Genomic DNA, 72,089 nt, shown 5'->3' with positions numbered 1-72,089 from the left:
GGCTAAGCCTGGGGAAGGTAAGCCGGGGTAGACAGCGCGTCTGCCGAACCGCTGGGAAGCTAACTCAGGAGCAACTCTCTGTATTAATAAGAGCAAGGCAGGCCAGAAGAGGCCTTTTACCTGGTGTACAGTTACTCCACTTCCCTCCTCCTCCTCTTGGGCGCAAGTACCGAACCGTAGATATAAGTACCGCGAGACCCGCAAACTCCGCGAGAAGTTCCCTCCGACCGACCGACCGACCGACCGACCGAACCGCGAACGCCGCGCCGGACATAGTTTGTAAGATAGCATGTAAGTCTCTATTGTATAAGGGTTAGCATTTAAGTTCCGCTCCGCCACCGCCGCCATCTTGTAATAAAGACTCTGTTAACACCGTCTGCTTATTGTAGCCACCGAAAACTGTGGAAGGTCAGCCACCTCCACCTGCGACCCCGGCGGACCCGAACAACAATTTATTAAGTCAGTTAGTTAAAGTCAACCCAGTGTCCTCTTTTACCCGCAATAAGTCCCCTTCCTTCCGCAATCGACCCCCTCGCAGCGACCCTGGCGCGCTGAAGCGTCCGGCACCGGGGGCCCGCGAGGCACGGATACCGTCGCGTTGCCTAGCAACGCGGCAGGCGGAAACGGTTCCGTTACAATTCGATAAAGTTTCATTAGATATACTAGGACCATTACCTTTAACGTCCAAAGGATACAATTACATGTTGACAATTCAAGACAATTTAACTAAGTACTCCATAACAGCACCCATTGTTTCAATAACTGCAGAAGATGTCGCCAAAGCATTTACTGAACATTTCATTTGTAAATTTGGTTGCCCCAAAGCAATTCTGACAGACCAAGGGACATGCTTTATGAGTCCTTTGATGAAAAAGTTGGCAAAAATATTCTACATTCGAACGTACAGAACTTCATCCATCCACCCCCAGTCAAACGAATCCCTAGAAAGAAGCCATCATATTTTAATTGAATATTTAACCCTTTGCATTTGAAGATAATTTTACTGTTTGCAAACAGCAACTTTAAAATATTAATTAAAATGTTAAATGACTTCTTTTGAAGTTATTATTTCTCTACTAATAATTTCCACTATTGTCTATTTCACTGTGTTTATACATCACATAAACACTATTATAGAATTAATTTAATAATGCTTCTTTTAAATTATTGTATTAAATCGAATGGCGCCTCTCGAGCGCAAAGGGTTAAAACATTTCCTTACGCAAGAAAAACAATGGGATGACTGGTTACCGCAGGCAATGTTCTCATATAGTACAAGTATACAAGGAAGGAACTAAATTCACACCTCACGAATTAGTATACGGAAGAAAAGCGCGGCAGCGATTAAACTTTCCAATTAAAGAAACTATATGTACATACCCAGATTACGTAGACAACCTCATTACAATATTACACAATTTTCGGAACACTGCACGAAATAATCTAAAACTGTTAAAATATCGTCAAAAGTATTATTATGACAAAAAGATTCGACCCACGCAATATGAAACAGGTGAAGACGTATTTCTTCTCAATCCACCACGACAGAATATATTAGGGAAGGAGTACTCTGGTCCCTATAAAATCACAGAAACCATAGAGGAAAATAATGTAGAATTGCAAGTAGGTGCGACAAACAAAAGACGGATTGTTCAAAAGGATCGCATTAAGAAGGCCCACCTACCAATGAGGGATCGAGAATCGATTGAAAGATGAGCGCTCGCGCAAACAAGGGTGAAATAATTCAAATTTCCCGCGCTTCGTAATTTTGCAATAGCGAATTTTATAATACATGAGAACTGGCATCTAAGGGTGTGGCAAAATTACGGAAACGAAACAATCGGAAACGTGGAGTCAAGAGATGTGGTCGTACGAAGCAAGCGTTCCAGAAGAAATTTGTTAAGGCAAAGAATTTTCCAACGATCAAAGAAAAATGGTCACCGCATCAAGTTATAAATTATATAACGCTATCTGCATAACGGACAGGAAAATAGCATTTTCCTATAAATTCAGCTACAGATTAGGACGTCTGTGCTTGGGACGCGTGGCTTCTTCACAGCCCGAAATAAGATTTAGCGGATGACGGTAGAGGTCCTACATTCTTTGTAGTGTGCCGAACGTAGAAAGAGACAGCCATACAAAAGACAAAGAGGGATAGAGTTTCGAGCGTTTGGCAAACATGAAAGACTCGTGCGTGTTCTGTCTTTTAAATTTAAAAATTAAAATTCTTTATTTTTGGTTTTTCATCAATGGAGCTTTTACCATCGTATTTGTCTCCTTTTTCTGATTAAAGTGACACCAAACACGATAAGATTGCGATCGTAATTACTTATGTAACAAGCCATAAAAGTTTGGGATGTAACATTTACGGTAGAGGTGCGACTTCCTCTAACTAAATTACTTGTATAGTAAAGGCTTGTTATACAAGTAATTATGATTTTAATTATACCGTGTTTGGTACCATTTTAATCAGAAAAACGAGACGAATACGATAATCAAAGCTTCATTAATGCAACCCCAAAAATAAAGAATTTTGATTTTTGAATTTAAAAGACAGAAGACGCACGAATGTTTCATGTTTACCGAACGCGTCAACCTTCTGCTTCTCTTTCTTTTCCATTCGCCATCTTCTTTTTTGTTAAAAACTTCAATCACTCGTTACACACACAATTGTTAACGTAATTATATCATGTTTGGTGTCATTTTAATCAGGAAATCTAGACAAATACAACAGTAAAAGTTTCATGAAAAAATAGTAAGAAATAAGAAAGTTACATTCTTGATGTACCTTTCATTACACGAAAGTGTTTCATTCTTGACTGATTTCGAGGGGGATCCCCCCAGTAGTGGGGATACAATTTTAACATTTACGGTAGAAATCTTTTTATTAACATTTACGGAGTGAATACTGTATATTGAATTCTACGTATGCCTCCATGTCTCTGGTGGTGAATGAGTCAACATGCAGTCGCCAATTTTTTACTGTTTCTACAAACACGTCTTGTCAGCCGAAAATAAGTATACATGTATAATATCTATTGTTATTTCAAAATCCTATTCTTTGGTATTGTTATGTAAGAAATGTCTCACAGTATCCTATACAATTCTGCCCATTCCACTAAAAAGCGTGAAATAAAATAATTTTCAGAAAAAAAATACACCGACTTCGAAATGCACTCAAAAGTATAAAATAATTTCTATTTCCTAATGAAGAAATTTCTATTTCATTCAATCATACAATTACGTAACAGATATGAATGAAACTTATTTACTCGTTAGGTAGTATATTAAATACATTTCAACCTTTTCGGAGGCGGCGTAAAATTAAAAGACTTTCTTGAACATGTCAACCTTTGGACAGCCAAACATAGGGAAAGCTCGTATAGCTATTTTTTTTTCTATACATATAACTCGACAGCACGCCGCGAAGTAGGTGTTAGTGCGTATAGAATGTAACAGTGGTCTATCTAGCCCTTTGCAGAGCGGACGGTTCGAAGTGAACCGCACCGTGGGGCTGAGCTCCTGCCGCGATAGTTATTAAAAATTGCCAGCGCATATTTCTGCTTAAACGCGGTTTTCGTTCATAGCATTCCAAGTCAAATTCTGGACATATTATATGTACATGCACAGATTTACGTGCATGCACACATGTACACGTTTCTCGGCTCTATCACTTGTTTTCGCGGAACGCATAGTTAAGTTTCTCGGCCATACCCACGCATTTACGTGGGACACACGTGTGCGTTTCTCGGATCAATCAACTGTTTTCGCCAAACGCATATATGAGTTCTTCCACCAATTTGATAATTTACGCAGAACGCATATATGCGGCGATAGTCCGCAAAGGGCTAGATTCATAGAGTATGCGACGGAAAGACTGGATCACCGCATATACTATAAAGATAGAGCCCATCTGCCGCAAATTTGGTAATTCCCGCGTCGTGGGCTCCGTTTATAGGTTCTTAGATCCATGGCTTCCACATACGAACGAAGTCAATTCAATTTCATTTATATCAAAAACATTGCGAAATGAAGATGCAGTCGTTACATTTACGTATATTACCAGATACATCTGTAATGGTACGCATTCTTTCTCAGGATTTATTAATTTCCAAAACGCCATACCACAATCAACTGGTTATTGGCAGCAACGTTTAGTGAGGTATTTTTAATTTTGCGTCGCCTCTGAAAAAGTTGAAATGTATTTAATATACTACTTAACGAGTAAATAGGTTTCATTCATATCTGTGACGTAATTGTATTATTCAATGAAATAGAAATTACTTCATTAGGAAATAGAAATTATTTTATACATTTTAGTGCATTTCGAAGTCGGTGTATTTTTTTTCTGAAAATTATTTTATTTCACGCTTTTCAGTGAAATGGAGAGAATTGTATAGTATACTGTGAGACAGTTCTTCCGGGCTTTTTTTTTGTCTGCGTAAATGCCATGAGCATAATTAAGTAAAAGACAACATGGATATTCGTTTTTCAATTTTTTTTGCAACAATAATCCTTTGCAACTAAAAAATGAAAAAATTTTTGGTAATGGTACCAATGGGGAGTCAGACCCTACAAGATGCGAAAGGCTTTGTTCCGATCAGACCACCCACCTAGGAAAAAAACCGGCGAACATGCATACAAAAAAAAATTAGGGACACTCTTTCAGGGACAACTACCAACTAATTACATCATGATTGAGGGTTCTTCATTCATTTATTCTTTGTTAACTTTCTTTGCAAAAATTTACTGCGCATGTGTATCTCTTACGGTTTCGGACTGCGCAAGGGTCAGAGTAACCGTAAAATATTAGCAGATCCAGCGCAACAAATTTTCTAACAAATCAAATTGATGCATTTTTAGAACGATACGGAGACTGTACCAAGCAATGGGAATAATACACCAACGTCAATGTGAACTCATCTTGCTGCATAAGTCGCGTGTCAAAGCGGCAAAGCTTAGTTAGTGTTTTGGTACAGTGCATTGTAATTGCCCTTTCTTATCTTTCCCGTGCATAGCACGGGGCGTTCGACGAATATTAATAACAACAGTTTTTCGCTAATATCACGAAAACTAGAGCTTTCCGTCAATTATGCATAAGGAAAAACTCGTACAGAATCATGCCACTAATAACGTATTAGAAGGACATTAAAATCGTTCGAAGTTGGTTTCAAAAGTTAACAACAATTTTCGCTAATATCTCGAAAACAAAAGCTTTCCGTCAATTATGCAAGAGGAAAAAGTTATCCAGAACCACGCCCCTTACAACATATTCGAAGGACATTAAAATCGTTCAAAGTTGATTTCAAAAGTTAATAACAATTTTTCGCTAATATCTCGACAACAAAATCTTTCCGCGAAATTTGTATATGAACAAAATTGTTCAGAATCATGTCCCTGATAAAAGCGCACTAAAATCGAGAAAAGTTTATTTCAAAAGTTGCTGGTTTTTTTGCAATAACAACACTTTGCAATTAAAAAATGAAAAATGTTTTGATAATGGTACCAATGGGGAGTCAGCACCTAGCATATGCAAAAGGTTTCATTCCGATCGGTCCATCCAGCTAGGCGTAATGCGCGAACATACATAGAAAAAAAAAATATACTGATCAAATTGAGTAACCTCCTCCTTTTTCGAAGTCGGTTAAAAAAGCGAAATATCGTTTCGTTTGCCGAAGTTGATGATTACAATTCGGAACGACAAGTAAGGTAACCGTCGCGGGACAAAACATATATTGTTGGAGGCTATCGCCGCCCACCCGCGTCACCCTCGCCACGAGGCTCAACCGTCGCGCGAGCTGACGAGCGAGCGAGACAGAACGCGCGTTCGAAAACATTTCGACCGTTTCTCAAACACTAAGCTTATAATAAACTTAAAACTAGAATAATTTAACTCCTTGTATAAGTTTATTGATGACTTCCGTTGCTCTGTATTTTAGGGACACCCGGTTAGTCGTTAAGTATAGAGCTGACATTTATCGAATCACCTAGGAACTATAGTGTCGCCATCTATCGGGTTTCTCTGGAACTATAGTGGCGCCATCTGTCGAATTCCTCGACGTTTTATTTAATTGTTTCTCTGTAATTTGTTAATCAAATTTTGTTAATTCAACGTTATCACATTCTATTCAACGGAACCTATTTAGGAATATTAGTCAAAGTCAGGAAAAAAATCGCAATATAAATTTTAAAATTTCTTGCGCCCCTTTAGGCACTCTAACGACATAGCTCTCAGCGGGCCTCATTATTAAGGTCTCTTCGTGAATACGGCCCTGGCCTCTTCCACAATATGGCTACCACCGAGCACGTGCTTCTTTGTTCATTAAAACCTTAATTTCTCTATTATTTTAATTCTGACCTCATGTATAACCATATCAAACGATGTACAAAAAATTCACGAACACAATAGTATATAATAATCCAATGTCCTTGCTCTTTTCGACGCATATATTGTCCACTGAAATTCTATCCGTTAACACGTGCTCGCACACCGGTCAACACAGTTTTTCACTTATTTTAGTCTCTTATATTAAATTTTCACTTATAATTTATGTAAGCCTCTTCTGAGGTTTCTTATTGATGGTAACGGGTTTTGGAGTAGGGAAAGAACTGACACGTGCTGTTGCAGTATAACACTGTAATAAAAACACTTTAATATCCAACTTATCTGAACGATATACAACTTATCACTTCTTAGGCTCCCCTACCTTTTTTTTTTTGTTTGAGGAAAACAGAAATCCTATTACGGACACCTGGGAAGATAGCCCAAGTAGTGTGGAAAGACTCACGCTTCCGGCGCCCCTAGAAGAGGGACGGTTTCCACGCATACCCATTAAAACTGTCTCTCGCCCCCGCCACAAGGGCGGGGGGTGGCGGCAACCCGCCATGCTTCCCTACCGGAGACGGCATAGTCCACCTGGTCTAGGCCATTGCTCGCAGTTGTGGAAGAAAGACTGCCCCCCCCCCTCCCCCCGCCAACCGCCCTCGCGTATGTGTTCCATGTGTTGGGAATGGATGCTCTCAACCAAAGGGTCTTGGCCCGAGAGGCTGCGTCAAGATCTATGGGAGGCTCCCGGGCAAAATGCGTTGACCTCCAACTGACCTTGTAACGCCCCCTTGGCACCGCCTCCCGGTGGGCTCGAACATACGGCAAAAACCGCGACCTTTCCCCACCATTTCCAACCTAAGTGTGTTTTCTATACTTAATTCTGGTTTCGCCGCATTTCCTAGTTTATCTGCTTTCTAATAATAATCCCCCACCCCCCCACCCCTCTCAGATCGGTAAAGTTGCTTTCTAACTATATTCTGTCATTTCTTCATATTCTATGTTATTCTCCGTTGCTCACACTTCGGTTCCTGTGGTTTATGAAATTTCCACCCCCAAGCCCGCCCCACCGCCCCTATGTACTCCATGATACCCTATTTATTCGCTATCGCTAATTATTAACTCATCTCGACTATTCCTCACCTTGCTCATTTAATATTCTAGCTTGTTTCCTAATTTTGTTAATGCTTGCTCCTTACTCTGTATTAATTAAATAAGTATACCTAATAAATATATAAGAGATGAAAACTACTATCTAAATTTAAGGTTGCATTTTATTCCCTGCTGCTGTGCGCTTATCACTAGCGTTCTGTTCCGCGATCGCTTTGCTTTCGTTTTGCGCACGCCGCTTCGTTGTGTTTTCGCCCTCTTCCCGTAGATTTCTTTCCGCTACCGCCCGCTCGTCGCTAATATCGTCAGTAATTCGCTCCGGAGTCGCTCCGTTTTTAAGTTTCGCGCCTCGTTTCCCATCTCGTTTCGCGTTGTTTCATCTTCTCTTACGTCCTTTAACCCCTTTCATTCTCATCGCTTGCCGATTTTTCCCACGCGTTTACCTATTGCGCCCCAGTCTTGTTCCACAGCGCTATATGAGCCCATTGCTCTTGGTAAAATTTCTCCATCCTCTCTCCTGTCGATTCCCCTCGGTCCCCGTTGTCGCCCCCTAATGGTGCCATGACCAGGCTGACGACTGGGTCCCTAGTTGAATCAACAGTTGATCAGAAGGGTCCTCTGCTCAATTTGACCTCTCTCTCTCCTCTCCCCCGCTCTGTCGGTCCCCGTTGTGTGCCCCCTAATCGTGCTATCACCAGGCTGACACCGGTTTCCCCCCTTGCAGGTTTGAGTCGTTTGACCGGTCGTGTCTATATTTGTTTGTTTCTCCGCCTGTTCTACTCCTGCCCTTCCTCTTCTCCCTCTCGCTGTCTTCTCGTTTCTTCCCCTCCTCTTGCCGTTTGAAAAGCGCGCCATGCCTCCGCCATCTTGCTTGCTGCCGCATCCTTTCCCTTCACCCTTTAGGGCCGCTCTCCAAGTGCTCCCAGCGTTCCTTCCTTCGCCATATTGGATATTCTCAATGCGGCCCCTTTGCTCCACCATCGTTGTGAGTTCGGAGTTTCCAGGGTGCTGGACGTTTTCCGCAGTTCTTCCATCACTTTTCCACCATTTACCAGCTTTGCACTGTTCCTCTGCACTCGCGCACGTGATCACGTATATTCCCCTGTATCCGCAACACTTCCAGCACTTCACTGCACTCCCATAACACTTTCCCAACACTACACCAAATTAATTGCCTAGCTGTCAATTATTATTTATTTTTTATTATTTATTTATTTATTAATCTACTAATCACTTCACTATTTATAAATAATTTATTAGTTAATTATTAATTTATTATTATTATTATTATTATTATTATTGTTATTAATACTCTCATTCACTTCACTTATTTATTTATTAATTAATTACTTCCTTCCTTCATTTCATTCCGCGTCGTCTCGCCTCTTCCTCTTCTCCTCCTCACTGTTTTCTTGCTTCAACCTATCTGCTTACCATTTGAAAAACGCGCGCCATGTCTCCGCCATCTTGCTTGTTGCCGCGTACCTCCGCTTCGCCCTTAGGCTTTGTCCTTAAGGGCCGCTCTCCAAGCGGCTGCAGCGACCCTTCCTCGGCCATGTTCGATGTTTGCAAACCGGCCTTTACGCTCTACGCTTTCCCTCGCGCGGAGATACCCACGTGTTTGTACGATATATCGAAGCTTGCTCGACTGACGCCATTATTTATTTACTATCAAATCACGAAAATACGAAAATAGCCAAAACTAATCACCGCGTGCATTCAATATGCCTCATTCGCCCTTTCCCGCACTCTATATCCCTAATGACATTTACATTATTAATTAATTAATTTAATTTCCGCGACTTTCTCTCGCAACTTCGACATGTCGCACGACCACGTGTTCGCGCAAGTCCTTCTTCGAGGGCAACTTTCACCCTTAAATTTCAATATTTTCACTCGCGATATATAAAAATAATCGTGTTTAAGTCTCGTACATATTTATTTTATTCCGCGGTCGGCCCGAACACTCGTTTCCTCGCTTTCGATTACTCATGGGTTTGCACCCCATACTTTCCCTCGCGTCGCGTGGAAGTCGCCGTTATCGTGATTTCGATTTTTATTTATAAATTCATTATTTCACCTCCGATTTTTACAAAACTTCACCGCTCACTTTCCCCACGGTCTCCCCTCACTTCACAACATTATTTATCGAACACGCGCGATCGCCACGACAGCCAGCCGCGCTTTTTTTCTTAGGCTCCCATACCTTTTTTTTTTGGACCGAAACCACCGCCGAGTTGGGGTTCCTCAGCCAAGGGGATGGAGCAATCGCCTTTCGGCATCTCTTCTGCCCCTGGCGTAGAGTGACCGGTTGGGGGATTACAGGTTAGGTGCGGTTAGGCTCCTCTACTTTTCGCAACCCGGCTTGGGACGGGCTATGGCAGTTGCCCCCAAGAAGGGTACGCATACATGTGGGTGCGCAGGCAGCCCCACCTTCCATAGGGAGTTAGGTTAAGTAAATAGATAAGAAAACTACTTACAAAACTAATCCTAACTAGGAGCGTCACGATAATAAATAAAACATTCACATACGATCAATACTTACACACATATATCACACCAAGGATATAACTCAAACACATGCCTTCCTAACCTATTAAAAAATCTCCCCCATCTAGAAGGTAATTACCTAATAAAAGGTTCGTCGTTCCATAGCGTCTATTTAAAGGATAAAACTAATATATAAAAGAAAAGTAACTCATAACCATGTGATCACCGGACTGGGTCCGGTGGTGTTTATTTACAGTCTTTGCTGGCGAGCCTTGAGCTGCGGCGTGGGGTGGTCGGATCCGGATGCGGATTGCCCCGCCCAGCGTCTTTTTCACGGCGATCCGGCGGCCGTCCGACAGTTTCATCTCGAGCACCCGGCGCGGCGGGACGTCCAAAGGGTCGAAGTAAAAATCGTCCTCCTCGGCCGTGGTGATTGGTGCTGGGAGGACCATCGGCTGGGTCCTGGCTGGTCGGTCCTCTGGCCTGGCTGTTTGTGTGCCCTGGTCCTGAGTTACGCCAGTTACGATCTGGGTCGCCTGGTCCTGGGTCACACTCGTTGCGGTTTGAGTCACATTGTTGACCATGTTCCGCCGTCGGCGGGACTTTGTTGTCTTGGGCCGGGTGGCCGAACTACCCTTCTCCTTTTTATCGCTGGAGGCCGGGGCTGGTTTCGTGGCCGGTGCCGGGACTGGAACCTTGGTTCGTGGCGGTGGCGGTGGAGTCACTTTCATCGGTGACAGCAGCGGTGGCGGTGGCGGAGTGAGTAGCAGCTCCAGCTACTGCTTGGTTGGTGGTGGCGGTGGCGCGGCTGGTAGCGGGATTTTTGGCGCGCCATGGTCCCGAACGTGGAGGCAGAGGGCCTCTCCTGGTGGCTGTGGCGGGGCTTGCCGGGCTGGTGCCCTCGGTCGGGCTCGGTTCGACACTCTGCGGCCGACGTCGGCGGGACCTGACTTCGGTGTGGGTCGGCTCCCTCTGTGGTCCCCGGGTCGTCCGGTGGGTTGGGGCGGCGGCGGTGGTCCATGCGCTACCACTATAGGCCAGTGGCCTGTTTGAACTTCCCGGATCCTCGGTCTGGACTCGGGTGGTCGATGCTTCTCGCTTCTGCCTAGTGGCACTGCCTCTTCTGCGGCTCGCTTCATCGCTGCTTTGGAGTGATTGATTGGCAGCTCGCGGCTGCCGGTCTTTTATACTCGCCGGTTCAGTGGTGGGGCACGGCTTGAGGTCTTGCAGGTGCGCGCGCAGTGGCCGGCCGCGCGGCCCCTGCAGGAGGACTACCGTTGGTCCCGTGAAGCGTGTCACCCGGTATGGTCCAGTGAATTTAGGGGCCAAATTCGCATTAAATCCCATCTCCGCTGAAGAGAGGGGGTAGGTGCGTTTCATCACGTAGTCCCCTTTTGCTGGTGTCCATTCTCGCCTTTGCCGGTTATAGTACTTGCTCTGGCGGGTATAGGCGCCTGCCAGTGCGCGACGCGCCAGTTTGATGGCGTCCTGGACGTGATCCAGCGCCTCTTGCCGCGATTGTCCGGTCGGAGGGGAGTCGAGAGCTTGGTCGGCCGGTGGACGGAGTTCTCGGCCGTAGTTGAGATAGGCTGGCGTGTACCCGGTGGAGTCGTGCTGTGCGGTGTTATATGCGAAGGCTAGCTCCATTAGCCAGTGATCCCACGTCCGGTGATCCTGTTGCGTGTACTGAGCGACCATTGTTTTGATGACCCGGTTGGTCCTTTCGACGGGGTTGCACTGCGGAGTATACGGCGGCGTTTTCCGGTGTCGGATTCCGTACCCACGGAGGAGGCTGGTGAATTCTCGGCTCTCGAATTGTCGCCCATTGTCCGTGATCACTCACCGGGGACAGCCGTGGCGGAGGACGACCTTCTCCCGGAAGGCCTTGGTGACTGCCGGAGCCGTGACTTGACGGAGGGGGTGTAGCTCGACCCATTTCGAAAACTTGTCCTGCATTACTAGTAGTGTGGTGTGGCCCTTGGTAGTACGCGGCAGGGGTCCCACCAGGTCGACGGAGACCACACTCCAAGGCTCTTCCGCTGGGAGGGTGAGCATTTTCCCTGCTGGGGTTTTTGCGGGACTTTATGTTGCTGGCAGCTCGAACACCGACGGACGTGTCGGGCTGCATACCGGAACATTCCTGGCCAGTGGTATCGTTAAGCCAGACGGGCGCTGGTTTTAGTAATGCCCAGATGGCCGGCCGTGGGGGCATCATGATTTTCTCGCAGGACCGCCTCTCGGTTGGGTTTGGCTACACAGAGTTTCCAGGCCTGGTCCGGATGGAGGCCCGTGTGATCCGGAAAGTACCGGTACAGCTGTCCGTTCTGGAGGCGGTATTCCGGAAACTGTTCGGGTTGATCCTGGACGGCTCGGATGGTCTTCGTATACCAGGGGTCTTCTATCGCGTCCACCTCTTCGGCCGGCTCCTCGGGCTGACGCGATAGTGCGTCCGCGACCAGATTGCTCTCCCCCCGGCGTTACTGGATCTGGAAGTCATAATGCTGGAGCTCCAGACTCCAGCGGGCCAGACGTCCGGACGGGTTGTTGATGGCCTGGAGCCACTTCAGTGCCTGGTGGTCGGTGAGGACGGTGAACTTGTATCCCTCCAGATACGGCCGCATTTTCCGAATGCCCCATACTACGGCGAGGCATTCTCGTTCGGTGGCCGAATAGTTCCGCTCGGCTTTGTTCAGGCTCCGGTTGGCGTAGGCGATGGCCCTTTCCTCGCCGTCGTGTTCCTGGGTTAAGACAGCTCCGAGGCCATGGCCGCTGGCGTCGGTTTGGAGGACAAAGAGTTGGTCGAAGTCCGGACAGGCCAACATGGGTACCGTGGCGAGCTGGTGTCGGAGCTCCTGGAAGGCGGCTTCTTCTGACGAGGTGCAGATCCATCGTTGACGCTTTTGGAGGAGGCGGTTTAGAGGGGCGGTCAGGTCCGAGAATCGAGGGATGAACCGCCTGTACCACGACACGGCTCCCAGGAATCGGTGTAGCTCCTTGACGTTGGTCGGAGCGGGGATCTCTCTGATGGCCTGCACCTTCCCTGGATCGGTGCGTATCCCCTGGCCGGTCACCACATGGACCAAGTAGACCAGCTCCGTTTTGCTGAAGTGGCATTTCTCCGGGTTGGGGCGGAGGCCCGCATCTCGCAGCCGCTGGAAGACTACTCGCAGGTTCTCCACGTGTTCTTCGAATGTCCTGTCTAGGACGATGATGTCGTCGAGGTAGGCGAAGCTGTGCGGGGCCAGTCGGGACCCGATGACCTGGTCGAGTAGCCGCTGGAAGGTAGCCGGGGCGGAGTGTAGTCCGAACGGCATGACGGTGAATTCGAAGAGTCCTCGTCCCGGCACGGTGAAGGCGGTGATAGATCGACTCTCGGGTTCCAGCGGGACCTGCCAGTAGCCGTCGGCAAGGTCAATGATGGAGATGTAGCGTGCTTCCCGTAGCTTCTCCAGCGTAGCTTGTACCTGGGGTAGCGGGTAGGCGTCTTTCTCCGTACGCTGGTTGACCTGCCTGAAGTCAATGCAAAAACGGTATTTGCCTGTGACGTGGTATTTTATACCCGTCACAAGGAGCCTCCTCGGGAGACCGGACGGGTCATAGGTCGCAGTCAAATACCGTCTAGAGAGAGAACGAAGCGCGTATAATATCGTAAGAACAAATTCTGCCGCTATACTATTTCACATGTACCGCCGGAGAATGACGTCACAGTCAACGAAGGAGCGACGTACGTCGAGGGAGAACGCCGCTGCTCTGCCGCTACCCCGCTCGGACCCTCCGATAGACGAAGAGAGGCAGCGGAGTAAGAGGAGTGATTCCAGCGAGAAACCGACGCACGCCGAAGGAAAGTGCCGATTCCCTGCCGCTTCCCCGCTCCGGCCCTACGATAGAAGAAGAGAGGCTGCGGAGACGGAAGAAGCCCTGCCGAAGAAGACTTCGATAGAATTCGGAAACTCCGGCAGAGGGTGGGGGTAGGCTACGAGGTGTCCTAATACCGGCCTAAGGGCTTGCGGATCCTTATTCTGTATTCGGCGCTTGCCTAAGTTTTCGTAAAGTAATTATCGTTCCGTGAGGAAAAACACAAGAATCATCCCGAGATTCCGCGCCCAGTGTCTGGACACCTTGGTAAGCCCCCTCAATTACCGCCATATAGTTGTAAAGAGCGCGAAATCGAGATCGTCATATCGTGGGTTGTAGACCACCTGGCTTGCCATTCACGGGCAGGTTCTGCAAAGTGTGACCGGAGTGGCTTTGTATCGTAGGGAAATTAGCTTAAGTTAGAAGGGTAAAGAAACCCGGGGGCCCCTGTCTGGGACGGTCGCGGATCCCGACGTCCGGACTTTTTCGTGTCGTCGAGAGATCGCTTCTCGATCTCTCGAATCGCCACTCGGCCGGATCACCGAACCTGTACCGGGGAATGGTACAGCGTAAGCTACAATTAAAGTATCGTCTCGAGTAGGCCTTTGCCAATATTGTACCCTCCCACGTCTCGATTTCGTGAACTCTTGGTACGGGAGTAGAACGTAAAGTGCATGTTTGTCGTACCGGACATTTCGTATTTGTCGCGTAACTTCTCGCTTTCTCTCTCTAGACGGTCGCCGATACAGAATCGTTCCGCGTGTAGAATTAAATCGCGTCTCGTATAAAACTAAGTGCGTTAGATTCCGTTGCGTTTAGTATAATTGCGTCCCGTCGCGTCTCGTCGCGTCTCGTCGCGTTTCGCCGCGTTGCGTTCCGTTAGAATAATTGCGTCGCGTTTGGTTAAGTATTTGCGTTGCGTTTCCGTTAAATTAGTTGCGTCGCGTACCGTTCCGGGAATCGAGGAAATATCAAAGATTGTATTCCGCTTAGGAACTTGCATATTTCGCTTCCGTGGTTAAAATCTCGCGGAGTTCGTGTCTCGGCCTTCCGCCGAGAACGTTACGGTTAAATCAAATTCCGATACTGGATCACACTGTACGCCTAGGTTACTTAGATATTAAATAAAACACCGCTGTTAACAAATACCGCTAACTTGAGGTTTCTCGCGAATTATCCCGAATCACGTACTCTCGTCCGCCTCCGCGTCTAGCTCCTTTACCCTTAAAGAATCCCGCCACTCTACCATTGCGTTCGGATACTGAGCTACCGAGCCGTTCCGCCGCCGATTCGAATCTTCCGCGTTTTTCCGAGATCGACATAAACGATTGTCCCATCTTCCCGCTATAGAGTCTCGTTTCGCGTCTAAGCTCTTTATCGCGACGCTGAGAAGCGTCTGGCGCCCAATTATCAAATAAAATAAAGCGATATCGAACGGGTTCGGATCGGGCGCCGAAGTGCTACGCGCTCGCGAATCCGCGGAGGCGCCGCGGCGGTCATCGTCGCGGGCACGGTCAAGAGGGGCCGATCGAGAATTCGCGAGCGAAGCGGGGTCGCGGGCCGTTACCGAGCTAGCCGCGAAATACCGTGTAGCAATATTGACCTTTGGATTTCACTCCTTAACCGCACACCACACGAATCCCACAATCTTTATTTGCAAAAACGAAACGTTTAGGGGTAAAAGTCGCTCTTTACCTTTTTAACGCTTGTAACAAACTGAACTTAGATTCCAGGGTCGTTGCACTTTTATGCAGATGAGGTCAGGTACGTATCTATTAGTTTTGGTAGTCAAACGTGGTGCTTCTTCACAATTCAGCCCTTTTTTTTGAATGGATGATTTTAGAGCACGGTTAATATTATCATGCCTGCTAACGCGTGCGTAATGCGTGATAGGGCATCGCTGTAAGACGTGATACAGAGACTATTGTTCCGGCGCATGAAGGGTTACTACAGTCCGTATCAGACATATAGGGCGTCCCCTTGGTAGGTAGTAGACCAATACGCAGTTGTATTGCGCCAATGTAGTCACGTCCTTCCCAGAATTCCGGAGGGTGGAAAATCCAAGACGACACACCTGGGGACATGGTCTGCAGTCCGGCTCCAAGCGCAGTAGCATGCAGAGTTCTTACATCCAGGCCACCTAGGATTCTTTTAAGTTTGGCACATAATGCCCGCACAATGCGGGACTCAACTACAGCACGCACCTGGCTATCGCCTCGAATTGAGATCCGTTCCAGTCGTCAAAGGTATATTGCAGCAATATGAAAGCGGAGTGACGGAATACCCAGGCCGCCACTTGTTTGGGGAGCATGAATGAAAGCAGTTGGAGTCGCCTTAGGGAGATGCAGAGTCTTTTTAACAAATTTGATAATGCATCCATCAAGGCAAGCCAGCTTCTTTTTATTTACATCCATCGTCTGCATACCATGATGCCGACGGGGTATTAAATAGCGTTGTAAAACATTAAGTTTTTGCCACGATTTTAAAGGGCTCTTACCAAGACGGCTTAACATTTCTTCAGTATGTGATGGTGATGGACACATTGCACCTCGAAACCCATACTAGAGGCCAAGGTATTTAAGATGGGAGGAAACATTTAGAGTAGGTACATCAGTTTTATTAATTTTAAGCAGTGGTTTCGTTTCAACCACCAGTCTTTCTGTTCCGGGAACAGGTAAGTATTGAAATGTGGCACATTTATCGACATTTACCTCAAAGCCATGGGTCGCAAAGAAGGCCTCAATTATTTTTATATGACTGCGCATGATTACAGGTGATGGTGCCATCAACACAATATCATCGGCAAATGCCAATGCGACGATGTTCTTGTCGTTTATATGGATGCCTGTGCGGTCATGCAGTTGTTTAAGCAGTTCATCAAGCACAACATTAAACAGGAACCCAGACATAGAGTCACCCTGTTTAACGCCTCGTTCGATATTTATTGGCTTTAAGCGTTCTCCATGGCATTCGAGTGTCGTTGTTATATTGCAGTAGTTGGGCTCAATACAAGAGATGGTATGTTCATCGATACCGCGCTTCCGTAGAGCGTTAATAATGGAAATGGTGGAGACGCGATCGAATGCCTTAGCAAGGTCTATGGATAGTGTGGCGTGGTATTTTATACCCGTCACAAGGAGCCTCCACGGCAGGTCGGACAGGTCATAGGTCATGGGCAGAAACCGTCTAGAGAGAGAACGAAGGGCGTATAATATCGTATGAACGAAATCTGCTGCTGTATTATTTTGTATGTACTGCCGAAGAATGACGTCACTGTCAACGAGGGAACGACGTACGTAGAGGGAACGCGCCGCTACCCTTTCGCTTCCCCGCTACGGCCCAACAATAGAGGAAGAGAGGCTGTGCAGCCGGAGGAGGTCCTGCCGAAGAAGATTTCGCTAGAATTCGAAGACTCCGGCCGATGGTGGGGGAAGGCTACGAGATGACCTAATACCGGCACAAGGGTTCGCGGATTCTTATTCTGTATCTGGCAATTGCCTAGCGTGTTGAGTACAGTCTTATTGTTGCAATATTGTTCCGAGAGGAAAATTATCCCGTGCCCGCCGTGACCTGTGTTTGGACACCTTGGTAAGCCCCATCATTTACCGCTATCTATGTAAAAGAGCGCGAAATCGAGATTACCATATCGTGGGTTGTCGTCCAACTGGCTTGCCATTCGAGTGCAGATTCTGCAAAGTGTGACCGGAGTGGCTTTGTATCGTAGGGAAATAAGTTTAAGTTAGAAGGGTAATACCGGAGGTAGCTGTCCGGGACGGTCGAGGATCCCGACGTTCGGACTTTTCGCGTCGTCAAGAGATCGCTTCTCGATCTCTCGAATCGCCACTCGGCTGGATCACTGAACCTGTACCGGGGAATGGTACAGCGTTAGCTACAATTTAAAGTATTGTCTCGAGTAGGCCTTTGCCAATATTGTGCCCTCCCACGTCTCGATTTCGCGAACTCTTGGTACGGGAGCAGATCGTAAAGTGCAAGTTTTGTTGTACCAGGCATTCCGTGTTTGTCGCGTAACTTCTCGCCTTCTCTCCCTAGACGGTCGCCGATACAGAATCGATTCGCGTGTAAGATTAAGTTGCGTCGCGTGTAATTTAAGTGCGTTTGATCCCGTTGCGTTTGGAATAACTGCGTCTCGTCGCGTTTCGTCGCGTTACGATCCGTTCGGATAATTGCGTCGCGTTTTGTTAAGTATTTGCGTTGCGTTTTAGAAACTTCGTTGCGTCGCGTACCGTTCCGAGAATCGAGGATAAATCAAAGATTGTATTCCACTTAGGACCTGGCATTAACCGTTCCGTGGATAAAATCTCGCGGAGATCGTCCCTCGGCCTTCCGCCGAGCGCGACACGATTAAATTGAGTTTCGATACTGGATCACACTGTACGTCTAGGTTAATTACATTTTAAAGAAACACCGCTGTTTTAACAAATACCGCTAAATTGAGGTCTTCCGCGGATTATCCCGAATCATTTCTCTCGTCCGCCTCCGCGAATAGTTCCTTTCCCCTTGAAGAATCCCGCAACTCTACCCTTTCGTTCGGTTACTGAGCTACCGCGCCGTTCCGCCGCCGATTCGAGTCTTCTGCGTTTTTCCCGGGATTGATATAAACGATTTTCCTATCTTTTCACTTTAGAATCTCGTTCCGCATCAAGTTCCTTATCGCGACGCTAAGAAGCGCCTGACGCCCAATTATAAAATAAATTAAAGCGATATTGAACGGATTCGAATCGGGCGCCGAAGTACTACTCGTCCGCGAATCCGCGGAGGCGCCGCGGCGGTCATTGTCGCGGGCAAGGTCGGGAAGGGCCGTTCGGGTATTCGCGGGCGAAGCGGAGTCGCGGGCAACAAACGAGATAGCCACGAAATACCGCGTAGCAAATTGGCGCCTAACATGGGGCCCGAGAAGGGTAAATTGATAGTAAAGGACGCTAGAATAATTACGGAATTTAATTACCGATCGCGTGAAAGTATCAAAAATATCGTTAAAAGTATTCTGCTGATTATTCTCGTAAAAAAATACCGTTAGCCACGCATTTCGCTGAGTTCCGTTACGAAGATATTCCGAAAATTCTAAACACGTTTTTTTTCGTACCCATCGAGTTAACCGTCTTCGGTTCTCGATCGAGTTTGGGGGACAAACATAAGTACCGTATAGAAAAAGTGTCGGGGACAATAACGTCGTAAATCGTTCAAGTGTAATAAACACGCATTCTCGTACCGTACCGTCTTCTTGAAACGGTTAGATTTCGAATCCTAGGTTGAAATTGTAACGTCCCTGCGACTAGACTCAGGTATTTTACAGCACTTATGAAGCAAAGAGCGGCTTTTGCCTCCTAAGCAACTCGTTCTTACTATAACTAATTCTAAAAGAATGTGGGATCGTGCTGGCGTGTGGTTAGAGAGTGAAATCTACAGGTTAATACCTTTCATTAATTAGGTTTATTTAAATAATGATGAGGAAAAGAGTTATTATTAACAATTTCTTTAGCGAATATAAAAATGTATGTATGACTAAATTCTATAAGCAAATTGGAGTATAATAGACTTATTGTTGTCGCAAACCGTAGAACAGTAGCTAATTACTTCAATTACGCGGTTTTATAATGATATACGCAACGCAAGAAAATAACACAATTTAATAATGGATCTAGATCCTAACAAAACTGACAGAACCATATTTGGTTAATTACAAAAACTCTAAAATTTGTATTAGACGTGGAACAGTTACCCCTTGTTTGACTCTAAACTAATTAGTTTCATGGCCCTTTTTGTCAGAGCACAAATCGACACTCAAAACCTGATCGCTTAATTGGGGAGCCTGCGTTAGCTAGCTGCTAGAATTACCCAACGATACAAGAATCAAGTGACCGACGTGTGACCAACAGGGCTGCAAATAAAAATGACTCGATTTTTAATTATTTGATGAAGTTACTGAACCGCCACCCAAAAGACACGGGCTTTAGAGACCAAGCCGCTCAATAATGGGGAGCCTGCGTTAGCTAGCTACTAAACTACCCAGAGCGAACTCCGAGAGTCTAACGGCGAGTTAATAAATTAGAAAAACAAGAAATATACATATATAAATATAAATATAATATAAATATTATATATATATATATATATATATATATATATATATATATATATATATATATATATATATATATATATATATAAGTGACTGGTGAGCTCTCGTTGATGTCTTAGTTCTTTCTGGGGCTGAGCATAGCACTTTCCTTATGGAGTTTCAGAGACAAGATCGTTTGAACGGGGAGCCTGCGCTAACTAGCTGCTAGAATTACCCAACGATCGAGTATCCAAATGGCTGATACCCGCTGTCCAGACAAAACGAAGAATCTTGTAGGCTCTTACCAGTTAAAACTGCTCCAGTTAGTCGCTTCATAAGAGGTCTGGCACGTAGTACTTCAATGATTGTTCTGCGTTCGCAGCCGCTGCTGCACGCCCTTTTATACCCAGAAAATCATGGGTTTTTCCCGCTCAAAAAGTAGTTATTATTTTATTACGCTTTATTTAGCAACAAATATATATTAGTTTGATTAATAAAAATACGCTTTGATTTATTATTAACTAGTTTCTCACAAGTTTTCCCGTTAAATCGTATTTTTAATAATTTTTAGATATGCAAATTATAAGTGTTTTAATGGAAGAATTAATTTAGCGCAAACAATACATAAAATAATACCTAAAAATATAACACAATTTATAATGAGTAAATAATTAATAATATATACATTATAAACATTTAAATAATAATTTATAATAACTCTATTTCGAAGTATATCTTCTGTCTCTTTCTAACTAACGCGCGCGCCATCGATCGGTGATCTACTCTAAACAATGTTGCATGTTACTCTAAACAATTAATGGCGCGGTCGGTAATCGAATAGAAAAAGATATTAGAATTAAGATGATTCTTTATTTATCGACTGGACCGTTTGACTTTCCCGGGGACGTTACAAAATTGTATACAACCTTCTAGTCAGATATTCCGACTTGTTTTCGTTAACGCACAAAGAAACTGTCAAAGGGGCGTCAAGGCCACGAGCGAGCGCGACGTAACCGGGCCGAGTTTGTTTACCACGTGTCCTTACCGTTGAAACGGGTAACCGTGTAGTGGCGATAGCGAACGTTGGAAAAAAGATCTATAGATTCTCCTTTTAAATTTCCGTGTAATTGAGTTAGGGTTACCGCATACCGTTACATTTATTATCGATCAAAATGCTTCGAACACCCTGCGGGAAGGATTGGGTACGATCCTTGACAGTGGAAGAATTAATCGAACAATTAGCGATTCGGGGTTTATCGACCAAGGGAATATTACCGGTATTAAGAACGAGACTCGAACAACACTTAGGAAAAGAGCGGGTGGCGACGGGTGGTAAGGTGGCACCCGGGGCTGCGGGTGGACACCCGCCACCGACGGACCATCTCCCCGATCCCCTGCGTTCCGCTCAGACCGGTTACTTCCCACCTCGTCTCTCGACGGGGGCAATCCCGCAACGCGCGAATGACCCCCACTTCCGCAGCAACGTCTTAGGCACTATTCAGGTCGGACATACAGTTGACTTACCGACACGACCACCACTTGAGCGTACCAAAGGAAGGGGAACCGTTACCGATACCGACTCTTGCGTACCGCCGGCTGACTTACCGATAGAAAAGCGTTCACAACGTACCGAAATATCACTGAACGATTCGATTCCGAATATTAGCCACTATGAACCACCGTGGATAAGGGCTTCCCGTCAATCCCGGTCCGAAGGGATCCAGAGATCGAATTCCGTCATGCAAGATAACGTTCCGCGTGGTATCTCGGGGGTCGGGGAACGGATATCGGAAACCGCGGGACATAGCACCGTTAGCGGGGTCGCGGGTAACGAACGAGCTAGCCGCGAAATACCGCGTAGCAATAGAATAATGAAGAGTTTCGAAGAATTTCTCATTGTACGGATAGCTGTTTGTAGATTTGTATTATTGGCCATGACACCATCAGTTTTTGTGAATCCTCTTTGGCTATAGGTGAGTTGAATTTTGTTTTCCAAGCGAAAAACAATAATTTTGTTGATTAGTCTCAACACCCTACTAGACACTGTAATCGGCCGCCACTGCTTCAGTTCCTTGGTGTTGCCAGACTTGGGGATCAAGGAAGTACGGTTCGATCGTAGAATGGGGGGCAAACATTTCATACCCCAAATTATATTGAGCAGTGCATGTAAGTCGATCACGGCATTGATCTCAAGTGTTCACTTTTAATGCCATCGATGCCAGAAGCAGATTCTTTCAGTTTCCGTAAGTTAATATGGATATCTATTGCACTGATATGTTGTGATATGTTAGCTATGGATTCATTTCGTTTAGGTAGTGGTTTCAGAGGAATATCTTTGTGCGCAAATACTTTTTCAAAATATGTTTCAAATTCTGACATCGATGGACATTCAGGACTATCGATAGATGATCCAGATAATGTGCGCTGCTGCTTGGCTGGGATTTTTTAGGTAGAACTTCTGCATACGGGCGTAATTACTGGCACGAGTTTTGGCACGGTTTCCTTTGCGCTTAGTGTAAGTATTGTTTTGTTTGCGTTGTTTTGAATGTTTTTGTGTAGGTTTTGCTATACTGTTATTTGTACACTTCAAGCATGTCGGTTACGTCTTTTTCAGGCCTATTGCTTAGGATAGCTTCGATAATTGCTGACATTTCAGAAGTTGTTTCTTCACGTATGCTAATAAGAACTGATACAATTTCACTGGATGAGATCAATGCGCACGACGGACCCACATCTGCTGTTGTTGGGTGTTCGGCAAATTTATACTATTTGCATTATCGGATATGGATTGAGAGGACGGATCAGATACGGATGGAAGCGAGCGAGCAGGTATGCCGTCAATTTTGGACAGTACAATTTTAGGTGTTAATGGGCAGATATCGCGGAGTCTGAATTGGTTGAGAGCAACAAGTTGTTCTGAAATATAGCTTTAGTATGTTTGCTTTTGTCGTAGTTTTTTAATCCGGTCTATTGTTCGCCCGGTTTCTTTAGATAATATTAAGTTTATTTCCTTAGATAATAAATTTGACCTATTGTGAATTGAGGCTTCAAATGACGCTATAGATTTAATCTCACCATCACTATGTTGAGGGCGAGCAGATTTCTACCGACTATGTGCCAGTTGTAAATCAGAACTATTGTATTCTTTTGTGTGTGCTCGTCGGATGTGTTGTCTTAGGCCAGGATATGTTTTAAATTTTGAAGAGCAAATCTCGCAAGCGTAGCCGTCGGGTTGCAGAGGGGGAGCACTGCATCTACGAACATGCTGCGATGCACTTGACGGTGGTCTGTCAGATAGGTCGATAAGACAAAAAGGGTATCGCGTGGGGACCTCCTTCCTTCGTCGACACATAGAGTTAGAGTTTGGGGGTAAAATCAGAGGATTAGGATCACTCTGGGTGGTGTTTCCACCATCGCTGTCGCCACTGCTAGGGACCGACAGCATCCGAGGCTTGTCTTTTCCCTTGTGTGCACATAAGTTCGCCCGAAGGCATGAGATGAGTGGGGAGCAAACCCAAGCATCCCATTTGGTTTTCGCCAGGTTCGCCGCGCGCCGTTTAGCCGTGACTGGGACTGCGATGGCGACGTGAGTCACCTAAACAGCCAACCAGTCACGTTACCGGCAGGTACCACTTGGAGGTAGGTCGTACGACTTGGATGGGAGGGGCTGAAGGACCTAACAAGAGGTCTGAGTTACGTATTGCCATCCTTGCAACTATGACCCACGTAAGCGACAGAGTTCTTCCCCCGGCGAACCGGAGGCGAAACACGGAGCGATTGTTTTTTTTTTAATTGGAGTGAATGTACTAGGTACATTGTTCCGTTCCATTCTGGTCGCAGCACGCCAGTGTTCCTACCAGTGCCCGACTCGACAGTACCTTCATGTCTCTTTTTCTTAAGATACCAATCTCTAGTAGACCGGTAACCGACTACGGGGACCATATGCCCCGCCATGTTAGGGTACATGACAAGGTGCGGACGTCTGAAGCGTTATACTTTTCTTTAATTAAGTTCATCAGACTTCTGTTCTGGGCATAATAATTGACTTTCTGCTCATGGACTCTCTTTAGGCATGACTGCGCGCTCACAACTTGTGCATCAACAATTATGACTATTACACCACGAGATCCTATTAGTTCCGGTTTTCGTAGACCATCATCGATGTTAAAGTGCGGTTCACTGTCTACATTAAAACCTAAGGCACGCATATTTCGCTCCAAATAATGCGCGATAGCATTGTGCCTTTTTGTACGAGCTGCGTGCGAGCGATAACAGTGCTGAACTACATGATTCAGCGTCTCGGCAGCTAAACAGCCGGCCCTACATTGCCTATGGGCTTGACGACCTCTAGATATACGCGATCGTGTGGGTAGAGCGTTTATTCGGGCTTGGCAACAATTAATAAAATCTTTACTGGACAAAAAGCGAGTTCCGTCGTTTGTCCAGTCATGCTGGCCGTTTATCGAGCGAGATTGTTTCAATGCTGCTCCATCAACAGACTTATAAAGCAACTGTGCCGAGCGGTTATTGATTTTCGTTTTGGTATCAAAGGCAATACCATGATCGTTCAACCGTCGCTCAGGTCGCTGTATTTCCTCCTGAAGGAAGAATCCGGAGGCACCCGAAGCCGCCTGCCTACTCAACGGCAAACTTTTAAGGCGTGATAGCTGATGGAGTGGCGCCGTCCATCTGAATGACGGGATACCAAGCCCACCATCTAGCGAGGTAGCGTGGAAATAGCCATTGGGCGTATCATGTGGTAGGTGCAACCACTGCCTGACAGCAGAACGGACAATGGCGTCGATTTTACAGAGTATATCCAGCTTAACATTACCGAGGGACAAAACATGGTATAGTCCCGGAAATATAAATACCCGCAAGGCAAAGAGCCTTTGTTGCGGCTTAAGTGGTGCCTTAGTTAGGCGCTCCAAATCTTGGGCTAAGTCAGTAGTTGGATTAACAAAAAGGCGGCCTTCGGGTGTGAAAGGGACCCCCAGATAAGTCCACTGATCCGTTGTTTTCAGTGCTATTAGGTCCTGACAATTGATGGAAAAGGTGGTCTTAGCGTCGATGACCGCTTTCTTATTATGCGGTACGGGCCAAATAGTTATAGAAAAAGACTTACCTGTGTTAATAAATAATCTGGACTGAGAGAAGAAAGAAAAGGCAATGTCCAACAAGGTTTGGAGGCCTCTCTGCGTAGATGACATAAAGAGCAGGTCATCAGCAAAGGCAGCAGCATTAACTCTAGTTCCGTCGACATCTGCACCTACATTAGCCGGTAAAAGTTTAAACAACCGGTCCAAAACAATGTTCAAAAATATAGGCGACAAGGGATCGCCCTATTTGACGCCTCTGGCTGGTTTAATAGGCGCTGAAATCCATTCAGGACCGGAAAACGCGTGGAGCCTTCGTTATATGTATAGTTGATATATTCCACGAGAGAAGGTGGAACACCAGCAGATATGAGGGAATCAATAATGGCTCGATGGGAGATGGAATCGAAGGCCTTGGCGATGTCGATGGAAACTAGAAATAAAGGCTTAAACTTTTGATGGTGGTAACGTAAAGTTAGGTCCAAGAGAAAGACATTCTCTGAGCAGCCATCTGAGGGGCGGAAACCATGTTGCCTATTATCTAGTGATAGCCTTCTGGAGAGTCTTGTGGCTAGAATTTTATGGAAACAACAAATAAGGACAGATGAGACAGCAATGGGTCGAAAATCACCCGGATCCTTAGCATTAGGCTTCTTCGCAATAAATGTCGTCTTCGATTCTAATAAAAAGGGCGGAGTTCTACCCACGAAGAGAAAAAGTTTAAATATTCTTAATAATACGTCTTTTGGGGCGCTGCGAAGGAGCCGAGGAGTGACGCCGTCAGGTCCTGCTGCGGCGCCATTTCTCAAATAGGCTTTATTAATCTCCTCCACTGTAATTGCTTTCCATAAGCCGTTAAGAATCGTCTCCGGTGGATTAACACCAGGAGAGTCGTTAGTTTAGAGAGTCCTTTCCAGAAGACGGTCATATTCTCCTCAGGTGGGTGAGTGACATTACCCACATCTTTCCTAATCTCGTTAATACAACGAGAGCGAATTTTCCTCCAGAGGTCCTGTGCTTTAGCATATTGCACACGTCTTTTTCTTCTCTTGGACAGCCTAGGTCTTATACTGAGTATAGGCTCAGGCTTCGATTTGTCCAGTCTAGAAAAAATTGACCTAAGATATATACATAACTGCTCGTATGTAACATCTTTAGGCACATGCGGAGCGCGAACTCAAATATCCGCCAGGACATCCTGTAAGAAGTTTGGGCCTGAAATTGGTGGAAGGGCCGCAAGAAAGTCGAGGAAAATCTGATCATCTGGTGCGTTGACATCGGTGGACGGAGGAGGAACTTCTTCAGTGGACGGCTGATTTGCCCTGACTTCTTCTACTGGGGCAGGTGAAGTATCCTAAAGAAGACTCTTAACCAGCTCTTTGTAGCTAGGATATCTACGATGACTCTTGATAGAGTCAAGCATCCTCTCCGAAGAGGCTTGATGGAGCGCCTGGTTTATAAATCGCACACCCTGACGAGTCAGCTTTGCCTCTTTGCGGGCTAGGATGGCTTCCTCTTCGCTGTTCCGTCTTGCCCGGACCGCTGGAACCATGGAACGAGCATCGTACCAATCTGGATGGCCACGCCCATGATGAATACCACGTCCAGTTGCAGTGGTAAAAGAACGCGTCCATCCTGGAAACTCACACCTGTAAGATGGCAAGACAAGTGGATTATTGGAGGCCTGAGTAGATTGCGCAGTAGAAGGGGGGTTTGCTGGGACGGAAGAGCCTGTGGGCCTTCCGCGAGTGTCATCCGAGGCGGGGGTAATATTATTCGTGCCAGCAGATTAAGGTCCGAGGGGGGAGGCAGCCCCCAAGGGCCGACGTCGTCGAACTTAATTTAGCCGTGTTCATTCGGTATTTCGAATGAACACGGGAGAGGCTGAAGGACCCTACAAGGGGTCTGTATTTCGCATCACCGACCTTGTAACTATGCCCTTAAGAGAGTCATAGTTACTAGTGGACCCATGGACTCCCTGGTTAAAGTGGAATCGGAAATATTGATATGTGTTAACGAAATACCTGCAGTGCTGTTGGTACAGTGGCCCGTGCCGTTAATGGGTGTAGTAGTAGTGTTGTAGCCTATGGAATAGTTGTAAATGAGACGTACGGCCGCCAGGCAACAGAAGCGCCGCGATCCCAGTCTACGCTGAAGGGATGACGATGTGCCCGTTATTCCGAAAATACTGAATAAGGGCTTTGTATACAAAAGTTTTACCCGTGCCATCCGGACCATCGGACGGGGCGAACGAACCGGTGCCAGTGTGGCACAAGTCGGATCTCCCACCTCTACGTGGTGTCCGCTGGGATAGAGGCACTCTATGCCCTTCGGTAGTACTTCGGTGCTACCCAAGGGTGACTGCCTCTATGCTAACGAGAGGACGGCGGACCCCCTAGTGGGGTCTATGCTCATACCGCAAGCCTCTGGTCATGTTTCACAGGAACGGGGGCCTTGCCTTAACCGGCCGGGCCGCGAGGATGTAAACCTCTATAAAAAATACCCTAACCCTAAGTTATAGTGCGTGGCGATGGGGCACCTACCAGACGTACACTGGGGGGTGGGCTGCTGGGAGCACCAGCCATTAGCGGCCTCCTCAGGACACCTGGCGACCTCCTGAGAGTATGTGCCTTCTCTCCGGGGAGTGACTGCTGTTCGTCCCTGCTCGTGGGAACACCATGGAATGTGTAAAACTTGACGACATTGGGGCGGGGGGTAAAGAAGGTAGTGGAGTAGCGACTCCGGGTAGCTCGCGTGGACGTGCGCCCGCCACCAGGGGAAAGAAGTTGGGCTCTAGAAGCTTTAGTCCGCGGAAGCGGGTAAGACAGGTGAAAGCAACGGAGGAAGTTGTGATGGTGGAGGAAGGAGAGGGAAGGGAGATAAGGGCGATGCGGCGCGTCGGTGAAAAGCTGCGCAAGTTTTTGCTGACTGAGTCTAATCGCGTCTCCAAGACAGCGACAGAGTTTGTTTTGAATTGTGAGAGTGAATATGAAGAATGCATGATGGGTATGATTGCGAGGAATGAACGATTAGTTGGTCGTTTGGAAGAAAGTAGGAAGATTTTGGATGAGCGCGTAAGTGTGTCTGCGACTGTGGGCTATGCGAGTGTGATTGGTATGAGTGAGGGTGGTGTGGCTGAGAAGACGAAGAGTGTATGTGTGAGTGAGAAGCCGAAAGTGAGATCGTTTGCGGTTGTAATGAAAACGAAGGATGAGAGTGCGAAAATGACGAGTGAACAAGTGAAAGAGAAGGTGATTAGTGATGTGAGTGGTGGATTGAATGTGCGAGTGAAAGCAGTAAGAAAGACGAGAAGCGGTTGTTTAGTAATAGAAGCAGCGAGTGCGAGAGAGATGGAGATTGTTGCGGATGGTGTGGTGGTTAGGTGAATGTGGGGACACCAGTCCGGAGGAAATCGCTGATTCACTTTAGTATTGGATAATCACTGGATTCCGAGGAGGAAATTAGGCACTGTTCTTTTAAATGTTGTATTTTCACTTTAATACAACTTAAATAACTAATTAACGTCACGATAACGACAAATTACAATAAAGAACATAAATACACGAAACGACTTTGTTCTTGGTCGCCACGAACACTTTTGAAAGAGCGAATGTTAACTGGTGCGGTATGGTTAAAAGGTCGCAACGAACTTGGCGCTCGGAGAAAACCTTTTCGGCGCGCTAATCGCGAACCGACGGTTGACGATTCGAGTATACCGACCGAGGCGCCAACTCGAGCCCGTCGTCGGGATTACTCGAGATTCGTACAGAGATGCTTAAGCAGCATAAGAGGTTTAAAGAAGATAGTCTCAACGTAGAGACACCCAAGAGAATGGGTCCAAACGTGATTGTGTTTGATGTTGCGAATGAGATGACAAATGATGAATTGATGAGTGAATTGTATGTGAAGAACTTGAAAACTACTGGTGTGACTGAGATGGAATTTAAAGATAGGGTGCGAATTATGAGTCGAGTGAATAAGAAAGATGCGAATGTGGGTAATGTGATACTCGAGGTGTCCACAAGAATGCGGGATGTACTGATGAGTGAGGAACGTGTATATGTGAAATGGAGAGCGTGCAAGGTGAGGGATTTCGTGAATGTGATGCGTTGTTACAAGTGTTTTGCCTTCGGGCACATGATGCGTGAATGTAGTGTGAAGAAGAGGCTGTGTGAGAAGTGTGGTGAGAGTGGACATTTGAAAGATAAATGTAAGTGTATGTGTGTGTGCAGAAATTGCAAGATGAAAAGGAGAGTGAGTGACCATTCGGTTCTGTCGTGTGAATGTCCTGAATATGTGCGTATGTTAGAGAGAGAGAAGGCCAGGATAAGTAATGACTGATGTGTGTTTGAGAATATTGCAGTGTAATTGTCAGAGGTCGTATAGTCTGTTGTGTGATTTGGGTAATGTTATGAATGAGAAGAATGTGAGTGTGGCTTTGTTGCAAGAGGTGTATGTGTCGCATGGATGTGTGAGAGGCTTGCCAAGTGGATGGCAAGTGTATGTATGTACGGACGACCCTGCAAAAGCTGCAGTGGTTGTCCGAGATGTGAATGTGGAGGTGATGTGTGTACGTGAATATACAAATGAGTATGGTGTGTGTGTGTGGTTGAAAGGGGACTTTGGCGAAATGTATGTGGTGTCTGTGTATTATAGGTGGGGTACAGATATTGAGCCCTACCTGGTGTATATGGAGAGTGTAAAAGAGTATGGAAAAGGGAAGCGTGTGTTATTCGGGATAGATGCGAATGCGACCTTGCCCTTGTGGTTTAGCACGGGCGGAGGGCACAGCAGAGAGAATGAGATGTGTGGAAGGTTTTTGGAAGAATGGATATTAGCGAATGAGTTGATTGTAATGAATGGATCGAGAGAGTATTATACTTTCTCGGGAGTTACAGGGCAGTGTGACATTGATGTCACTCTGATGAATGATCCATTAGCCAGGTGCCGCCTTGAATGGGAAGTGAAGAATGACTGGGGAATAAGTGATCATAACGTGATTTTGATTAGTGTTTCGACGGTGATGTTGAGTCGTCGAATTACCGGAACGCTCAGCGCTGAGCTAGATAACGTGGGAGTGGTTACTGGGTGCAAGAAAAGTGCAAATGAACAATTAACAACGTTTATTTAATACGCTAGATTCACGAACGACTTTGTACACTCACGATTACACGGCAAAAACTTGACTGTACACCTTATATTTAATGACACGTAAAGAAATATATCTACAGTTTGAGAAGCAATGAATTGTCTTTGTTTAACTATTAACACTTTGTGTCGAGCCTTGGGCGGCTTCGCGGATATAGAGTCTAAGTGCTTTTTATTTGGCGACACAGTCGCGCTTAGCTAAGTCACTTTAAACGGAGTCGAATCTTGCAGAGATATTTGATCGCGATTATGTTAGCGTGAGTCTTCGTAAATCAGTAGGTGCGCCCAAGGGTTTCGCGCTCTTATATGTACTCGCCAGGATTCCGCGATTGGAGAATTCAATTTTTCTCCGTTGCGGCAATTCGAGGATCCAAACAAAGAGTGAAGTTTCGCGGATCGCCTGATTGGCTTAGCTGTTGCCGTGCGCCGGTTTGACGGTTGGAATCGCGACAACAGCTAGGCTAGAAAAACAAGACACCGCCAACGACTTTTGCTGATGTGGAACGGTGACTAGAAAAAGTGTATTTGTCGCGGTTCTAACGGTTTGCTTTTACCTCTTTGTTTGGATTCTCGAACAATTAGAATGATGTGTGATGAGAGTGAGCAGAATGTCTCAAATGAGCAAATGGGATGGATATGCAAAGATGTGGACTGGGAAGAATATAAGAATGATTTGATGGAATATTCGAGGATGTATGGACAGGATGTGAGTGATGAGATAAATGTGGATAGGATGCTTGAAATGTTGATGGAATGGATCCAAGGGTCGAGAATGAAACGGAGAGTGAGAGTGAATGACAAAAAGATGATGTGGTGGACCGATGAATTGAGGAGAATGAAAACCAAAGTGCGAAAGAGTAGAAAGTTGTGGCAGAAAGCGAGAAGAAGAAGAAGCGCGGATGTGGGTGCACAGCTGAATACGTATAAAAGTCTAGTGCAAGAATATAAGCATGAGTTGTGCAGAGTGAAAGAAGAATGCTGGCGAAAGTTTGTGAGTGAATCGTCGAACCTGGATCCATGGGGTCCTGTGTGTAGAATATACAGAGGCAAGAATGTGAGGGAGAGATTGCGTTCACTGAATGTTGACAGTGTGAACTATTCCACATGAAGAGAATGTGCGCAAGTGTTGCTAGAGCGATTCTTCCCAGCCGCGAGTGATTCGAGGAGAGTGACTGGTGCGGTAGAGAGTGTGAATAATGTGATAGAGTTTGATTGGGATGAAGTGAATGAGGCTGTGATGGCGTCGAAGTTGGGCAAGGCACCTGGCTTAGATGGTATAACTGTGAAGATGTTGCGAATGATTTGGTGTGCGATTCCGTGATGGCCGTTGAGATTGTATAATGCTTGCTTGAGGACTGGATGTTTCCCGAATGAGTGGAAGAAAGCGTGTGTAGTAGTCTTGCTAAAGTCCCCTGAAAAGCCGCGAACGGACGCTACGTCGTATAGACCGATAAGCCTACTGCCAGTGTTTGGAAAGACGTTAGAGCGAATGATGATTAAAAGGCATGAACACTATGGCTTTCGCAGGGGCCGTTCGACGGAAAGTGCTTGGTTGAAAGTGAGAGAAAATATGTACTAGGGATATTTGTGGATTTCAAAGGTGCGTTTGATCATTTAGAGTGGAACAGTATGATTGATTGGTTGAATGAGACAGGGTGCGCGGAGTTGCCACTCTGGAGAAGCTATTTTCACGGGAGCGCAGCGTGTATGTGTGGTGTGAATGAGGTTGTATGCAGAAATGTTGAGCGTGGATGCCCGCAGGGGTCCGTGTCTGGCCCTTTCCTTTCGATTGGGCGGATGAATGGGCTCCTGCGGCGTTTGAAAGGACGTGGTTGTAAATGTGTGGCCTTCGCGGATGATTTGTACTTGTTTGTTGAAGGACAAAGCCAAATGGAGATTGACCGTATTGCGACTGAATGGATGGCAATATGTGGAGCGAGTGAAGTATTTGGGTATATGGGTGAGTGAGAAGATTCATTTTAAAGTACACCTCAAGTATCTGTGAAAGAAAGTGATCAATGTTGTAGGTGCGATGAGAAGAGTGATGAATAGGGAATGGGGTATGAGAAGGAGAGCTGTGAGAGTGTTATATAAGGGTTTGTTTGTTGCGTGTGTGATGAATAGATGTCAGTGTGTTGTGTTGCATGCATGTTTGAGTGTGTGTAGGACCGTCTCGATGGAAAGTATGCAAGTGTTGATGGGTGTCCTACCTTGGGACATAGAGTGTGTGAGACAAGGTATGTGTGCTAGACTGAAGAGTAGTGTGAATCTGTGTGAGAATGTAAATGTACTCGCTGCTTCTAGATTGGATAGAGGGGCTGTTTATGAGTGTGTGCAAATCGTGGATCAAAAGGCGTATGATTGTTGACAGAGTAGATGGAATATAAGTGAGAAAGGTCGAGTCACGCATGAATATATTAAGAATGTAAGGTTTGCTAAAAGTTGTGTGAATTTTGAGCCGAGTATGTTTGCGTGCCTTCTGTTGACTGGGCATGGTAGTATGAATGCGTATTTGTATAAATTTGGACGGAGTGAGACGGAATAGTGTACGTGTGGAGCTGTGTGCGAGGATTGGAAGCATGTATTGGTTGAGTGTAGGATGTATGACGACCTCCGGTGTCTGCATGAATGTGGTGTGATAAAGAGAGAGGATGGTTGTGTGGATGTGAGTGGTGTGTTGGAATGCAAGGAGAAGTATCAACGCTTTTGTGCGTATGCGAGAAGTGTGTTTGCGAGGAGAAGAAGGTGTATAAATGCGTAGTGTGTGTGTATGGGTGTATGAGGATACGCAGAGTGGCTGCGAGGAGGTCAAAGACCTTAAGGGTCGATTCCTACTCGTGGCCTTTGGAGGTTGGCGTTTCCACGTACCCGAGTCTCCGGCCGACCATTGCTAGGGGTTGCGGGACCCCCAAAATGGAAGCGGCCTTGGTTGCGCAGATCCCACCAGTGATCTTGACTGGTACCACAAGGACCGCGGCGCCTACAGGGGTAACCCTGGCTCGGTCGTGGGTTGGACCATCGCGGGGGTAGTGGTTTAAAGCCGCATGCTGGCTAGAGGGCCTACTAGTCGGGCCCTCGGCGGGTGAGCTGCGTCCCAACAGCTCGGATACCAGCCGAGTGTCTTAGCCGGTAGAGTGTTAGAAAGCCACTCGACCCCACAAGAGGTAGGTTACCGGGACCCGTAAGAGCCTGTTGCCGTTTCTGATATTCCTTGCTTCGGCAGGCACGCGCTAATTGGGCGTATCCTAATTCCGCGCCCATGGGGGCCGTGTAGTAGAGCTGTAATGACGGGAACTACACGATAAGCAAACACAGACAATCTCCGTCGCATTAGGGTCTTTTAATCGGATCGAGAAGAGATTCCTAAAATCGAACGGGTTGCGCGAACAATATACCACGTTTATGGACGATTATCTCCAATCCGGTCATATGCTTCTAGCCGATCCATCCCTCCTGCAGCGACAGACCGCGTTCCTTCCACACCATGCCGTGACTAGGGAGGATAGTGTCACCGCAAAGCTCCGCGTAGTCTTCAACGCTTCAGCGCGAACATTAAGCGGAAAATCGGTAAACGATCATCTGCAAGCAGGCCCCAATTTACAAACCGATCTCGTTTCCCACGTTCTCCGTTGGCGACAGTGAAGAGTTGTTTTTACTGCAGATATTGCGCAGATGTATCGACAGATTTAGGTACATCCCGACGATCAACGATACCAGTTAATTTTGTGGCGATTTAGTCCGTCTGAGCCGATAAAACTGTACCAACTTTGCACTGTCACCTATGGGACGACCTCCGCTCCTTACCAAGCCCAACGGGTCATCCAGCAGCTAACGGAGGATAAAAGCCCCGAATTTCCACTAGCGATTCCGGTATTACGCAATGAGAGATACGTCGATGACATAATGTCAAGATACCATCCCTGCCGCGGTCGCGAAACAACGCGAAACCGTGAATTGTCTTGCGCGAGGCGGATTCATCCTTCAAAAATGGGCCAGCAACGACCCCGAAATCCTAAATGAAATAGAACCATTGAACCATGGATTCGCGCTGGAGCGTCCCTTTGATCTAGAGTCCAAGGTCAAGGCACTTAGATTAAGGTGGAACCCTGCACGCGACGAATTTAAGAAAGCTCCATCAAGGATACGACGAAGCCCTTCCAGACGAGATCGCGTCACGGTGGGTCACCTTCTACGACGAATTGACCGTGCTCAACTCCCTATCCATTCCTCGATGGTCCGGGTACGGCAACGACACTCGAAGTGTTCATCTCCACGGATTTTGCGACGCGTCAGAACACCGTATGCTGCGGTGGTTTTCTTCGTTGTGAAGACTTCGTCTGGACCGCGTGTTCAATTACTTCTTGCGAAAACGAAGGTAGCTCCCGTAAAAACTCTCACCATTCCCCGATTCGAGCTGTGCGCGACAGTACTGCTGGTTCGTTGCATTAGATGTGTCCTTTGCTCTCTCCCGTTTGTAGTCGCGTCCCCTCATTGTTGGAGCGACTCCACCATAATCTTGAGCTGGCTGCAGAAAACTCCCACTACTCTACGAGTTTTTGTCGCGAATCGGATCGCTGCCATCCAGACAGAAATACCTGCCATAAACTGGCGACATCTTTCGTCCGAGGACAATCCCGTAGATTGTGCGACCCGGGGATTATTTCCTTCTAAAATCGCGACCTTCAAATTGTGGTGGCAGGCTCACGGCTGAACCTACCGCGTGGCCAAGGCAAACTCACCTTACCAACGCTTGCGAGTACCCTGATCCCGAAATAAAAAACGTTACCGTGCATCATGTGCAAGTACAATGGGACTTGTGCACCCGCATCTCCTCGTGGCCGCGTCTTCTGCGTACTACCGCGTACGTGCGACGTTTTGTAGCGCGATGCCGATTCCCTGACGTGGCAGACACAGAAAATTGTTTGTCACGAGATGTGGTCGTTGGCGCACAGTTCTGGGTGCGCTCCGCGCAGCGCAATGCATTCGCCCTCGAATATCGGTTATTGAAAGGAGGCCATCCTCTGCCCGCGAATTCACTTCTTCGCAAGCTTGACCCGTTTCTGGATGAGTCTGGTCTCATCAGAGTAGGCGGACGCCTGCGACTTTCTGACCTTCCCTTCTCTGTTCGGCATGCAATAGTACTCCCGCAATGTGATATCGTGGAACTAATTATTTCCCAAATTCACCTTGACACCTTTCATGGCGGAGTCCGATTAATACTTCACGTATTACGGGAAAAGTATAGAGTGCTATCACATGCGCATATCCGCATATCACGTCCATTTACGCACTGTGGTGTTGATTATGCCGGTCCCATTTGAGTTCAACCAGCGCACAGTGCGAAAAACGGCGAAAACGTGGACAAAAGTCAAAAAATGAAAATCGCAATTCTTGAAATCCGTTTAATGGAACTAATTTATAAAGAATCTGTGCATACTCTTTTCACATTTTAATGACTTTTTTATTATCATTTCGAAGATATGACCCTGCAAAGTTCAACATTTTTTAAAGACAATTTTTCCGGGTAAAGTTTAACATAATGCTGTTCATTATTTTTTAAATATCATGTTCGTCCACTATTATCGGCTGTTTATATGATACTTTAACATTATAATTATGTAAATTGCACAACAAAATGTTTATTTTTAACACTGATATGGAAAATCATATAAACCATAGTCATATTTAACGTTTGTGTAAGGTAAAAGTTATGATCTTCACCTCGGTTCACCTACCAAATAGGCTTAAATGAAAGTTGGAAGCTCCCCGAATAAGAATCTGTAACGATATCTTGCGGTAATTTGCTTTTTTCTGAGTTATTCACATTTATGTTCACGCGCGCGTCTTATTATCATACGTGACAACAGCGGTTTCGGACGTTTTTCAAATATGTCGTCACTGACCTTTGCAAAGTCTTACTTTGTAATATATATATATATATATATATATATATATATATATATATATATCCCCCTTGTGGGAGGGCGCGGGGTAATGCCGGATTCTTACCGGCTAAAACCCCCACGGTGGTCCTTCAATGACGCATTGAGGGCCCCAGGAACTCTGTTAGAACACAACTGGGACCCCCGCGCCTTGTTCAATTGAGCCCTTCCCGGGGGGAGATCTCGAGACCTCGCCCCAGAAAACAAACTAATCATTACGGCAGTGTCCGGACCACTGAGACACTGCCCCCCCCCCCCCCCCCCCCCGGGGCAGCGTGCAGGGCTGGAGCCCAGGACGCCACTGCCCCCGCGGCGGCTCTGTAAGGGGAGACGTAAGGCCTCCCCGGAGCCGCCGCTCCCAGACGGGTACGAGACCCGAAAAAGGCCGACGGCCCTTAACATTTACACTAAAGGGCCATCGGCCTGCAAACCTCAAACCGGGGAGTCTGGTCGGGGCCCACGGCGGCCACGACTGCTCCTCCGGCCTCTGTTGCACGTTGACCCCGAGGCACCGCGGCCACGGGGTCTCGTCCTACCTTCCGTCCTTGCGCATCCGTTTGCTTGCGAACCCGTTCCGCGGCCTCCTTCTGCTGCATAACTTGCTCGCAGAATGAGGCCACGGCCCTCCAGTTCCTCTCGCTTGCCAGCGATGCTCCAACTAACGCTGGCAGCGAGAGGTCATGCACAATTTCTCTAATGAGGACACGTCGCAGCGCTGAAAAGGCGGGGCACACCTCCAGCGTGTGCTGCGCCGTGTCCTGTTCCTCCCCACAATGGTGGTAGACCGCCGTCGCCTCTTTCCCTATTCGACGCAGATACTTCCCAAAACATCCATGACCGATGAGCATCTGCGTCATGCGGTAGATGAGTCAACCGAACCTTCTCTCCCGCCACTCCCCAAACTGTGGCAGGAGAGCCCCGACAACTGGCTTATTGGTGAAAGTCCTCAAATCATTTCGCCAATGGCTAACAGCCAGTTGCCGGGACTGCCGCTTGATCATTTTGATCGCCGCCGGCTCTGGCGAAACACCGTCGAGTCGTCGCAGCGCACGGATGCGCGTGTAAACGAGCGCATCCGCCGCCACGAGATACTCGAACAGCATTAAGCCCGCCAGAGCCATCACCGCCCCGTAGGAGACGGTGCGGTACCCCCTGATGACCCTGATGGCCAACCGTCTCTGTAGCCGGTGCAGCAACTGTAGGCTGCGCCGGCTGATCATCAGGGTCGTGGCCCATACGCCCGCACGGTACAAAACCATCGACCGCACCACCCCCACATAAAGGCGGCGAACCCTCTCTTCTGGTCCCCCGAGGTTGGGCATAATGCGGCCTAAAGGTGCCGCTGCCCGCTCAACCCGGGGGACGAGGCAATCAAAGTGGCGATCAAAGCGCCAGCGGCTGTCGAGGTGGAAACCTAGATACCTCATACTGATCCCCACCTCGACCCAAGCCTCACCTACCCGGATCCACGAGGGGAGCGGACGCCGAGACCGACGCCTATTATGCCTGTGGAGGCGGGAAGCTACAGTTCTCTCCAACAGCTTTCCCGCCTCGTCCAGCAAGCAAATGAGCCGGTACGCGGAGGGGGAGTCCGCGGGTCTTCCTTCCTTTTTTATAAGGACCATCCGTCCAGTCTTCCATTCTTCCGGGAATATTTACTGCGTAAATGTGCCCTTTATAACCTCCCAAAGGACGCCCGAGACGAGGACCCAGGCCTTCCCGGGAACGATGTCCGGGCCCGGGGCAGTGTTTTTTGCCTCGAGCCCTCATTTGACCGATTACGCAATTGTGCAAACTCCCTGTTTCGAATAGTGCGAATGTCGAGCCTTGTGACCAGAGTAACGTGAGACGCGACGATCAAAATAAACAAAAATAAGTGTGGTTGTTTGTCTCTTATATTTAACGACACATGAACGGCGCGTTATTATCCGATTGCGAACACAAGTCATCTCTCTCCCGATGTGGCGGACTCACGTGGTCCGGTACTAACCCTCGATTTGTACTCCGAGGTCTGTGAGTGTCACCGATCTTCGAATAATTTTGTAAAAAAAAAATTAGCCCATTGTACCGACAATTTGCAAAATTAACCTGTAAGCGTGTGAGCTGTATGCCTGAGCGCTATATGCCAGTATGAAAATTCAATTACGCGTTAATCGATATCGTTTTGTTTCTTGTTTTCTTTTGAATCCCTCCGTGATTCAACGCGGGCGGCACGTTTCGTATTGTTACCGGCGAGCGTAGGCGGCCCAGAATTCACCTCAAAACGAAAACAAACCATTTCGTCTACCCGCATCCCTGCTGTATTTAAATCCAACGGCAATGTCTTTCTTCCGTCGCGGAAGACGTTACCGTTGGCATTGTCGTTAACCCGGTTATTAGCTCCGATCGGACGGTGCGCCGGATTAGCGACAGCTGATTGGTTCGTGTCATCACGGAGCATTTCCGAATTCAGGCGATCGTCTAGCTCTCGCCGGTTAGAAGACAACGGAACCTCGAATACGATACATCCTCGCGATTACCGACCCGACACACAGTGGGCCCAAACAGCGAATTAGCTGTTCATTTGTCAAAAATTCGATTTTCCTAAATCGATATGAAACGAACATATATTGCTTACTAAATACCTGTCGAATTCAAAACCGAAGAAATTAGTGAAATTCATTAAAAATTGTAATCATAACAAGCACTCAAAGATCAGACTTTTATGAATACTATTTTTCACCGAAAAATTTACTCTTTTTCATATTGATGCCCTGACAAAAGTATTAAACATTTTTGCAAAATTATTGTTTCTTTAATAAACAGCATATGTTTATATTGAGAATACACATGCCATGATAAATTATTGACTGTAGTTTATTTACAAAATAATTCTCAATGAACTAAAGATTATTTTCATAGTTGTTCATATTTAGCAAGGGATATCTTTAAAAGTTCAAAGAGATGCGTGCTCTATCATAGTGCAAAATTTTCAGCAGGACTTCCTTATTTTAATCCAAAAGGAATCATGTCCCCCCTCGTCCCACCGCAGAAGTTATTATTGTTTGAAGCGTCGCGTGACACACGCTTCAGCAATGCGTAGGTATATATTATGTATTTAGTCGAATAGACATTACTATATTTTATTATATATTCTGTAAGTATATTAATTAATTCATTCGATTTTATTTCAAGAATATGCAATGGCAACATTTAACTTATATGTAGCAGAGTACAACTGGTTTTATATGCCATTAAGTTTGCACAAAACATTATTGCATGGTGCAGATATAATACAAAGTGCTGGTTTGCCCATTGGAAACCAGCTTGGAAATCTTCATTCGAAACCTTCTTGTTTTCTGAAGAACCAATAGAGACACGAAACAAAGATTTCTGAGATATTAGAAGAGACCACACACAAAAATTTTCGCAATTAGAAGCATTGACGGACCTTTTTCAGACTTTATTATATACGTCCAATATTTTAATATCTCCAATTTCGGCAGAAAACAGAAAAATTTATAAAACACTTTCGCGTTTTAATATTTTCAAGGATGAAATAGAAAAATTAATGTTACAAGAAGACCTACAAAACGATGACGATGATACGTAAATAATAATAAATAAATTTTATTTTTATTCATAGAAATTGTTTCCATGTTAAACTTATATTTACGTTAATAAAAATTATGCTTATAAACTGAACGTCCACATTAAGAGTATAGTATATTCACTAACTTTTTGAAATATAACGCTTATTTTTGTTTTATTTTTAATTTTTTCGGCAAGAAAATAATCCGGTGTGATTAAACGTAATAATAATATTTGTTTTAAATACTGGGACGACTCAGCGGCCGCTATACTTTCGTTTCAAGTCTTCAAATAGCGCTACAATTAGCCGTGAACAGCTAATTCGTCGTTCTGGCCCACTGAGCGACAGTGCAATTAGTCACTCCCCAGTACCAGTTAATTAAATTTTCATTTCTTTCATTTCCGTGAGTCGTCCTGTTTTCTGTGTGTGCGTGTTAATATTTTGTGTCTCATTAAGTGTTAATATTAAATATCGTGAAAGCAAACAACTGAGTTCAGCTTGTTGAAGGAACCTTCACCATTCCTACATTCCCAAACAGTTGTAATATGAATGCCCCCATCTGTTCCTATTAATCATTACTTCGGGGTTCCGAAAATCAACAAAATAGAACCGAGGTCTTATTCCATTATTCCGTGCACAGAATATTCAGGCGTAGGTAGCCTGCTTTAAGCACTCTAATTTGTTCAAAGCAAACGCACCGGCACAATTTCGACACTCAGCGGAGCGCACCGCGATGGGATATTCAACTTGTGCCGCAACTCCGAGGAGAAGCTAGACCCACCGGTAGGACGTGTCGTATAATGCCAGTTAAACACCGCGAGCGATGAACCGACACTGCGACACACGGATTCAACTACGAGCTTTTCAACCGCTACAACTTTAATATACGCTATTGGAGCTGGAGTTACCGCGGCTGCTAGCACCAGATTTGCCCTCCAATGGATCCTCGTTAAAGGATTTAAAGTGTACTCATTGCGATTACGGGGCCTCGGATGAGTCCCGTATCGTTATTTTTTGTCACTACCTACCCGTGCCGGGAGTGGGTGATTTGTGCGCCTGTTGCCTTCCTCGGATGTGGTAGCCGTTTCTCAGGCTCCCTCTCCGGAATCGAACCCTGATTCCCCCTTACCCATTACAACCATGGTAGGCGTAAAACGATCGACAGCTGATAAGGCAGATATTTGAGAGATGCGTCGTCTGCGTTAGAAGACCGTACGATCAGCATAAAGTTATTCAGAGTCATCATAGCCAACGATGGGAAGACGGACGAACCGTCCGCCACATCGATTGGTTTTGATCTAATAAAAGCATTCCTCCCATCTGTGGATGGAATTCTGGTTTACATGTATTAGCTCTAGAATCACCACAGTTATCCAAGTAAATTGTTGTACGATCTGAGAAACCAAAACTGATGTAATGAGCCGTTCGCAGTTTCACCTTAATTCGGTATGTACTTAGACATGCATGGCTTAATCTTTGAGACAAGCATAAGACTATTGGCAGAATCAATCAGGGAGCTTAAAGAATTATTTCAATTTCTTGAGCCAATTTTATTTAACATTAAATTGGGTCTTCCTACGTTCGACGATGCCTTTATAATTTAACTACGACCGATCGACATTAAGACTCACAATTCTCCTCCTCCTTTTCTCTCGTTTCGATTTTATTACGAATCCTCGACACCTCAATGCCGGAGATTCGAAGAAACGTATATCGACGTAAGTGGGTAAAATGCCAAATCCTTTCATAAAGAAGAATAATATTCTCCGGTTCAATGCAGTATTGAAAGCACGTACGCCGCTTTCACGCCGTTCGTCGGAACGCAATAAGCGCATAAACTACACACACGCGGAACGACTGAATCCATCCCTGTCGGTGCAAGCGCGTAGCAAGCATGCTGCTCTTGCGTTCGTTTTTCATTTTTTCAGCTTAAACGTTTCCTCTTTTATGATTATTTATACAACTTTTTGTACACGAACCAATCGCAGCTCTCATTGTCCCTTTCTTTTGGTTCTTTAACCGACTTCGAAAAAGGAGGAGGTTACTCAATTCGATCAGTATATTTTTTTTTTCTATGTATGTTCGCGCATTACGCCTAGCTGGATGGACCGATCGGAATGAAACCTTTTGCATATGGTAGGTGCTGACTCCCCATTGGTACCATTATCAAAAAATTTTTCATTTTTTAATTGCAAAGTGTTGTTATTGCAAAAAACCGGCAACTTCTGAAATAAACTTTTCTCGATTTTAGTGCGCTTTTAATATCTTATCGCGAACATGATTCTGTACAATTTTGTTCATATACAAATTTCGCGGAAAGGTTTAGTTTTCGAGATATTACCGAAAAATTGTTATTAACTTTTGAAATCAATTTCGAACGATTTTAATGTCCTTCGAATATGTTGTTAGGGGCGTGGTTCTGGACAACTTTTTCCTCTTGCATAATTGACGGAAAGTTTTTGTTTTCGAGATATTAACGAAAATTTTTGTTAACTTTTGAAACCAACTTCGAACGATTTTAATGTCCTTCTAATACGTTATTAGTGGCATGATTCTGAACGAGTTTTTTCTTATGCATAATTGTCGGAAAACTCTAGTTTTTGTGACATTAGCGAAAAACTATTGCTATTAATATTAGTGGAAGGCGCCGTGCTATGCACGGGAAAGAAAAGAAAGGACAATTACAATGCACTGTACCAAAACGCTAACTAAGCTTTACCGCTCTGACAAGCGACCTATACAGCAGGATGAGTTCACGTTGACGTTGGTGTATTATTCCCATTGCTTGGTACAGTCTCCGTATCGTTCTAAAAATGCATCAATTTGATTTGTTAGAAAATTTGTTGCGCAGGATCTGCCATTATTTTACGAATACTTTGACCCTTGCGCAGTCCTAAACCGTAAGAGATACACATGAGCAGTAAATTTTTGCAACGAAAGTTAACAAAGAACAAATGGATGAAGAACCCTCAGTCATGATGTAATTAGTTTGTACTAGACTCCGAAAGAGTGTCCCTTATTTTTTTTCTATGCATGTTCGCCGGTTTTTTCCTAGGTGGGCGGTCCGATCGGAACAAAGCCTTTCGCATCTTGTAGAGTCTGACTCCCCATTGGTACCATTACCAAAAATTTTTTCATTTTTTAGTTGCATAGGATTATTCTTGCAAAAAAAATTGAAAAACGAATTATCCATGTTGTCTTTTACTTAATTATGCTCATGGCATTTACGCAGACAAAAAAAGCCCGGAAGAACTGTCTCACAGTATCCCATACAATTCTCCCCATTCCACTAAAAAGCGTGAAATAAAATAATTTTCAGAAAAAAATACACCGACTTCGAAATGCACTAAAAAGTATAAAATAATTTCTATTTCCTAATGAAGTAATTTTTATTTCATTCAATCATACAATTACGTAACGGATATGAATGAAACCTATTTACTCGTTAGGTAGTATATTAAATACATTTCAACCTTTCCGGAGGCGGCGCAAAATTAAAAATACCTCAGTAAACGTTGCTGCCAATAACCAGTTGATTGTGGTATGGCGTATTGGAATTTAATAAATCCTGAGAAAGAATACGTACCATTATAGATATATCTGGTAATACACGTAAATATAACGACTGCATCTTCATTTCGCATATAAATGATATTGAATTGACTTCGTTCGCATGTGGAAGCCATGGATCTTTTTTTTTGTTTTTGTTTTAGGAAGACAGAAATCCAATAACGGACATCTGGGAAGATAGCCCAGATAGTGTGAGACTCTCGCATAGTCCCCCTGATTTAGGCTATCGCTCGCAGTTGTGGAAGAAAGACTAGCCCCCTCCCCCCACCCCCACCCCCATCCCCGCCCCCACCCCTCGCGTATGTGTTCCATGTGTGGAGAATGAGTGCTCTCAACCAAAGGGTATTGGCCCGAGGGGCTACGTCAAGATCTAAGTGGGGGCTCCCGATCAAAAATACACTGACCTCCAGCCTGTCTTGTAACCACCCCCTCAGCACCACCTCCCGGTGGGCTCGAACATACGGCAAAAAATCGCGACCTCTCCCCACCATTTCCCACCTAATGTCCGAATACGCTTTCGGTTTCTATGTCCAACTTTGTCTGAGCTCCGCAAATGTCCGCAAATGTTTGTTTTGCTTCAGAAAATCCCCCCCCCCCCCTTCATCCCACCTTCCCGAACACGTTAAGTTAACCTTTCGCTATGTCCTAGTACATTTGTGCATCCTGTGCCACTCATTATTACGCGAGTTCACGCTACATGAGCCCATTGCTCTTGGTAAAATTTGCTCCTTCCTCTCTTCTGTCGATTCCACTCGGTCCCCCCATTGTCCCCCCCCTAATGGTGCCATGACCAGCCTGACGACTGGGTTCCTTGCTGAATCAACAGTTGATCGGAAGGGTGCTCAGTTCGATTTGACCTCTCTCCCTTCTCTCCGCCGCTCTGTCGGTCCCCGTTTCGTGCCCCCTAATGGTGCTATGACCAGGCTGGCACCGGTTCCCTCCTTTGCAGGTTTGAGTCGTTCGATCGATCGTGTCTTATGTTTTCTCCTTCTTCTCTCTCGCCGATCCCACTCGGTCCCCTTTGTCGCCCTTTAATGGTGCCATGACCAGGCTGACGACTGTGTCCCTAGCTAAATCAACAGTTGATCAGGAGGATCCTCTGCTCAATTTGACCTCTCTCCCTCCTCTCTCCCACTCCGTCGATCACCGTTTGTGCCCCCTATTGGTGCTATGACCAGGCTGACACCGGTTTCCTCCCTTGCGGGTCTGAGTCGTTTGGTCGGTCGTGTGTATATTTGTTTCTCCGCTTCTTCCACTCCTGCTCTTCCTCTTCACCCTCTCGCTGTCTTCTCGCTTCTTCCCCTCCTCTTGCCGTTTGAAAAGCGCACCATGCCACCGCCGTCTTGCTTGTTGCTGCATCCTTTCGCTTCACCCTTGAGGGCCGCTCTCCAAGTGCTTGCAGCGTTCTTCATTCGCCATGCTGGATCATCTCAATGCGGCCCCTTTGCTCCACCATCGTTGTGAGTTCGGGGTTTCCAGGGTGCTGGACGTTTTCCGCAGTTCTTCCAACACTTTTCCACCATTTACCCGCTTTGCACGGTTCCTCTGCACTCGCGCACGTGGTCACGTATATTCCCCTGTACCCGCAACACTCCCAGCACTTCACTGCACTCCCATAACACTTTCCCCACACTACACCGAATTAATTGCCTATCTGCTAATTATTTATTAATCTACTAATCACTTCACTATTTATAAATAATTTATTAGTTAATTATTAATTAATTAATATTAATATTACCATTATCATTATTATTATTAATCTCATTCACTTCATTTATTTATTAATTAATTACTTCCTTCCTTCTCTTCGTTCCGAGTCGTCTCGCCTCCTCCTCTTCTCCTCCGCACTGTCTTCTTGCTTTTACCTACCCGCTTACCATTTGAAAAACACGCCATGTCTCTGCCATCTTGCTTGTTGCCGCCTGCCTCCGCTCCGCCCTTAGGCTTCGTCCTTAAGGGCCGCTCTCCATGCGCCTGCAGCGACCCTTGCCCGGCCATGTTGGATGTTTGCGAACCGGCCTTTACGCTCTACGCTGTCCCTCGCGCGGAGATGCCCACGTGTTCGTACGCTATATTGAAACTTGCTCAACTGACGCCATTATTTAATTACTATCAAATCACGAAAATACGAAAATAGCCAAAACCAATGACCGCGTGCATTCAATATGCCTTATTCGCCCTTTCCCACACTCTAAATCCCTAATGGCATTTACATTATTAATTTATTTAATTTCTGCGACTTTCTCTCGCAACTTCGACATGTTGCACGACCACGTGTTTGCGCAAGTCCCTCTTCGAGGGCAACTTTCACCCTTAAAATGCACTATTTTCATTCGCGATGTATAAAAAAAAAATCGTGCTTAAGTCGCGCACATATTTATTTTATTCCGCGGTCGGCCCGAACACTCGTTTCCTCGCTTTCGATTACTCATGCGTTTGCACCCCATGCTTTCCCTCGCGTCGCGTGGAGGTCGCCATTACCGAAAATTCGATTTTTATTATATTTATAAATTCATTATTTCACCTCCGATTTTTACAAAACTTCACCGCTCACTTCCCCCACGGTCTCCCCTCACTTCACAACACTATTTATCACACTTTAACCACTTTTCCCACCAAAATTGAACTTTATCGCGGAGCGACCCCCGAACACGTGCGCTCGCCATCACAGTAACCTAGGGGCCTGCTGGAAGCCATGGATCTAAGAACCTATAAGCGGAGCCCTCGACGCGGGAATTACAAAATTTGCGGCAGATGAGCTCTTTATTTATAGTATATGCGGCGATCGTGTCTTTCCGTCGTATACACTATGAATCTAGCCCTTTGCGGACTACCGCCGCATATATGCGTTCTGCGTAAATCATCAAATTGGTGGAAGAACTGATATATGCGTTTGGCGAAAACAGTTGATTGACCCGAGAAACGCACATATATGTCCCACGTAAATGTGTGGGTATGGCCGAGAAACTTAACTATGCGTTCCGCGAAAACAACTGATAGAGCCGAGAAACGTGTACATGTGTGCATGCACGTAAATCTGTCACGTACATATAATATGTCCAGAATTTGACTTGGAATGCTATGAACGAAAACCGCGTTTAAGCAGAAATATGCGCTGGCAATTTTTAATGACTATCGCAGCAGGAGCTCGGCCCCACGGTACGGTTCACTTCGAACCGTCCCGTTCGCAAAGGGCTAGATAAACCATAGTTACATTCTATACGCACTAACCCACTTCGCGGCGTGCTGGCGAGTTATATGTATTGAAAAAAAATAGCTATACAAGCTTTGCCTGTGTTCGGCTGTCCAAAGGTTGACATGTTTAAGAAAATCTTTTAATTTTGCGCCGCCTCCGAAAAGGTTGAACTGTATTTAATATACTACCTAACGAGTAAATAGGTTTCATTCATATCTGTGACGTAATTGTATGATTGAATGAAATAGAAATTACTTCATTAGGAAATTGAAATTATTTTATACTTTTTAGTGCATTTCGAAGTCGGTGTATTTTTTTTCTGAAAATTATTTTATTTCACGCTTTTTAGTGAAATGGGGAGAATTGTATAGGATACTGTGAGACAGTTCTTCCGGGCTTTTTTTGTCTGCGTAAATGCCATGAGCATAATTAAGTAAAAGACAACATGGATAATTCGTTTTTCAATTTTTTTTGCAAGAATAATCCTATGCAACTAAAAAATGAAAAAATTTTTGGTAATGGTACCAATGGGGAGTCAGACTCTACAAGATGCGAAAGGCTTTGTTCCGATCGGACCGCCCACCTAGGAAAAAATCGGCGAACATGCATAGAAAAAAAATAAGGGACACTCTTTCGGAGACTAGTACAAACTAATTACATCATGACTGAGGGTTCTTCATCCATTTGTTCTTTGTTAACTTTCGTTGCAAAAATTTACTGCGCATGTGTATCTCTGACGGTTTAGGACTGCGCAAGGGTCAAAGTATCCGTAAAATAATAGCAGATCCTGCGCAACAAATTTTCTAACAAATCAAATTGATGTATTTTTAGAACGATACGAAGACTGTACCAAGCAATGGGAATAATACACCAACGTCAAAGTGAACTCATCTTGCTGTATAAGTCGCGTGTCAGAGCGGTAAACCTTAGGTTAGTGTTTTGGTACAGAGCATTGTAATTGCCCTTTCTTGTCTTTCCCGTGCATAGCGCGGGGCATTCCACTAATATTAATACCAATAGTTTTTCGCTAATATCACGAAAACTAGAGTTTTCCATCAATTATGCATAAGGAAAAACTCGGTCAGAATCATGGCACTAATAACGTATTAGAAGGACATTAAAATCGTTCAAAGTTGGTTTCAAAAGTTAACAACAATTTTCGCTAACATGTCGGAAACAAAAGCTTTCCGTCAATTATGCAAGAGGAAAAAGTCGTGCAAAACCAGGTCCTTAACAACATATTCGAAGGACACTAAAATCGTTCGAAGTTGATTTCAAAAGTTAATAACAATTTTTCGCTAATATCTCGAAAACAAAAGTTTTCCGCGAAATTTGTATACGAACAAAATTGTTCACAATCATGTCCGTGATAAGATACTAAATGCGCACTAAAATCGAGAACAGTTTATTTCAAACATTGCCGGTTTTTTTGCAATAACAACATTTTGCAATTAAAAAATGAAAAATTTTTTAATAATGGTACCAATGGGGAGTCAGAACCTACCAGATGCAAAAGGTTTCATTCCGATCGGTCCATCCAGCTAGGCGTAATCGGCGAACATACATAGAAAAAAAAAAGAAACAAATATACTGATCGAATTAAGTAATCTCCTCCTTTTTCGAAGTCGGTTAAAAATGGTCTTTGTAATGGGACACGCTTACAGATTGTACAATTCTATAAAAATACAATTGCTGCGCGATTCATGTCAGGAGTTAATGTTAATGATATTGTTTTCATCCCTAAAATTAAATTGGACACCGGAGAAAGTAGGAGTCTACTCTTCATACTTCATCGTACGCAATTGCTCCTGCGATTGCAATGACAATCAACAAGTCGCAGGGGCAGAGTTTTGAACATGTTAGCCTCTATGTACATTGAAACCTATTCAGCCACGGGCAACTTTATGTTGTCCCATCAAAATGCAAATCAAGGCACGGAATTAAAATTCAAAAAGTAGGGGAAAAAGATTCTCGATATGTTATTCAAAATGAAGTTTGGGCCGAAACTTTTGATTTGTAAACATAACTGTAACGAGGCATATTTTCATTATGTCGATTAGCCTTCTTTTTTTTTTGGTTGTTATGCCTCGTTACGAGGATCCTCCCGAATTGCCGGCCCCACTCCTCCGCCCAAGCGGACCCCCTCGCCGCTGGGGCAAGAATGAGTGAGCGTGTGAGTGGTTTTTTTTCTTTCTTTCTTTTCTTTTTTTTTCGTTTTCTTTTCGAGCGTTTTTTTTGTATTTTGCGAGCCCCGCTTTTCTTCCCCCCCCCCTTCTGCCTCCAGCCACCGTCGGAGCCACCGTTGTCCCCGGTCGCGGAGGAATCTCTCCCTGAGCGACGGAGGCGCGGGATGGGCTCACCAAAGAAGACACCGGCTGTCCGATCGCGGCGCCACTCCGTCATCCTCCGCGGGGGCGACCGCCAGCCGACCACCAGGACACGCCAGGCCTGGGTACAAGCCACCCCCAACTGCCACCTCGAGAGGGCCCTAGGACCTGGCCACCAAACGTCACCGTGGGATGACCCATCCTCGACGCCGAAATCCTCGGGGTGGGGGAATCCCGCGAACCGGGGAAGAAGATTACGGATAGAAGAAGCAAGCGAGCCGCCGTGTGATCGAGCCATTTTCGCCGAAGCCCTGCTTAAATGTAAAGCCCGAATTGTTCTTTTTTTCCCCCTCTTTCGTTACTGCGCATTTTGCGTTTCCGTTTTTTCTACTAGTAGTGCGTTTTGTTTCGGTATTCTGTTCCTTGTATTCTGTGAGTGTGTGTGCCTGCGTGTGGATTTTGTCGTCGCCGCCCCAGCGTGGAGTTGGATACCCCCTGCGCAAAAAGGTAGGAGTCATCTCCTTATCCTTCTTTATGTTATTCATTTGCGCGTGGGCAAGGGCGATAGGACCCCTGGGCCCAGTGACGAGGACCCTAGAGGCCGCGAACGGTCTACGTCGATACCGTTCCCTCTAATCTACTTTTCACGCTTCTGTATTTGGTATTTAGGACCAACGTTCCCTTGTTGTCCACGACCCCTGAGAGGGCGTGCTCCTTGCGGACGGATCATTCGGCATTTCTTTGTACCTTCTATCTTTCTTCTGTACTCGCGCGTACCGTGTGTCCCCGCGCCGCGAAAGCCTCCCACGCAACCGGCGAGTCGATCCCTTTTTCCTCGACCGTTGCCTGTAACGCGTGGGGCCCACTATAGTTTTTCTGTTCTGCTTACGTGGCCTACTTGGGACGCGAATAAATGCATTTTCTTTGTTGGATACAAACTCGCGGGTCTTTTACTAATTTTTTTTTCTGATCCCATCTGATTCCCGCTCCCGACAGAGCAGCCGGAAGGGCGATTTCCGCGGACGAGTGCATTGGCACTGGCGCCCCGTAAAATAAATCGGCCGTGGGTGTGAGCATTGGTGCGTGGAGGGCCGTTTTCCCTAACTGCCCCCACTTTAGGGAACCCCCTTTGGGCTTTTCCCCCACCGATCCGTCACATAACATAAAAAGATTTCTACCACAGTAATATTACACCTCATTTCTATTTTAATTTAAAAAAGTACACTTCCCATTTCATCAAAATGAACGACTTTATTCCAATTTCAATATAAAGGGCAGATTTTCGAACTTAAAACGCTGTACCAAAAATTAATTGAAGTTTATCGAAAAATAGACTGTACAAACTTTAAATAATATTTACGTTATAAATATTCCGGTAGCGGATGCACCCGAAATAGGCGCGAAGCGCCTCGGGCGGTTGGGCCGCGACGCGGCCGGGATACGCGGCCTCCTAGAATGGGTAATAATATACGTTATATTCATAATAATAATAGCGATAAGGATAATAGTTATAGTTCTAGCGGTTATAAAAGCATAATATGGGAAATAGTACACCGTATATTGATAATAATAATAGTAATAGGGATAATAATTATAGTTCAAGCGATCATAAAAGCATATAGTGGGTAATAATATACGTTATACTTATAATAATAAGAGTTAAAGGCGTAGTTATTATAGTTCTAGCGATAACTAAAGCATAGTGTGGGTAATAATATACGTTATATTGATAATAAGAATAGTAATAAAAATTATAGTTATAGTTCTAGCGATAATAAAATGATAGTATGGGTAGTGGTATACGTTGTAATGATAATAACAAGAGTTAGAAGTATAATAATTATAGTTCTAGACACCATAAAAGCATAGTACGGGTAATAATATAACGTTATATTGGTAATAATAAGTGTTGTAAGGATAATAATTATTGTTCTAGCGATCATGAAGGCATAGTATGGGTAATAATATAAGTTATATTGCGTAACATAGCTGTTTCGTGCCTGCCGCGTTGCTAGGCAACGCGGCGGTGTACGCGGCTCACGGGCCCCCCCGGGTGCCGGACGCTTCAGCGCGCCAGCGTTGACGCGAGGGGGCCGATCGCGGAAGGAATGGGACTTGTCGTGGGTAAAGTGAACACAGGGTTAATTTTGACTATAATTTATTATTATTCCCGTCTTCTGGGGCCGCTGGTAGAGATGCCTGGCCTTCCAAAGTCTTCGGTTTCTACAATATTAACGATTAGTGTTATACATGGTTATTACAGTCTGATAACACTGTCCAACAAATTTAATCTTTTTTTATGTTTTCCAATACCCATTGGGTGATCCTTGTAGAGTTTCTCGTTCTGAACAAGAATCCGAAAACCGAATTGCTCTATCACCCTCAGTTTTTGAAAAACACGAGCTTTTGTAAAAACACGTGTTTTGCGTAGAAAAAGCAATATTGCGAAAAAACTAAAAAAGCTAGGACACTCAAATTAGTTTTAGAAGATAGAGGAGAGTCTCCCGATTAAATTGGAATATATAATTGTTATATTGCATAATTCTAAGTGGGTGTAAATATTGATGAAAGTTTAAAAAACGGCCGTAGTACGCATTTCCTACGTATTATTTTTGCATTTTTAGAAAAAGTTATTTGTCTAACGCGAATTTGCTATACAGTATCAAATTCTATAGACATTTCTGATTAAGAAACTATACGGGGTAAGTGTTGTAGCTGTATACAATTCCAGTAAATCGAAAAAATATCTGCCGGGAGCACGCACGCGGCGTTTTGCATTCAATGCGTTTTCATGTTTTAACCCTTGATCTTAATCCATTGTTATTCTGTATATCACTTCCATATCAGTATGTACATATTTATTGTGTACGTGTTTCAATTTGATACCTGCAAAATCGTATTCAGCAAACCTGCACTGTCGCCGAGCCAGAGATTCTTAGCATTCACATATATTTAACAAAGATAAGAGCAGTTAATGGTGAAATATTTCCCGGATGGGAAATATCTACTTGTTCTCACTGGCTTACCGCCTACAACGTCACCGAACTGCAAAGTGCAATTCGGAAAAAGTATATTCTTCAGAATGATATTACTGATGATTGAAAATCGTACGTGAAATGGTTTTGTACGTGCAAATCTTAAAACTTAATTCTACCTAAAACCGCTGGTATTAGTTAAGCTGACAAGCACGAGAACATTAGTATTCACTGTCATTCTGCTGTGATCATCTATTGAATAAGACGCTAAGATTGCCGCAACCATTCAGTACTGAAATCGATGTAAATGGTGGTGAAACGGAAAGGAAGGTTCCAATTCGATGAAAAGAATTTGTTTACACGGAAAGTTGTTACCTTTGTAACATCTCTGCATCAAGAACAATTTGACGTATATTCTATTTTATTATTGTGTTCGAACAACGGTTGAAATGTTTTCGAACGAGCGTTCTGTCTCGCTCGCTCGTCAGCTCGCGCGACTGCTGAGCCTCTTGGCGAGGGTGACGCGGGGAGGGGGGGGGGGGGGGCGAAGGTAGCCTCCAACGATATATGTTTTGTTCCGCGACGGTTAACTTACTTATCGTATCGAATTGTTACCAGCAACTTCGGCAAACGAAACGTTCTTTCTATTTCTCACGATCACGAACAGTAAAACGTACTGCTTCGGCACCTTTTCTTTTGGGATTTAATAAGTTAGTTAATTACGTTAAAGGACATTTGATTTGTGTGTGTGTCGTGCGATTATATTTAATATTTTGACCAATGTACAGTTCCTTTTTGTTTAAAATATAAGTTTATTGTTCCGTCGGAAGTCCGGCAAAAAACTATCGTTTTTATTTCCTCGGGAACAATATCTAACTCTACGCGATTTTCGTCAAGAGCGATATTGCCCCAACATATTGTGTACAATTATTTCCGATCATCGAACGTGATTTTCTTTTTATTTACCGACCGCGTTGTTGAAAGAATGATTCATCGGAAGAATTTAGTTAAACTGTCGGTAATGTATATACTTTATAATTTGCAAATGGGTATTAAAATTATTAAATAATTATTATTGAATCGGAATATACAATGCCAATCAATGAAATGTTACGTTAAATCATTAACCACGAAATTCATGTATTATTTTATCGTTTCGAAGAAATAAGAAATGTTAAAAGCATGGTATGAAATATTTCGGAGCATCACGTGCTACCACGCTAACCCAGATCTTCGTAGAATTAGTACAATATGTATGTTCGAGAATCCAAACAAAGAGATAGCGCAAACCGTTAGAACCGCGAAAAATACACTTTTTCTAGGCACCGTTTCACAACAGCAGCAAAAGTCGTTGGCGGTGTCTTGTTTTTCTAGCCTAGCTGTTGTCGCGACTCCAACCGTCAAACCGGCGCACGGCAACAGCTAGGCCAATCAGGCGACCCGCGGAACTCCACGCTTTGTTTGGATCCTCGAACTGCCGCAACGGAGAAAAATTGAGTGCTCCAATCGCGGAATACCGGCGAGTACATATAAGAGCGTGAGACCCTTGGGCGTTCTACTGATTTATGAAGACTCACGTTAACATAATCACGAACCAGCATCTCTGCGAGATTTAATCCCGTTCAAAGTGACTTAGCTAAGCGCGACTGCGTCGCCCAATAAAAGACAATTCATTTCATTTCGAACTGTATATATATATATATATTTGTTTTTTTTTTTATGTGTCGTTTAATAAAGAGTACAGTTAAGTTTTCGTCGTGTAATCGTGAGTGTACAAAGTCATACGTGAATCTAACTTTTAAGTAAACTTTGTTAATTGTCCATTTGCACTTTTCTTGCACCCAAAAACCAATCCCACGTTATCTAGCTTAGCGCTGAGCTTTCCGGCAATTCGACTACACAACATCTACGTCGAAACAATGTACAATATGTAGAGAAAGATTGAAAATATATTTTCCATTTAGAGTACTATTGGACTACCACTTTTATGCTAAAATCATTAACTAATAACAAGGGAACATATCCAACCCAGACATGCTGAATTTGGTGAAACTTATGTGAGATATAGTTCTCAAAAGAATATTTGACACGTATTTTTTTATCGGCAATTGTGCATACTGAAGGGGTGAAAATAGCCCCAAAAGTTAAGGGCTGAAATCATACTTATGGGATTAATGGTTGCCATGCAACGATGATCTGTTGAACGACTGAGGCGTCGATCGACAGTCATTTATTATAGAAAGATACGCGCCGAAATAAAATGTATCATTGTTTTTAATCGCAAAATTCTGTCTTCTTGCTTTCAAGATAATATAGTTTAAATTATTTAAGAATATTCGTTCACGTGTTTTCATTCGTCCTATTTACGTGTTGGACTCACAGTGAAAATTAGTGAAAAATGACAGAGACAAGTGATAATGAAAACTAATAATGAAATATGAGAGTGATAGGTCACAGTTTCTTGAGAGTTTTTCAGTGAATCATTATGGTGATTTATTTATACTCTCACTGGCCAAAAGACGTAAATAAGATAACGCGTGGTCCAAAAGTTGTAAATAAGATAAGCTCCAAACAATAACGCAATCAGGAGATAAGCAAAGTATAAAAGAAGAAGCAGGCAGGCGCGTGTGGATCATATTATATATATATTCAGAGTCGAAACATTTGAGAGTTGGAGCTGAGGTTACGGACGAGTCATATTGCGAATCAAACATCGAGATCAATCTACTGTAACAATTGTGTACATTGTAAAGTAGTGTAGTGGTTAAGCAATAAAGATTTTTTTTAAAACGCAAACTGAGCGCTTTCCCGCGTAACAATACTAATAGTACGAATCGGTGGATCGACCCGGTGACAAAGATGCAGTTTCATCGTGATTATTTGCGGTTCAATGGGTAAGTTACATTTAAATTTGTTAATTATTCACTTCAAATTTTTTTGTTGAATAGAAAAGTTATTTGATTTTTTAAAAATGTGAATTTGTTCTTTTGCATCATCACAATATCTAACGAAAATAACTTTCCATACTTTATCTATTATTTCTCTGCGATAACGAATAAACGTATCGAATAAATTCGATTTATTCTGATTACGTGAGTAAGGACTAATTTTGTTATTTCTTATTCACGAATGAATAATAATTCAACAATAGTCCAGATTTTTTCATTTATTATTCAATTTAACTTTCACCTAATAGCTTCCTGTTATACCGACGTTATACCGACAGTATTGATGAGCTTGTTTACGACGGCAATCGGCCGTCATATCCGATGCTATCGTTCACACTGTCGCGCGCTCTCATTGGTCAGTGTTTTTTGCTAATAACTCGAAAATGGAGCTTTAACCAATATTTTGGCAATGAAAAAAGCTGTTCATAATTGCCCCATCTACCACCTCTTTTCGGTTCTTAAAGTAATTTTTGGGACACCCTATATACACCGATTCGAGAAGGTTCGAACTTCTCGAATCGTCTCCGCCGACGTGTTTATATACTCATCGGATTCTCGGAATCCGGCAGAGTTAATTCATAATTCCGTTCCAGACCATTTTCCAGCCAACCTGTTATCACGAAAGCATTGGTTCTTATCCGGACCAGTTCATCCTTGCGTAAATCGGTTCAACCAAAAAGATTAAATTCGTTCTCGGCAATTGATTCGCAAAATTCTTGATTGGGCGACATCTATACACCATTTGGATACTTGGACGTTGGATCGCTTAACAGCCAGTGAACAACAGGCTCCTCATTCAAGCGGTCTTGTATCTGAAACTCGATCAGGAGAGTGATATACTCGGCCCTAAGAAACGGTAAGACATTAAATCGAAAGCTCTATGACTACACATATATTATTATTTTTGCTGAACTAGAAACGCACCCTCGGATTCTCTGCGTTCGTTCTGAGTAGTTTCGTAACCATCGAATAGCGAACTCCTTATTTGAATAGCTTGGTTTCTGAAGCCCATGTGTTTTGGGTAGCAGTTCAGTAATTGCAATTAATGAGTAGAGTCGCTTTTAATTTACTATCCTGTTGGACGTATGTTGATCACCTGATTCAGGTATTTTTGGATCACCTAGTAGCTAATGAACAACAGGCTCCCAATTAGGCTATCTGGTTTAGGGTGTGAATGTATGTTCTAACTAAAAGGACCGTGGGCATATTAGTTATCGAGTTAAGTTAAAGAATAATTGTTCCGTACTAAATTAATTTATTAATTTGACATAAATTTTAGAATCTTGAATTAATAAAAGAATATTGTCCTGTCACAAGCGCATCTTGTGTAATGTAATAGTAGTTCACCACTCATGCCTTAGACAACCGAGTAAAATTGCGAATCTTTTTAAAGTTGCAAAAGCCCATTTAAATTAGCTTAGAAAGAGAATCAAACCTAAGTAAGGTGCATTATAATTCTAGCTCTCAGGATTATTAACTAGCGAATTGCATTTCTATTAAATTCTTTTTATATTCTGTAACGAGGCATACTTTCATCACCGACAAACGGCTTCAAGTCGGAGACGTGAACCTTCGGAACCATTCGGGTTCCGGTCGTCTCCAACTCGTACACGACGGGCGATAGGACCTTTTTGATCTGAAATGGACCAATGTAGGCGGCCGCCAGCTTCGCGGCCACATTTTCTGCGGCGGACGAGAGGACCCTATTCCGACGCCAAACTAAATCGCCTACCCGGTATTTAATGTCTCGATGACGCGCATTATAATACTTCGCTTGTCGCTTGTGAGCGCGTTCCAATTGTTCTCGCACTAAGTCGTGCAATAACAACAAGCGACGCGATCGCTGTGCCCAGGCTTGCGGGTCTCTGCGGGAGAGCAGGGGTTCTCCTTCCACGGCGCGTCGAATACTGCCGACGGATCGTGGGGCTCTTCCAAAGTTGAGCACCGCTGGAGACTCGCCAGCTGAGGAATGCACAGCAGTATTAACAGCGAATCGGAATTCGTGCAAGTGCACGTTCCATTCACGGTGGTCCTTTTCAATAAACGATGAAATCATCGTTTTTAGGACACGATTAACTCGTTCCACCGGATTCGCTTGCGCGTGATACGGGGGAATCGTGTAATGCGTGATTCCCCATTCTTCTAAAGCCGAATCAATCTCTTTATTGCAAAACTCGGTACCGTTGTCAGTGAGGAATATTTCGGGGGCTCCCCAACGAAATAGCACGAGGTCTTCAAAAGCTGTTAAAATAGCCGACCCCGTAGCTTTTCGGAGCGCCTTACACTCCACCCACTTTGTAAAATTGTCCAAGAAGACTACAACGTACCGAGCTTGACCACGCCCGGGCGGAAAAGGGCCCATTACGTCGGCGGATACCACGGCCCATGGCCGTTCGGGGATTCGCCGGCCCATGTGTTCAGCGGGAGCAAGCTGCTCGACCTTGTGCTGTTGACACACGGGACATCGCTGCACAAAACGGCGGATGTCTCGGAACATCCCCGGCCAATAAAATTCTTGGCTCACCCTTTGGTATGTTTTATCAATACCGGGGTGACCAGCGGCCGGGGGATCATGGGCATTTCGAATGGCCTTTTCTCGAAGATCCTCGGGGAGAACCAACTTCCACGCATCGTCATCCTCTCCGATAATTTCTTGCGTGGGAGACGGACGGTGATAATACAGACGTCCGTCTTCAACTCGCCAATCGGGGTACGACGCGGGGTGCGATTCTACTTTTTTCAAGCGGTCAGCGTACCAATTACTCTCAATGTCCTTGAGAGCCGCTAAAAAGTCGTGAACAGGAGGTTCTTCAGTGACGACGTCATTCGAGGGTACTATCGCACGTGAAAGTGCATCCGGGACGTGGTGGAGGGCTCCTTTACGATGCTCAGTAGAAAAAGAGTATTGTTGCATATCAAGGGCCCATCTCGCCAATCGTCCCGTGGGATCTTTTAAATTATGCAGCCATTTGAGGCTGCTGTGATCCGTAATAACGGTAAAAGAGTACCCCTCGAGATACGGACGGAGTTTTTTAATGGCCCATAAAACTGCCAAACACTCTTTTTCGGTCACTGAATATTTTTGCTCGGCAGCGGTCAAAACTCTATTCACGTAAACAATGGGGTGTTCCTCCCCATTTTGTTTTTGTGTGAGGACCGCGCCGATTGCATAGTGACTCGCGTCAGTCTGAAGAACGAACGGTAACGAAAAATCAGGACGTGCTAAAACGGGGGTGGTGCTCAGGGCTTTTTTCAAATTTTGAAAAGCCGTTTCTTGAGCCTTACCCCAATGCCAGGGCCCGTTTTTCTTAAGCAACTGCACCAAGGGGACTTTGTCACGCGCATGGTTCGGCAAAAATCGTGCGTACCAACCAACCATGCCGAGGAAACTCCCTCGCAACTGGCGAGTCGACCCCTTTTCCTCGACCGTTGCTTGTAACGCGTGGGGCCCACGCGAATTCATTTTTTCTGTTTTGCTTAAGTGGCCTACTTGGAGGCCCGAATAAAAGCACCTTCTATTGGATACAAACTCGCGGGTCTTTTACTAGTTTTTTTTCTGACCCCCTCTGATTCCCGCTTCCGACAGAGCAGCCGGAAGGGCGATTACTACGGACGAGTGCATTAGCACTGGCGCCCCCATTAAAGAAATCGTCCGTGGGTGTGAGCATCGGTGCGTGGAGGGCCGTTTTCCCTAACTGCCCCCACTCCAGGGAACCCCCTTCGGGCTTTCCCCCCCACCGATCCGTCACAATTCACAGATTTTGTATTATTGGACTTATTGAGTTCTGGTATTATGCAAAACGGTCTATTTTATTCTTCAGATACAGTCGTTCACTATATGAAATTATAATATCATATACATGTACGTTTCATATTTTGCAGTAATAGTCCATTGCAAAATTCATCGTTTTCATTATTTAATTGAATTGAATCGTTCGAACGCGCTGGAACGCACCGCGATTAGGTAGCGTCAGTGCACTCAGTCGAGAAAAATGCCAACTGATGAGCGCTCGGGCATGCGCCTTACCTACCGAAATTTTTCGAGATTTTTATCGCAACCGATTTTTGCACACAGTCGTTGACGAACCGCAAATCGCATAACCGAACCAAACCATTGTTTCTTTACCAATCTTCATTATCTTTGTATCGTTACAACTAATTGTACGTTCTGTTATTTATGTGTTTGTTCAATAAACTAACAATCAACTGAGCTACAAGTAGTGTCCAAAATCGTTTTTAATTAGAAGTTTCACCGGACTGCCCTCTGTTCCGAAATAAAAATAATAAGCCTAGGCACGTCTAAGACTTGTTACGCCGCTGCGTACTCGCGTTAATCCCCCCTGCATGGGATTAGTCCTACCGCCACGCCATCGACCGGATAAAGGTTCAATTGTGATTACCGTTTAATTTTAAAATTTCATTATCCGTGTGAACCTTGCATAATCACAACGTTAGCCGTTTTTCCTCCAGATTTTTCAACCGACTTTTGTTAACCAAATTTATTATTATCGTTATCGTCATCCAGTGTCCGTCGTGAGTGTCAAGCATTTATGAAATAACTGTGTGAACATGTCAACTGAGTGTTCTTTATTTTACCAATTTCTCGTGATTTTGTCCTAAACGCGCCTGTGCTCCGTCTCCTTGCTAGGAGATAACTAGCGATCCACTGATCACTCAGCCAACTTGAGAAAACTCGTTGGATACCGTGGTCAAGAAACACCCTCGAAAATCCAATCTTAAAAAAGTTAATCAGCTCCTGCTCAACCCTATCATCCAACACCGAATTATAAGAAGTATCGACCGGTAGACTTCACTCCTCAACCGCATATTACACAAACCTTACATTCCTTTAGATTTAGTTGTAGCCGAAACAAATCGCTGAACAGGAATTATCCGCACTTTACATTATGAACACTATTAACTTTAGCACATGCAACACTTGGATAATTACATTAAAATTTGAAGAATTATAGCTTTAGAACAATACATCACACATAATATTTTCTATAAGAAATAGGCGTTATAATGCTACCAATAAACTTTAGTCACTCGTAAAACCCCTACCCCATGATGGCTAAGATCAAAGTGTAGTATCTGTTCTTATCAGCTTAATATCTGATACACTCCCCATCGGGGAGTCAGAATATTAATCTTATTTTTGCAATCGGTCGGACTCCGGGGCTTGCTCCGACTCCGACGCGGGTCGTACCTGCCTTGCAGTGCCGCAGGACGCGGCCCACATAATCTACTTGCAAAAATATTCTGGCTCCTCTAGTCATAGTGTTGCGTTTCAAAGTTTTATCGCGTCCGCGTTCGCGTTGGTTCGTCCACGTGCGGCACGGCTGTGCGACTCGCGAAGTGCCTTGGCGGAGGGACTGCGACAGACTGGCGGTGAGTGACTGGTTCTGGCGGTGGAGGGCAGTAGTGTAGCGGCTGTAGAGTGGTGCCCCTGGAGGCGCTAAGTAGTACTTAGAGTTTGCAGGTGGACGTTTCGATTTTCGAAACACGCGCCGCGAACCGCCTTCAGCGGTCGCGGTATTGCTCGCGGAGTAGGTGTTTACCTCTTTGTTCGTCACTGCTATCGGTGCGAACGTTAGTTCAAATCGATAGCAGCTCACCTTCCCCTGTCCCCCAGTCGCTGTTTTTGCGAGTAGTTTTTGAGCTCCTGTACCGGTCGAATTCGATCGTTACAGGTAGACAATTCGAGAACTCTATTGTTCTCTTTGCAGTAGTTTAATTAATTAATTGTTTTCGCCGTTAATTATCGAGGTGCACGAGTCCCTTTACAACTCGTGCAGTTCGATAGCAGTCATATCCAGTCTCTCTGTGGTAATTTCGTGGTTTTCATCGCGAAATTGCCGCACGGAACGATTCGCACGGTCGTACGTACATCGTCCGTTGCGTTTTGATTTTAGATTTGGACTCTAGTTTATTAATTAGGTTACTTTCTAGTCATTAGTTTGTAAGTTATTTAAAATCTAGTCATTAATTGTAGGATACCTGATTAATAAACTAGTAGATTAAAGTAACACTTGACTCGCGAAAGCGTTATTTAAAATTTGTATATTTATCAATTTATTTATTTGTTTAGTTTTTTCATTAGGGGAGTTTATTTATTTATTTGTCTGTTTATTTATTTATTTATTATTATTTTACACATCAGGATGACGAACCCCCGGCTGGAGTGCATATTAGTGGACAATGAAGTTCATGTTCCCTTCCCCTTCCCTGAAATCTTTAAGTGCCCGTTTTGCTATAGGGAAGGGGCTGCTTTACAAAAAGGGTCGGGCGCGTATCAGAGGCATGAGGATCTTGGAAAGCACCTCCGCATAAGACATCAAGGCGTGACCCGGCGATTCGTGTGCAGCAGATGCGCCTTCACCGACGATAGCGCTTATGCGATAAAGAAGGTGAAGGCGCATTTCGCTGCCGCGCACCCGGGAAGTGCATCTCCTCGTGCCTCTGGGGCGCGCCCGTCACCGATCGCGGGCAGCAGTAGAAATAAAGAAAAGGAGAAAGAAAGGGAAAAAGAAAACGAGAAAGAGTTAGATGAGAGCAATGACAACAATAATAATAGTATTAACGAAAATAGGAATCCAGCCGGGGGGGATATCACCGAGTCGCGATCGGTTAGATTAGACGAGGCAACTGCCGAATTGACGAGGGAGGCCCCCTCCCCGCTTACCGCTGGACAAACGACCACACTAGCAACCATGTCACGCCGTACGAACACAACGACAGCGACAAGCGCCCGGAGCACCGTGGCTGCTGGGAAGAAGCCGGTAAAGAAGAGCTTGACGGCAAGGTCGGCAACAACGAAGTCGGTAACGGGGAAAACGAACTTACTGACGAGCTGGGCCGTCGGTAACACGGGCAAGACGACGACGGCAGCGACATCCAGACGCAGCGGAACGCCGTCCAGTCCGCTAGATGGACGACCCTCGGCAGCGGCGAGCCCCGTAACACCGTCGACCACACCGACAACGAGGAAAACAACCCCGAAAGAAGCAACTGGCAGGACCAGGGGCACGTCGACGGAGACCGGCGCCGCAAGTGGCGGGTCGGTGTCAATGGGTGGTTCAAGGGGGAGTACAACAACATCTAGTACTCCCCCCACAATAGCCAATAAGAAAAACAGCCCGGTGAAGATACGGCGGAGCACACGGGCCTCAACCGAACCACCTCAACCCGACCCGCCCCAACGAACCAGGACAACGAAGAAGGTGACCCCGGCTGTCACATATGCAGAGGTCACGAAGGGCCAAGTGGCCGCCACAACCACAACCGCGACAAGGAGAGTGACACGGGCGATGTCTCTCCCGCCCGTGTCCGAAGAGAAGAAGAAAGGGGGCGCATCAACACCACCCGCGCCTCCCACCCTGTCGATGGCGGCCACATGCACCTTTGCGACAGCCGGGACACTCACACTGACGACGACATCGGTGTGTAGCAGGCCGGTGGCTGCAATTGCCGTCACCACGAAGCGCGGAGGGGGAGGGAAAACATCTCCGAGGGGACCGAAGGAGAAAGTCGAAGTTACGTTCCTGGAGTCCGCACCGATTACAAGATCGCGGGCTGCCAGAGCCGCCACGGAGCCCCCTCGGACCTCCCCCAGGACTAGGCGCGGGGCGAGAGGCGGCACGCCCCCCATAGAAGTGACGGCAAGAGAAGAGGTCACCCTGAAAGAGCAGGAGGAGCGCCCTACGACGAGAAGGAGTGCCCGGGCGAAGACATTGTCGCCCGGAATGGACAAAGAGCTGAGGAGCCCCCCACCGACCACCCGGGGGGATGAAGAAGGGGACGCAAATTCCATCAAAGCGTCCCCTGTGATGGGGCGCTCAGGAAGGAGGATAGTGTTGCCTGCAATAGCCGAGTCGTCGCCAGCGATAATCGCGGCGCCGGCACAGGAGAAGGAGGATAAGGAGGAGCAGAAGGAAGAAGAGGAGGAATTACGGGGCTTCACGCCGCTGACCACGAGGCGAATGGCTGGACGGCAGGAAGCCACCGTGGAGGGACAAACGACGACCCCGTTACCGAGGACGCCGGAGATGCAGCCACGGATTGAAGCAAGAGGACTGGGAGAAGAGGATTTGATCCGGGCACCACGAGCTAGTGGGGTCAGGACAAAGGGACGGGGTCTCCCGAAAATTATCAGGGACGTAACCGATAGGGGAACTAGCCCTATCGGTTTTAATATTAATTGTAATTGTAGTTGTGGATGTCCTAGGTTAAGCGAAGCCGCCAACGGTGCGACTAATTCCCCCGGGTCACACCGGGGCTCTGTTTTTAGACGGGAGAATCAGAATGGGCAGAACAGGACGGGCCGAGGGGGGGCCAATAGAAACAATAGTAGTAGACCTGCAACAAGAAACGAGGAATTCCAGTTTCCAAGAAGGGCTATTGACCCAGCTTTGCAAGGCGAACGAAGACAACCCCTCAGCGTCCAGACCCGATGGCCGCCGGGGGCGCGCGGGCGGGGGTCAGTTACCCCTGGGTTCTCTGATGAGCGCCGCGGGAGGAGGATTGGGCGCAGTCCGGTCCGGCGAGCACGGCTCCCCGAGGTCGAGTGCCCCGACAGGCAGAGCGTCGAGCGCGCGCCTGGTGCCGAACGACCCGGCTTGCTTCAGCGAAGCAGTCGGGAAGCGATAGGCGCCGAGCGGTCAGTTCTCGTCGAGCTGTCTGAAGGGGTTTCCGATGCTCAGGGGCTGGAGTCTTTCGCTACGAAAGTGGCGGAATTCTTCAAAAAGCATGGGGTCGTGTCAACCGGTCGGGCTGCAAATCCAGCCACCAGGAGGCGAGAGGGCCGACCATCAAACAGAGCGAGGACGGAGGCGAGTGACCATCGCGCGGACAGTTCGTCGGCGACCGGTGCTCCTTCCAACCGCCAGGAATACGTCCGGGAGGCGACGCGCATACAGCGCTTGTTTCGGACAAACCGGAAGCGTGCAGTGCGGGAGGTACTCAAGGGTTCCTCTCCACACTGCGAAGTATTGTTGAACACTGTCCAGCAATACTTCGCAGGGGTGTATGCTCTCCGGGATTGTCCGGGGCCCCTCCCGACCATCCATTATGAGGAAGCGAGAGGAACTAACCTCCTGGTCTCGCCCTTTGAGATCACCGAGGTACGTCGTCGACTTGGGAGGATGAAGAACTCATCCCCTGGGCCTGACGGCGTTACCTACGGTGACCTCAAGAGGGTTGACCCGGAGGCGCGGCTACTCACGGCGCTTTTCAACACCTGCCTCAGAATGGAGCGTATTCCTGACTGTTGGAAGGAGTCAAACACCGTTCTTGTCTACAAGAAAGGTGACCGGGATGACCTGGCGAACTGGCGCCCGCTCGCGATGGGTGACACTACGCCGAAACTCTTCGCTGCTGTCATGGCCGACCGCCTAACCTCCTGGGCCGTTATGAACAAACGGCTCTCTGAATCCCAGAAGGGCTTCCTGCCGCACGAAGGTTGTCTCGAACACAACTTCGTGTTGCAGGCAAGCCTTGAAGACGCTCAGCGGAGGAAACAGGAGTTGGTGGTGGCGTGGCTGGACCTCTCGAACGCGTTCGGGTCAGTCCCCCACTCCACCATCACTGGTTTGCTGGCTCAGGCTGGCGTTCCACCGACGGTCATCAATATCGTCAGCAGCCTGTACACAGACTGCTCGACGAGGGTAAGGACGGCTGAGGGATTTACGGAGAGAATCCCCATAAGATCAGGGGTAAAGCAGGGGTGCCCCCTCAGCCCGATCCTGTTTAACATTGCTATCGAGCCCATGATTCGTGCTGCGGTAACATCAGGACTTGGGTATGAGATTGCCGGCAAAAAGATCTGCGCGCTGGCCTACGCAGACGACGTCGCACTGTTGGCGGCCAACGAGGAGGAGATGCGAGCGCTATTACAGATCGTGGAAAATATTGCGACGAGACTGGGCCTCGCATTCAATCCAAAGAAATGCGCAACACTTCACACAAAAGGTAGAGATGAAGTGGTAGAAACGAGGTTCGAGATCGGAGGCGAGCTCGTTCCGGCCTTGGGAAAAGGAGAACCCTACGAGCATCTAGGTGTCCCCACTGGGGTTCAGCTCGACCAGACGCCGTACACCACGATCCGTGGCGTGCTGGGCGACCTGGGCGCTGTGGATCGCTCTCTCCTAGCCCCTTGGCAGAAACTTGAGACGCTGGCAGTATTTATACTGCCGCGTCTTGATTTTCTGTTGAGGGGGACCAGTATGCGTCGAGCGTTTTTGTCGGATCTCGATGCAGCTATCAAACGGGTGGCGAAAGGGTGGCTCAACCTGCCCCAACGCGCGAGCCCGGAGATACTCTATATCCCCCCCTCTCGGGGAGGATGTGGAGTACCGCCGGTAGCAGACCTTGCTGAGGTTACCCTCGTGGCCCACGCATTCAAAATGCTGAATGCGGAGGACACGACGGTCTCCGAAATTGCAAGGTATGCGTTGAAAATCGCTGCCCGTGAGAAGCTGCGTCGGGACCCGACAGACGAGGATCTCGCACAATACCTCTCGGGTTCGCTCGAGGGAGATTGGGCGAGGCCGACGACGGGGCGCTCGTCGTTCTGGTCGAGGGTGCGATCTGCAGCGCTCAGGTCGAGCGTACGTCTCGGCTTTCGATGGGAGTGTTGCGCTGATCGAGCTGAACTCTCAGTGGCGTGTAAAGCACCGAATGGGCGCAAGGTTGTGATCCCTCCGTCTGCCAAGGCAACCGTCATCAGCAGGATGAGGGCCGCCGTGTCTGAGTATTGGATGTCCTCGCTTCTCAAGAAGCCGGACCAGGGGAAGGTGTTCGACGCAACTTCCCGCCATGTAGCGAGCAATCGCTTCATGCGAACGGGTGAGTTTATCCGTTTCGCTGATTGGCGCTTTATCCATCGGGCCCGCCTCGACGTGCTCCCCTTAAATGGGGCGCGTCGATGGGGGAACGATGATAGGCGTTGCCGGCGATGCGGATATGACGCCGAAACCCTTCCCCACGTACTCGGACACTGCGGCCCCCATTCTGCCGCCAGGCAGCGGAGGCATGACAACCTCGTCGAGAGGCTCGTACGGGCGATCCGGCTCCCGGGGGAAATAAGGGTGAACAGACGCGTTCAGGGCATCAACGACGCGTCCTCGGCGCAGCGACCCGACATCGTGGTAACGCACGAGCCGTCGAGGACCGTCGTCATCATCGATGTAGCCGTGCCCTTCGAGAACACCCTTGCGGGAGTAGAGGAGGCAAGGGTGCGCAAGATCGACAAGTATCGGCCTCTGGCCGATAGCTTGCAGCGGCGCGGCTACAGAGTTGTTGTCGACGCGTTCGTCGTTGGTGCACTGGGCGCCTGGGATCCCGGGAACGAGTTCGTCCTCGATCTCCTCCGAATATCTCCTAAATATGCCTCTTTAATGCGCAAACTGATGGTAGCTGAAACCATTAAGTGGTCTAGGGATATATATGTGGAACACGTGTCGGGAATAAGGCAATACACTGCCCAAAATGAGGCGAGTACAGATATCGCGAGCAACGGAAATAGAATAAGCCAAACTAACTAAAAGGAAAGGAACCGACCATACGATAAAACAATAAAAGTGCAATATATTGATATTGAGCTAGACATAGCAGTAATAATGAGAACTAGACAAGGAAATAACATCAACTGGAAAAATGCGAGGCCCAGTATATTCTACGCTACCCCATTAAAAGATACCTTATTGAATACCATTCTGTTCTATTTTATTCCACTGTGCTTTATTTTATATTATTGAATTGAAAGGAATGCTCCATCTCCTCCCCACACAAACGCGGAGAGATGTATATATATATATAGAAAACATTGTAATCTATTATATTGAAAATGTTATGTTTCCCCCTTAGGGTTTTTTGTATTTTTATTTATGCATCTATTATTGGAAAACGAAGCTGCGGAAGAGAGGGTCCAAGAGGACCACGACTTTTAATATAAGTGACGCGCCTGACCAAAAAGGAGAAAGATGGGAGGGCAAGCGAAAAATGAACAATAGATAAGCATGGAAGAAACTATTTCTAAATGCGGGTGATATTTATATATTATTGTATCAATTACGTTTGAGACTGAGAAATTTATGTATCACCCTGCAGCTTCGGCTGTGGGGAAACATTCATTGCTAAATAAACTCCAATTTATCTGTTCTTATCAGCTTAATATCTGATACACTCCCCATCGGGGAGTCAGAATATTAATCTTATTTTTGCAATCGGTCGGACTCCGGGGCTTGCTCCGACTCCGACGCGGGTCGTACCTGCCTTGCAGTGCCGCAGGACGCGGCCCACATAATCTACTTGCAAAAATATTCTGGCTCCTCTAGTCATAGTGTTGCGTTTCAAAGTTTTATCGCGTCCGCGTTCGCGTTGGTTCGTCCACGTGCGGCACGGCTGTGCGACTCGCGAAGTGCCTTGGCGGAGGGACTGCGACAGACTGGCGGTGAGTGACTGGTTCTGGCGGTGGAGGGCAGTAGTGTAGCGGCTGTAGAGTGGTGCCCCTGGAGGCGCTAAGTAGTACTTAGAGTTTGCAGGTGGACGTTTCGATTTTCGAAACACGCGCCGCGAACCGCCTTCAGCGGTCGCGGTATTGCTCGCGGAGTAGGTGTTTACCTCTTTGTTCGTCACTGCTATCGGTGCGAACGTTAGTTCAAATCGATAGCAGCTCACCTTCCCCTGTCCCCCAGTCGCTGTTTTTGCGAGTAGTTTTTGAGCTCCTGTACCGGTCGAATTCGATCGTTACAGGTAGACAATTCGAGAACGCATTGTTCTCATTTGCAGTAGTTTATTAATTAATTTTTGATATCGCCGTTAATTATCGAGGTGCACGAGTCCCTTTACAACTCGTGCAGTTCGATAGCAGTTGTATCCGGTCTCTCTGTGGTAATTTCGTGGTTTTCATCGCGAAATTGCCGCACGGAACGATTCGCACGGTCGTCCGTACATCGTTCGTTGCGTTTTAATTTTAGCTTTTGACTCTAGTTTAATAATTAGGTTAATTCTAGTCATTAGTTTCTAAGTTAGTTATCTAGTCATTAATTTTAAGACACCTAATTATTAAATTAGTAGATCTGAGTTGTAACACTTGACTCGCGTAAGCGTTATAAAACATTTACATATTTATTTATTAATCTATTTGTTTGTTTAGTTTTTTAGGGGAGTTTATTTATTTATTTATTTATTTATTTATTTAGAATCATTTGTAACATCAGGATGACGAACCCCCGGCTGGACTGTGTTTTAGAAAATAACGAAGTTCTAGTCCCTTTCCCCTTCCCTGAATTGTTTAAATGTCCATTTTGCTACAGGGAAGGGGCCGCATTGCAAAAGGGGGCGGGCGCGTATCAGAGGCACGAGGATCTTGGGAAGCACCTCCGCCTCCGACATCAAGGCGTGACCCGTCGGTTCGTGTGCAGCAGATGCGCCTTCACTGACGATAGCGCATATGCGATAAAGAAGGTGAAGGCGCATTTCGCTGCCGCGCACCCGGGCAGTGCATCTCCTCGTGCCTCTGGGGCGCGCCCGTCACCGATCGCGGGTAGCAGTAAAAATAAAGAAAAAGAAAAAGAAAAGGAAAATGAGAAAGACCTAGATGAAAGCAATAATAACAATAGTACTAATGAAAATAGAAATCCAGCCGGGGGGGATTCTACCGAGTCGCGATGTAGGATAGACGAGGCTACGGCCGAAACGACGCGGGGGGTCCCGTCTCCGCATCTCACTGGACAACCGACAGTACAGAGTACATCGTCGCGCCGCTCTACAACTACATCGACGGGCGCCCGGACTTCCGTGGCTGCCGGTAAGAAGACGTCGATAAAGAAGAGCACCACCACGAAGACGGCGGCGAAGTCGGTAACGGGGAGATCTACATTACTGACGAGCTGGGCAGCCGGTAAAACAGGCACCACGACGACGGCGACAGCGAGGCGAAGCGGAACGCCGTCCAGTCCAGCTACAGAAGGACGACCCTCAGCAGCGGCCAGCCCCGCAACCCCGCCGGTAACCACAACACCGGACATACCGACGACTGGCAGGACCAGTGCTGGCAGGACCAGCATTACACCGGCGGGGCCCGGCGCCGCAAGTGGTGGGTCGGTGTCAATGGGTGGTTCAAGGGGGAGTACGCCAACATCTGGTACTCCCCCCGCAAAAATAACACCAACCACGAGGAAAAGCCCGGGAATAACAACACGAAGAAGAGCCCGGGCTGCAACGGAACCACCTCAACCCGACCCGCCCCAACGAACGTTTTCATCGAGGAGGACCACCCCCGCCGTCACGTATGCGGAGGTGACGAAAGGTCAGACGGCTGCCACCACAACAATCACCACGCGGAGGATGACACGGGCTCTTTCCCTCCCGCCCGTGTCGGAAGAAGGAAAAGAGAAGGAGAGGGAGAAGAAGGGGGGCGCTAAAACATCCACAGCGCCCCCCACCGCGACAGTGGCAGCCACCTGCACCTTCGCGACGGCGGGGACACTCACCCTGACGACGACCTCGGTAAGGAGCAGACCGGTGGCCGCAATCGCCGTCACGACGGAGCGCGTAGGGGGAGGACGAACATCTCCGAGGGGTTCGAGGAAGAACGTAGACGTCACATTCCTGGAGTCCGCACCTGTAACAAGGTCGCGGGCTGCCAGAGCCGCCACCGAGCCCCCTCGGACCTCCCCCAGGACCAGGCGCGGGGTGGGAGGCGGCACACCCCCTAAAGGAGAAACGACGGCGAGAGAAGAGGTCACCGAGCAGGTTACAGCGGAGCGCCCAGAGACGAGGAGAAGTGCCCGGGCGAGGACGTTGCCGCCCGGGCTGGATAACAAGAAGGACAGCCCCCCAACGACCAACCAAGGGGGCGGAGGAGGGGACGCCAACACCATCGAGGCGTCCCCAGAAGTGGGGCGCTCCAGAATGAGGAAATTACTGCCTGCGATAACCGAGGCGTCGCCAGTGGTCATCGCGGCGCCGGCGGAGAAGGAGGAAAAGGAGGAGACTGTGGAGAAGAGGGATGAAGAGGAGGAAATGCGGGGCTCCGTGCCGCTGGCTCCGAGGCGAAGGGCTGGACGGCTGGAAGCCACCGAGGAGGAAATTTCGACGACCCCGTTACCGAGGACGCCGATAGGGCAGCCACGGGTTGAAGAAATAGGCGAACGAGGAGGAGAAGAGGACCTAGTCCGGGCGCCAAAGGCCACAGGGACAAGGACAAAGGGACGGGGCCTCCCAAGAATCATACGGGACGTAACTGATCGGGGAACTAGCCCGATCAGTTTTAATAATTGTTGTAATTGTTGTTGTGTTTGTCCTAGGTTAAGTAATGCCGCCAACAGCGCGACTAATTCCCCCGGGTCAAACCGGGGCTCTGTTTTTAGACTTAATGAGAACGGGCAGAACAGGAGGGGCCGAGGGGGTGCCAATAATAGTACTCGGAGACCTGCACGTAACGAGGACGACAATTTTCAATTTCCTAGAAGGGCAGTCGACCCAGCCCTACAAGGCAACAGGAGACAACCCCTCAACGTCCAGGCCCGAAGACCGTCGGGGGCGCGCGGGTGGGGGTCAGTTACCCCTGCGTCCTCTGATGAGCGCCGCGGGAGGAGGATTGGGCGCAGTCCGGTCCGGCGAGCACGGCTCCCCGAGGTCGAGTGCCCCGACAGGCAGAGCGTCGAGCGCGCGCCTGGTGCCGAACGACCCGGCTTGCTTCAGCGAAGCAGTCGGGAAGCGATAGGCGCCGAGCGGTCAGTTCTCGTCGAGCTGTCTGAAGGGGTTTCCGATGCTCAGGGGCTGGAGTCTTTCGCTACGAAAGTGGCGGAATTCTTCAAAAAGCATGGGGCCGTGTCAACCGGTCGGGCTGCAAATCCAGCCACCAGGAGGCGAGAGGGCCGGCCAACAAACAGAGCGAGGGCGGAGGCGAGTGACCATCGCGCGGACAGTTCGTCGGCGACCGGTGCTCCTTCCAACCGCCAGGAATACGTCCGGGAGGCGACGCGCATACAGCGCTTGTTTCGGACAAACCGGAAGCGTGCGGTGCGAGAGGTTCTCAAGGGTTCCTCTCCACACTGCGAAGTATTGTTGAGCACTGTTCAGCAATACTTTGCAGGTATGTATGCTCTCCGGGATTGTCCGGGGCCCCTCCCGACTATCCATTTTGAGGAGGCGCGAGGGACTGCCTCCTTGGTCTCGCCCTTTGAGATCACCGAGGTACGTCGTCGACTTGGGAGGATGAAGAACTCATCCCCTGGGCCTGACGGTGTTACCTACGGTGACCTCAAGAGGGTTGACCCGGATGCGCAGTTACTCACGGCGCTTTTCAACACCTGCCTCAAAATGGAGCGTATTCCTGACTGTTGGAAGGAGTCAAACACCGTTCTTGTCTACAAGAAAGGTGACCGGAATGACCTGGCGAACTGGCGCCCGCTCGCGATGGGTGACACCACGCCGAAGCTTTTCGCCGCTGTAATGGCCGACCGCCTAACCTCCTGGGCCGTTACTAATAAACGGCTTTCCGAATCCCAGAAGGGCTTCCTGCCGCACGAAGGTTGTCTTGAGCACAACTTCGTGTTGCAGGCAAGCCTTGAAGACGCTCAGCGGAGGAAACGGGAGTTGGTGGTGGCGTGGCTGGACCTCTCGAACGCGTTCGGGTCGGTCCCCCACTCCACCATCACTGGTTTGCTGGCCAACGCTGGCGTTCCACCGGCGGTAGTCAATATCGTCAGCAGCCTGTACGCAGACTGCTCGACGAGGGTCAGGACGGCTGAGGGGTTCACGGAGAGAATCCCAATTAAATCGGGAGTGAAGCAGGGGTGCCCCCTCAGCCCTATCCTGTTTAATATTGCAATCGAGCCCATGATCCGCGCAGCCGTGGAGTCGGGCCACGGATACACGATAGCTGGACGGAAAATAGCAGCCTTAGCCTACGCGGACGATGTCGCGCTGTTGGCGGCCAACGAGGAGGAAATGCGGGAATTATTGAGGATTGTCGAAGATATTGCGACGCGACTGGGCCTCGCCTTCAATCCCAAGAAATGCGCAACGCTACATACAAAAGGAAAGGAAGAGGTACTTGACACGAGGTTCGAGATCGGAGGCGAACTCGTTCCAGCTCTGGGAAAAGGAGAACCCTACGAGCATCTAGGTGTCCCCACTGGGGTTCAGCTGGATCAGACGCCGTACACCACGATCCGTGGCGTGCTGGGCGACCTGGACGCTGTGGATCGCTCCCTCCTAGCCCCTTGGCAGAAACTTGAGACGCTGGCAGTATTTATACTGCCCCGTCTTGATTTTCTGATGAGGGGAGCCAGCATGCGTCGAGCGTTCCTGTCGGATCTCGATGCAGCTATCAAACGGGTGGCGAAAGGGTGGCTCAACCTGCCCCAACGCGCGAGCCCGGAGATACTCTATATCCCCCCCTCTAGGGGAGGATGTGGAGTACCGCCGGTAGCAGACCTTGCT

General features: G+C 46.7%; 1 non-coding gene and 1 pseudogene across 1 annotated transcript; both read left to right on the top strand.

The window, feature by feature from the left end:
* The first annotated feature begins 59,688 nt into the window (after window positions 1–59,688).
* On the top strand, window positions 59,689–59,880 carry LOC143266205 (U2 spliceosomal RNA). The gene has a single exon (XR_013041281.1). It is a non-coding gene; the product is annotated as a U2 spliceosomal RNA (small nuclear RNA).
* Window positions 59,881–66,765: 6,885 nt separating this feature from the next.
* LOC143266202 (U2 spliceosomal RNA) lies at window positions 66,766–66,940 on the top strand (annotated as a pseudogene).
* Window positions 66,941–72,089: the final 5,149 nt, after the last annotated feature.

This window comes from Megachile rotundata, unplaced genomic scaffold, assembly GCF_050947335.1.
Source record: "Megachile rotundata isolate GNS110a unplaced genomic scaffold, iyMegRotu1 scaffold0089, whole genome shotgun sequence".
NCBI classification, from domain to species: Eukaryota; Metazoa; Arthropoda; class Insecta; order Hymenoptera; family Megachilidae; genus Megachile; species Megachile rotundata.
This window is presented reverse-complemented; position numbering and strand designations above follow the sequence as displayed.